The following is a 55,286-nucleotide window of genomic DNA, read 5'->3' on the forward strand; positions in this document are numbered from 1 at the left end:
CCAGCTATGTGCAATCAGATATTGACAAGAATATCTAAATAAGCAACAACTTCTCAATATAAATCTCATTAAATAAAAAAGAAAATTATTTCCATATTTACAGATTACAATGCAAATGGATCCTTAAAGCATTATTTTGTATTTAGCAGGTTTATTTCTTTGAAATAAAAGAGAAATGGCTTGAATCTAAGAGTGTACTTTGGAAGCAGCTTTCTAGACAGTCTGTGTTACCACCAGTGAAAGGACAAGCAGCCTCCCCTCGATCCCTGCTCTGCTTCTTCTGCCGTCAGGCTTTCACCGAAGGGCTTCTGGTACCTCCACCTATGAAACAGGGAAGGGAAGGGCGTTCATTACATTTGCTGTACAGTCTAGATGGCAAAATACTTGAAATTCCTGCCAGACATTCAATGCCAAGAGCTCTGTGCTACACATCATCTCCCATAACAAGACTGAGCCTGGGAAAGCACCCCACTTTCTGTCAAAATCACTGTGCTGAGAAAAGCCTAATCAGAAGGAAGCCTCCTCCCAAGTGCTTTATTATGCTCACATTTCTAAGATTTTTTTTATAACTAAATATGTGTACTAAAATTAACTGAGCCTGTGCTATATTTGGACCACAATCAGTTACTGAGCTAGGATCTCTTACTCACCCGCCTTAATTGCTTTATGCTGCTTGCCCGAATTGCTTCCATAAGGTTGTCATGGAGAGACCTTTGTGGGGTGGATGGCCGGGTGGAGGGTCGTGAGCCTTCCTCTGATTTTCTGTCTGAGACTGATTTCAAAGAATCTTTAATTTCTTTCAATATGCTGTTCTCATGTTTTCTGGTTTTTTTGCCTTTTTTCTTTTTCTGTCCATTATGTAAGGCTTTTTCTTGCTGTTTGATGACTTCAGCTATATTCCTGGTAGGTGCCTTCTTCTCTGGAATAACGGGAGGAGGGGGAGGAGGAGGGGGAGGGGGGGGCGAGGGGGGAAGGGGAGGGGGTGGTGCAGGTGCTGAAGGCTGACATTTCACTGGCAGTGCTTTCTTAGGGAGCTTTGGGGAAGACCACGGAGAGCTTTTAGGCGACACATAAGGTGAGGACCGAGGTGTCCCCTTCTGCAAAACTTTGGTCTTTGGATTGACAGCTCCGTCACAACCTGACTCTTGCTGCCGCTGCTCCTGCATACGCTTTTGCCTTTGTTTATCCATATTTCTTGTCAGGATACTTGTCATGCTCATTCTTGGGCCAGCAAGGTCAAAGTGGTACCCCAGCTTTACCAGAGTGGTGTTCTCTTTCAACAGTTTGACTATGTCCATTTCCACCTGGCTGCCCATGATGTGCCTTTGATTGTGGAACCGCAGTTCTGTTAGAACCTTGTTGTGCTGCAAAGCTCTCATGATGGCCAGCACGCCTTTGCCTGTGATAAAATTTGACTCAATATTCAGACTAGTTATATGCTGATTAACCTTTAACATACCAGCAATAGCTATTGCCACATTGTCATCAGCATGGGTGTTAGCCAAGCTGAATGATTTAACCACTGTGTTGTCCCTCAGGGCTTGAGAAAATTGTATAAGCATCTGTGAAGTGATGTTTTCAATGTTGTTCAGATTGACCTCTGTGGTGTCAGGGTCGTTGCTCCTAACTTTTTCCAAAGCATCTTCAATAACTGTTGGGTTACCACAAGGGTGGATGGCACTGCTTTTTAAGCTCCGATTATCACTGTCTTTTCCATCATGGCCATTGAGGAAGCTTTCATCATCCTTTGCACCATTACACTTTTTGTGTCTGACGTGGTCAGAACGCCTGCCAGCTGCAGCATTTTGCTCTTCTTCATTCTCATCATCACTGTCACCTTCATCTTCCTCTTCATCTTCTTCTTCATCGTCCTCTTCAGTATATGCCTCCTCAGACACTTCACTATTGCTTTCTGTGAAACATTCTTCTTGAAGTTCTTCTGAATTGTCCTCTTCTTGCTCAGAATCCTGAACAGGAATGTAGGTGTGGGTGTTAAACATGATTGAAGTAATGTAACTGCTGCCTTTTAGCACAGGAACAATTATACTGACACTATACAAATTAACATTGAAAGCTAAAAACAAACAGATACAGTTAGGAGAACGGAAAATGATTCATCTAACACCTATGCAACATTATTTCTTTTACATTCTTTAGAAAACGCTCAGCATAAATTGCAAACACTTTACCAATGTCAGTGATTTCTGCCAAGAGACAACCTGATACAAGGAATTACGACATGGACATACTTCAGGTTTTCTATGAGTTGGCATGTCTACAAGGGGTTATAATTTGGATCCTTGACAGCAGAAACATAAGACAACAATTTCAGAATGAACATGAGCAACAAGCTTCTTCATTTCATGAGGATTAGACATCTCAGACTCCCTTGCATATGTTAGTACATCTGAAAAATTAAAGGTTGCCATGCTTTAAAATACAAATAGTGCCTGCATGTGTAGTCTAGTATACCAGCATGCAAAACAGTACAGAATTAGAGAAGTTGTGTCAAAAATACTTTGGATGTACTGCACGGGCTCCACATACTAACAAACTATCTATGAAGAAAGGTTTGAGATGCATTCCCACAGGTAAGATGTAACCACTCATCAATAACGCCTGAATTTCTTTGTGTTTGTCGGGAGCTAAGCTGGTGCTCACTGCCAGGTGTCACAGGTCAGCTGCCATACTGTAAATTGTCATAACTCACTGTCTACAGAGCAAATGCATTGTTTTTCTGAAACACAAGGTTCTTTTAGTGTGTTTGGTGGGTACCAGGAAGGCAAACGTGGAACCATGCCCCAAAGCTCTGCTTGCTGCCTTCAGCAATTATGGTGGCTAAAGAGAACTCTGTGCAGAGGAGCAGGAAAAGGTCTTCACCCCAGGAAAGACTCACGCTCCCCATGGAGGACTCCAGTAGTGTGATGGGGATCTGTGGGTTGTGACAGAGCCAGAGTCTACAACCAACCTTAAAACTCTTGCTCAGAAGGTCTTCCATGTCATGTTTTGCCTACTGGAAAAACTACAGGTATGCAGTTATCTTTACAATTGTAAATGTTCGTAAAACTTTGGACGAATTATAATTGTTCTGTAAGCACTGCTTTAGCACTACTTGTGTTTTAATCTCTGTAAAATACTAGATTGTATTTTCCAAAGTGAGTACACTCTGCAGAGACACAGTGATTCTGTTTCTGGAAAACAAAAGTGTTACTAAAAGGACAGCCTATTTTTAGACAACCTGTGCAGTTTTAGGTTTGCTTAGTTATCTGGTTCTGAAAATAGAGACCTGTTAAAATGCAGGGTACTGTTTCACAATGTTCAGTAGGATTCTGTGCTGGGAAATATGCAAAAAATATGCTAATTGTAATGTTTGCAGAACTGTGACTCTTAATGAAACAGGACATTGAGTTGTTTCTGCCTGATGTTCCTGAGCATTCAGTACCTGGGGTCTTGCAGGGTCTGATTGCATTGGCCTGCACAGAGTTCTTGTAGGACCCAAGCTGCTTCTCCTGTAGAACATGTGCAGCAAGGCCCTTATGCTGAGAGATACTGGGCTACCTATAGGCTTGTTATGGGATTAAGATTCATATCTGTATCTTCTTTATATGTGTAGGGCTTTAAGACCTGAAAACACCAGGTATCCAGAAAGTCTTCATGGCTTTGGTTTTATATCTTGAGGAATATATACTACAGATGAGCAGAAGGAGGTGCTTTTAAATTTACTATTAATAAGTTTAGTGATGTTAAATTAATGAAAACCTACTTGATTTTTTTTTTTTTGAGTGAATTTTTGTGGTCAAAGGCAGAATTTAGTTGCCTGTCATGTACATTGTCTGCTGTCACAATAACCTGCATGATAATTTTGAAATTGAATATGGAGACATATTCTTACTGTAGCAGCCCTGTGGCACAGGACTGCTGCAGGCAACGTGTAGGGCTTCACCTTACTTTGTGGGAACAATATGAGGAACAGTTAGGACTAAGAGAGTCAATGCTGAGGTAAATATCTTGGGAGGACAAGTTATTCACCCTAAAAGGCTATCTGCAAGTTGTTTGCCGTTTGGACCAGCTGATCTGTCACCACTAACTATAGAAGGCGCATGAATAACCATCTTAGATAAAGGTGCATAATTTCTAAATGGTTGAAAGCAAGAAGAAAACTTTCAAGGACCTTTCTCATTGCCATCAGTGGAGAGAGTCTTTGTGACCTCTGTATCAGCATATCAACCTTTTCTACTTTAAGGATGCATTTTGGAAGTTTTTTCTCAGACCAAAAAAAGTATAGAATCTTTTTGCCAGAACTTGGAGGTTTAGCCAGTACCCAACATTAATGCTGTATATACATGAAAAAAAAAAAAAAAAAGAAGAAAGATTCTGCCATTGTATAAGATACAGAACTAGACCTGTTCAGCAGGTTTTTTAGAACAGCCCAGGTTTCAAGTTCCAGGCTAAGCTGGAAATAAACATTAATCTTGCCATTTACTCTCTAGGACTGACAAACAGGGAGTGAAGTTGATGTCTGCAAGCTGATACTAACGGTCTGATGACAGCTACTGGTCCGTGCTTTTGCCTGCAAAGACCTTATACCACCATTCACAAACAAGAGAAAATACTTACATGTAAAAACATCCTGGATGTTGCAGGGTAATTTAATACATCTGACTTTCCTCTAGGAAGATATTTTATCTAATGCATAAACTGCAATTATTTGCTTGCACATGAATTAATCTCCTGAATCAAGGCTGTTAGAGATTGTGAGTCCAGTTTTGCTGTCTTTGCCTTTGTTGTATTACTTTCTGTTTAAATATGGGAAAATGTGTCCCTATAAGCACAGCAAAAGCTTGGTATGAAGCAGTGCTTAAAAGTCCCCAAGTCCCCACTTTGCTTTGAAATTACATGGAGCCATCATGAAAACAGAAGTTGCTTTTTTGGTTGGTCTCAGTCTCACATACACTTTTAGCAAGGATCAGGAGTGCCATCGTGGACATCAGCTGAGACTGGGAGTGCTTGCCAAGAGCCCTTCACTCCTGCCCAGCTGTACTGCTCATTTGCAGTTCAGGAAATGGCTTTTATTACTAACATTTTTATTTTGAGGGATGAGTTGCCTAACAAACACTATTGATTGTTTTTTGGGGAATGCAGTTAAATGGTTTGACTGATGACTCTACCCCAGGCCACTTTTTAAATAATGTACAGCTGCCCTCTGACTACAGTTGCCAGAAGACTCCTGAGCCATGCCAAGGATCCTCAGCAGGAACAAAGCAACACAAGCTGCTGACTGCAACACAAGCTGCTTTCTTCCAGCGAGCACAAAACCTGACATCCGCTTACTCAGCTTCTGACATAACATGTATTCAAAATTATCTTCCTTACATGTTTCTCAGCACTCAGTACTGGTTGTTTTTTAAGGAAAGGAAAAGGCATTATGTGTAGCTTTCTTTAAAAAAATCAAATACTATCAAAAAGCCCATATCTCTACCTATTAATAATTTCTAACAGGACCTTTACTTTTTGTTCCTATTTTAATCACTAAATGATAGTTTTTACGGCACTTTCTTCTGTTCTGAACTGAGCACTTAAGAGCAAATAGTCTCTAACCAGTGCTTTAGCAGGCACAGAGGTATGGCTAACAATGTTCTTAAAAATGCCACAAGAGACTGAAAGAAATTAAATCAGTCAGAGACATCATGCCAATGCAGGATAAAACTAAATATCTATAGGAAGCAGCAAATGCCTCAGCTTCTTACCTTCTCGCATGCACCCAACCTCTCTTTTTCTAGGAGCTTCTTGGTCTCCCTCTCCCAGTAGGCCATCAGTGCTTCCCTGCTGAAAGTCCCTGTTGGGGTTTTCTCCGTCAGGCTCTTCTGCCGCTGTCCCACTGGAAGGTTACGGTCGGGCTCTATGTCCTCTAGCTCCCGCTCCAGCTCCTTCAGCTCCTCTTCAGTGAGAGAAGCGAGGAGCTCATCTTCATCAATGTCTTCATATTTACTGAGCTCTCTTCTGTACCCAAAGGTAGACATGGTCCTGCTTGGTCAGGCTGGTACAAAGCTACAGTGACCAGGCATTCAAGAAGGCTGAAGCAAGCAAGCTGTGTCTGGTGTGGTCAGCAACTGTTTCCCTGCATAGCCAGAGGCACCCTTTTAAGAGTAATCATCAGGGGCTTACGACAATGCATGAAGGGATGAAAGCATGCTCCGTTTTAAGCATCAGACGTCAGCTAGACATCTGAACAGCAAGAATGTCCCAACACTAATGTTTGCAAGTCCCTTAAAGAGGGGGATTATTGACACACTGGCCATGGCCATATTTAGAGCAGGCAGCTAGTGGGAGAATACCAGCCTCGCAGACGGGGGGGGCGGCACCAAATAAAACCCCGGGTGCACTTACACTGGCATCGTGTCCAAATTGCAGTGGGGAAAGAACAATGAAAATCCATTTAATCCTGAGCCGTCACAGGGGCTGGAAATAAAACATCCTTGCTGTTGTTCAGTGGACTTCCTCTCACAGTTTTCTAGTGGAATGCTGTTATCCCACCAAGGTGTTTGCAGGCGGTTGGGATCGGAGGAAGGGCAGCCAAGGGGAGGAGGCCGGCGTGCTGGCAGCTGTGGGGAGCACTGCTCCCGCAGTGTCACACATCGTCTGTGACCAATCATACAACTGAATTTTTTATTAATTCCCTTATTTTTTCTAGGACTATCAGAGTGAGAATCAGCTGTTCATGTCCGTTTGGAGCACCTGTGAGATTTTTGTTGACGTGGAGAATTGTGCTGTGCTGGGGGAATGCAGAGAGTCACCCGGAGATTTAAGGGTAACGAGCCCTGGGAGGGCAGGGGGGCTGTGCCTTCATCACTTCTGACAGGCCGAGCAACTGAAGGCCTCCAGTGGCTGTTCTTTCAATGGCTGTTCCTCACTGTCACTGACTGATGTGCAGCTGGAGAGAGCCCTTCAAGTCTCTATTCTAAATGTATAGTTACATTATAGTTTCTGCTAAAAGATTTTATATTATTCTGATATTATTTTTATTGACAGGCATCTTTCAGTAACGAGAATTACAAAAAGAAAGATTAAACTTTGCGCTGCTTATTGTTTGTTTTTCTGATGTGGTTGGTTTTTGGTTTTTTTTTTTTTTATATTTTGCAGTGAATGATGGTGAGCTAGCAACATTTTCTGAAACATGCAGGCCAGCAATATCTGCCAAGCTCTGTTGTGAGAGAGGGGGAGGGAGAGGAAGAGAGAAGGTTTTATACATGGAAGTAGGAACACACCTATAACAACTTATATCTGACTTCTTAAATGATAGCACACAGTGTGCTTTAGACAGTCAAGCCAATATTTAATGGAAATGTAAGTGAACATAATTTGAAGTATTGTTATTTTCTGACCTCATCTCTTTGGTCATTATGGATTGGACATCCACACTGAGGTATGTTGCTTAGCCAAATTCCTCACCTGTCACTGTCATATTTTCTAAAAAATCCCTTTGCCAGGATTTCTTCTCCTGGGAAGATGAGAAACCTCAGAGAAAAAACAATATCTCATTTGCTTCTCCCTGTTTCACTGCTTTAGAATGTAGCTGGAGATTGTTTACCAACAGGTGCATGTTTGATTAGTTTCAGGTAAATTGTTTTCACTTAATGACCAATCACCATCAGCTGTGTCAGACTCTGAGAAGTCAGTCACAAGGTTTTCATTATCATTCTTGTCAAGTCTTCTGTCTGTATCCTTTCTCTATTCTTTAGTATAGTTTTAGTATAGTATTCTTTTACATAATATAATAAAATAATAAATTAGCCTTCTAAAAACATGGAGTCAAATTCACTCATTTCTTACCTCATCCTGGGGACCCCTGCAAATACCACACTCAGTTTCATTTTTATGCATTATACTGTCAACTTTACTGACAGTAGAGAGAGGAGATAATCAGATCTTTATGAAAATCATGCTCAAAGAAATTATATTTTTCCTTTGATAATTTGTCAATATGAACTTCATGCAGTTATCTTGATCAAGAAATGGTATGAAAGCTTATAACCTTACTCTTTCCTAACCTACAAAATACATGAATAAAGCAGACATAAGAATATTGTGCACCTAAATATAAAATAAATATTTGCAGGTCATTTACATTGACAGAATCTTTGGATAAAATAAAAAGGAGGCAGATGCTTGGCTTATGGAGCCAAGAGTGTTACCTTCACCCTTATGCCTCCATGGTATAAGGGCCTGGGATGGGCCAAGTGCACACAGACAGGTCAGAGGGTCCACAGGAGTTCTGTTCTCCTCCTTCAGCTGCACCTGCAGAATGAAGCCTGGGCCAAATTCTGAAACATGTGAAAGACCAGGAAAATATAATAAGTTCCTTTTTTCTTTTAATTTGGCATTATCAATGCTCGAGGGTAGAGATGACAGAGGCATCAATTATCTGTATATAGCTGCACTCCAAGCAAGTTTATTTCTTTAATATGCCTAGGACAATGGTTCACATTGTTATCATTGGAGTTAGCTAGAGAAGCAGCACAATAAAGTTATATTTCTTGAGGGTATTTTTGCCAACAACACTTTGTTACAAACATATTTTGATGGAGTTAGGAAATGTGAACTAGATATATTTTCTGTTGGAAAATCTGATTGAAACTGAAGTGCTTTTAGAAATATGCTACATTTTATTAGTACAATGTTGATATGTACGACACTAATATGTACAATATTAAAAGCAAAAATATGCTGCTAAAAATAAAATCTATTCAAATATACTGTTTCCAGAAAAAAATCTCAGCTTCCTGATCTTCCTTTCTTGTCAGGTACAACAGAATTTGTAAGTCTTTCAATTTTCCTGAGCTGAGAGTCCATTATACAAAGTACAAACATACAGATACTTGAATTGTCTAGTTGGAGTTTTCTATGTATAAACAAAATTTTCCAAAATCAAAGAAACTTTGAAAAAATCAGCATGTATTATTCACTTCTAAAATAATATTCTAAAGGAGTATTAAATAACATGATGCTACTCCTTACTGAGACATGATACAACACTGGTGCCACTGGCAATGTTTTTTCTACACAAAATGCCAATGATGTCCATTCTAGTCATGAGATAATTTAAAGACCTTACTAAAGATAGATAAGGTACTTTGTTGTACATTTCTCCCCTGAAACAGTGGGAAAATTGGCAGTCAGGTGAGGTTATGAGAGGTTTGTGTCCCTTCTTGATCCTATATGGCACTCATGGTATTTTATGACCTATTCTTTACGGGAAATGGCCAAAGGTGAAGAGCCATGAACACTTTCCAGGACAATTTTAATAAAAACAATAAGGCTGTAGCACATGGGAAATAACACACAGACTAAAAATAATATGCTAAAACTGTACAAGTACTCACAGGTCAGAAAATGTGGCAATAGTATTTGTTATTGCCTACTTATGAGCACTGAAACACAGTCCTTGATTCCACAGTTCTCTAATCATATACTTTAATCCTAGACACATGAGTGTCAGAACTTTTACTCAGAACCTTTACTCTTTTTCATTGCATAGGAAAGATCACACACATTTAATAGCCTTACAGTGTTTTATTTTGCCCCTTTTCTTCAGCATAGTAAAAGCTATCAATGATTTTAATTGTCCCGTGGCCTTTTCAGAAGACATGAAGGTGCTACCACTTTTTTAAGGAAAAAAAAGAGAGGTACAGAAATCTTGAGACTCAAAGTACCCACTAATTTGGAATTTTGGATTCCCTTTCTGGCAGTATTGGACATCATGTAAGCATGTCAGCTGATCAGGGTTCAGTTTCTGTGGGCATCAGCCATGGCTGAAGCTTCCCACCCTTACAACATTTCAGATCACAGGTTCCAACTTCCAAGAGGAACTCAGAACAAAGACAGGAGTAATTGTGTTTTCCTGTTATCGGCATTCTTACCTGAAACATTTTGTTCCTGTTTCATAGTCTCCTTTCTCAGGCACTATAGACATTCTGATTTCTAAAAAAACCAAGCAAAAGACCCAGAGGTCTGAGCAAACTGTTCTGTCTCCCTGGCTGTGTTCTCAATCACACCATTATAAACAGTTTAGGAAGAGTCCATTGTGTTCTAGTGAGGTGGCACAGGGAACTTCCTTCCATCACAGGAGGCAGTGAGTAGAGCATGAACCATATGAAGTAGAGGAAGGCAGATTTATAGTGGCTACATTGGCTGCTGTTTAGGATGAATCCTCCAACTAGACATTAGGAAAAGTCTCTTCATGGAAGGGGTTGTCAGAGGGGTTGCTATTGGAACAGGTGTCCATAGCTGAGTCACCATCCCTGCATGAATTGAAAATATGAGTAGATGTGACACCTAGGAACACGGTTTAGTTGTGGTCTTAGCGGTATTAGGCTAACACTTGAACTTGATAACCTGAAAGATCTTTGTGATGATTTGATGAAGTGCTTTGTCAACTCCTAACAGAAAACCCAAACCCACCTCCCTAATGCCCTGCTGAAATCCTGTATGCAGGGAATTAACCATTTCGCCAATAGGTCATGAAAACTCGTCTCTCATTCTACAGAATTATTAAATATTTGTTCACTTAGGAACCTAAGCTGAGAGAAAAGGAGAACTGGAAGCATCCATTTTATAGGAGGAGTATTCAATCTATCATTGCAAACCTTGGCACCCAGGGTTCCTGGCTTTCAGCAGCTAGATTTCAGACAAGACTTCCCATCTTTCCCAAGCTGGTGGAAAGATCATTTATTGTCTTGGTTTTTCAAGAGGAAACCCTTCTAAGTGTCCATTTTGCCTTTCCAAGCAATTAATTATTTCAATCGGCAGCCAAGGGAACTCTGTTACACTTCTCACGTTTCTACACTTGGGGCACACTCACTCAATTGCTTAAAGGCCACAAGCAACATGTGGCAGGTGGTGCTCACCCCTCAGCAGGACAAAGCTCACAGTTAAATGTATATTTCCACTCAGATGAGTGCAGGGAAAACTACAGCCAGGCAAAGAGAGGGCTGTACAACCTTGTCCTCAGGCACGGGACAGTGGCTATTTCAGTCCTGGCTCCTGAGGACAGCCTGTCAGACAGATGCGTTGGCTCATACTGAGCTCAGTCCCACACTGCAGGAACTGCTCCAATTGCCATAGAGCACACTAAAAACAATGCATCACAGCACACTGGGCTTTCCCCATGGCTCCTGCTGCCTGTCTGCTGCGTTGCTTGCTCCTGCCTCCCACCAACACTTCTGCAACCCTCAGTTCTGAACCAACTCCTACCCTCGTGCTGTCCATTCAAGGCACCAGCCCCTGAGCTCTCTCTTCATGCCTTATTGCTGTTGTGCTGCCTTCTCCATCCCTGGTCCTGCAGGCCCCCGCTCCTGCTTTCCCTGTAAACCCCTCAATGTTCTCAGCCACCTCCACAGCCTGTTTGCTGACCTCTCCTTCCCACTCCTCCTTGCACATCTCCTCTGTCCTGCCCTCGTGTTCCTCACTGCCTGCTCTCCCCCTCCCACTACAGCAATATATATATATATATATTTATCTCTATATATGTCTCAGTTTTTGTATGCTGCGTGTACAGGCCCAGGTTGAATGTAGAATTCAAACCATCCTGGAGAGACACAGGGTCAAGCAGCCTGGCAAGTACACAAGACCACGAGGCAGACTGATGGGACAAGCTGCAGCTCTTTCCCTCGGGAGACTCACATAACTTGTGAAAACCGTGCACACGGTACTGTGCCTGAAAAGGATGTGTCATCACCTACATTTAACAGTGGTATCAGCAGAGCAAATGGGATGAAGCATGCACTGAAGGCATTTGAAGAAACAATTTTTCAGCTGCTTTTCTCAATGCCAGATGATTCTGTTGTTCAGTCCATCTCTCTGGGTGATGGCTGTAAACAGGGAGTCACACAGAAGAAAAAGATGTTTTCTGTCATAAATGCTGGAGGAACACAAAGTGGGGTAAGTGCAAATATGACCCTGATTCAAAACCAGTTTTTACTTGGGAATCAGACTCAGCATTCTAGCTCAAAGACAGATTTTTCCAACAGATTCCCTGCAACACCCCCCAGGCTACCAGGAGGGTGGATTCCAGGTCCAGGCTGCAGTTTAACAACTCAGACCATCACAAACAGTAATCAGCTTTCACTCAAAAACATGTGCATGTGGGCTGCCTTACTGCTCAGATCACTTTTGAAAACAACTTTCTCAACAGCTCCTGGGGACATAATTATGCACATATACCAACAAGGCACAGGGCAACAACTAATCTAATGTATTTCAACAGTGGGGGTGTTTACATTGCCTTACTTATCAAGACAGAAGAGTAAGAGGGAATGAAGAAGTGAATGGGCTCTGATAATGCTGCTGATGGGAAGATAGTATGGATGCATCCTGGAAGGGGAGTCATGTAAACCTGACTGCAGGGAAGAACTGGGGGAAAAAATATGAGTTCAAATAAGAACATTTCTGAACTAAAAAATTTTTCAACCTTTAATGAAAAGAAAGAAATCTCATTGCTCACATTGCACAGGCACTTTTGTGCATAGATCCTGGTGGTCTATTTTATTATACAGAGAGGATGCCACTGGGTGCCAGAGGTGCAGCAGACTTGGGATTTATTGCTCCTTCTGCCTACCTGAATCACACTAAAATAAGGAAGACATTGGGGGAAAATAAATCTTATTGAATACATGTCATTCCCATTCCCAGTTTTCTTTTCTTCCTACACAGCCAATACTTTTTAATCATCTCATGTCAGTACAATGTCATGTTCTGTATTAACAGCAGGAGATGAACCTGCTTATCTTTGACAGCACAAACTCTTCCTGCCAGGGTTTTGCCCAAAGCAAGTGCTTCTTCACGTCTCTGCAGACTGGCCATTTCCTCATTTCTGCCACACCAAACAGATAAACTGCTTTGTACGCAAGGACGGTCTTCGTGCTCTTGCTTTCACAGAGCTGCTCTTATTCCTCAGGAAGAATCTCAGTCTGCTTTACAAACACTGCCAACAGATTTACAAACTATATATAGAAATCATTTCATTGCTACTGATGTACAGACATAGGGTGACCACAACAGCTGTTTGGAATTACATAGCAATATTGCTCAACAGGTTTGGAAAGGAAGTAGAGGCCACTGTATTGCAAAGAAAGTAACAGAGGAACTGCTGTATGCACAAAAAATGTGGGGTTTGGAAGGATAACTTCAGTGGGATGCAGTTAGCCTACTACTTTTTAAAAAATGAAGCATAATAAAATAGGTAAAATTTACCAATGTAAGAACTGTATTATTTATGGTGGTATTTGCAAAAACACTGTAATATGCATGTCCATATCAGGTAGTTATTAAATTATAAGTGATTATGAAAACTGCATGGATTTCATCCTTTGTTAACACCTGAGTCCCAGACAATTCTCCCATGTAGCTTAGTCAAACCTACAGTTTGTCATTCAGTTTAAAAAATTACTCTATTTCTTTATACACAGAGAGCAAAACAGGTAGTTACTATATTTAGCATTTCCTTTGTCACTTTTTTTTAACAGTGTGTGTTTATGAAGATTTTTTTAAAAAGGAGATGCCAGCAATATAAACACGTTATATACTTCATAGGGAATTAAATACAAGCAGCAGTACTAACCAGGTAAATTCTCTATTGTCTTTAATTATGTTGGGTGTTTGTTTTGTTTTTTCGTTAGTCCATATTAGTGACAACAGAAGTCCTGGGATTATCTACCATGCACAGCAAACATGGGCAAAAGGATTTGCCCAATTGGATGTAGAGACTTCTGAAAACTTGAACTTTGAAAAGTAAATGAAAATACATTGAACATGTCACCAGAGGTACACTATTATATCGTTCTTATGACTACTAACCATTCACTGATTTATTTTTGTAGCTTTTCAGGAGAACCCCTGCTCCCTCAGCCATTCCTCATAAGACTTATGCTCCAACCCCTTGAAGTGATGGAAAACCAAAAGAGATAAAACCTGTTCTACAGAGATAAGTCAAAACAAATTTATGTCCATGCAAGCCATAGCCAAACCATAGATAGTTTAGTAGGGTTTTTTCCTGCCCCAAGTAAGGGTCACAAAAAATCCCTTTACCTTACCCCAAGGTAGACACAAAAGAGCCTGTGACTTTGTGACAGTTTTTTTCCATGTGTGACTTGTGTACTGATGGCAATAGCCTGAGAAAGGGCAGCTCAGCCTCACCCCGGCCTTGACACCCAGAACAAGCTCTACCATGCCAGCTCCCAAAATTAGACGGTAGTCAGTGCACGGAGCTTTATGGATGACCCACAGACAACATTATGGCTTCTACAGGGAACAGCTCATCATATACAGGACTCATGGTTATGGTTTTCTCCCTCCTGCACTGAGCTCTGCAAACACTCACAGATACAAAGTCCTTAAGTCCATCCCACGGGTGCTGAAAAGGCTAAAAGGCTGATGTAACCACTCTTGAATGTCTGGCTCCTTGGAGAGCTCACAGCCTGGTGCAGCTGCTTGTGTCAGATTTTATGAGAAATAGAAACCAAATTATACCTCTGGTTTCAAACATTGTCCCCAAATCGATAGTGGCCCTATCCCACAGCATGCCTGATTCAGTGCCAGGGCATTTAATTACTTGTAGACAACACTGCCCGGGGGTGGGCATGCCATGGAATTGGGTTGCAGTGGAACAGCCTGTGGGACACACCCAAATAGTCAAGAAAATTAAATGCTAGCGTTGCAAGGGTTCAATCACAGTCCAAGCAGGGTAAATAAAAAGGTTTTTTCCTAACAATTTATTCTTCCAGCTTGGAATGAAGCTTTTGCATCTTTTCACACAACCACCAGCTCTGGCCCAGTTACATTTCCTGCTTCTACCACAATGTAGTCAAGTCCATGTAGTCAAGTCCAGCCAAATGATCTGGCTGCAAAATATGGGAGTCAAAAGAGTTGTGCTCAATTCCTAGCTGTGCCATAAACCTGACATGGGGAAAACAGCTCCCTTTCCATGACTATCTCACCACATATTTAATTTTAAAAAAAGTTTTGCTTTTCCCTCCATTCAGTTCACAGATGCCTTGAAAATATAAAAGACACTTTTTCATAATGCTGTACTTGCTTTAGGGTTGAGGAGGATGGGGGTGGGAAGGGAGGGAGCAAGGGTGGGCAGAAGTCTTTAATAAACAACTTCAAAGGTGAAGGACAGAAAAGCTTTAAACCAGTATCACTCCACCTCCTATAACAGGCAAGCAAACAAAAAAAGGGCCTGCCTGTACTGATTAAAAGATAAACACAACCAGTACCATGTCTTTTTAGCTTACCTAGTAATATTCAAAGGACTAGTTCATGGTATTTTAAACACTTGGGGCAATGCTCAGTGCTACGTCTGAATGCTTTGATGCTGCAGGCAATGTAACTACTGCCTGATGCTTGTATGAAGTCCTAAATATAAACCTTTGCCTGTGAACTAAAATTACTAATGGAATTTGGCTCTAGCCACAGAAAGGGTTTAAAATCTCCTATCTAAAGCCTTATTTGATCATGTTTCCTTTGCTGGTTGCAGTATACTGTATCAGGGATGCAGTTACCCAGATTCTTGTGTTGTGGTCACTGTATTAATTAAAATTACCACAATTTAAAATTTATTATGATTAGGCCCATATTTCTGATTAAGAATTCCCACAAAAAAGTATCAGTTTATAGGTTAGGAAGCATACATGTATTTGTCCTGTTCTGTCCAGGAGGTATTGGCCAGTGGAGCTTTGACTTGCAGTCAGCTGTGCTGGGTTCACTGGGTACTCTGTGCTCGGGCCATGCCTGCAGTCACCAGTCACCTGGGGCATCCTTCTGTCAGGGGCCTGGCTCAGACGACAGATGCCTAAAAATTTTTTAAAAGTGACTAAATTGTTATTTTTCATCCTGGTCAAAATTTCTGGCAAAATCCCTAGAAGTTATGTCTCAGAAATCTACACGAATAGTAGCCCTACTGAGAGCAGAAGGAGGAATAAAGCCTTCTGTTAAACCTTGTGTCCCAGACCAGGAATTTTGACTTTTTCCATCTGCTGCAGCGAATCTGTCATGAAGGACACACAAAGGACCAACACAGCTGCCTTGGGAAGTGGAATTTACATGTCCAACTCAGAAGTTAGGTCTTATGTGACAATGACATTCAGCAAATTAGGAGAAATTCCGAAGAACATGGAGAGTCAGTTTAGGGGGCAGGGCAGAAGCATACTGGAGCTGAGTTTTGGTTTGTGTGAATATCTCTGTTGTGTGTGATAACCAGCATATGTCTCAAATAACAGGATGCCCAGAGTTGTTGTGGCTGCCCCATCCCTGGAAGTGTTCAAGGCCAAGTTGGAGACAGCTTTGAGAAACTTGCTCTAATGGAAAGTGTCCCTACCCATGGTAAAGGGGTTGGAACTAAATGATCTTTAAGGATGGATTATTCCCTATGTAATCCTGGATATATCCACCAATTGAAATATCTTCTTAGTTGGGAGGGTCAAGATGGAACAGATGCTAGAAAAACAAAAGGAGTAACTGCAAATAATTTTAAATTAAATATCTTTAAATTTATTCTTTCAGATTTTTTTTTGTCTATAAATGTGCAGAAACATACTGTGCAGTGCATGACAGCATGACTGAGGGTGAGTCTGTTCAAGAACTGATCTGTCAAGACTCTGAAGGAATGAAAATTAAAGTTACAATATTTCTTAACCAAGGGGATATGCTGCTTGATTTCCTGGTGTGCCCATCAAAATCTATTCTTTGTTTAAAAGAGCCTACTTAAAGTCCCTTAAATTTTGCCAAGCCTTGAAACATGTACATAGAGAAGCTGTACCTGGGACTAAACACTTTGCAAAAATACCTAAAAGTAATCATTTAGATATTTGAAGAATTTTACATATGACCATGATCTTTAATATACAAAGTATGCTACAACACTCTGGATAAATGTGACCTGACATAAGCAATTAAAATTTCCTATAATAAATCATAACATTATTAACTGGAAGTTAGATATTTATCCAGTCTGTGGTATCTCTGCTCTTTTTTTCTGTGTTTCTATGAAAAACTGAATTCTTGTGCTTAGAGGCACATAATCTGTGTAATCTATTAAAAACACAAGCAATTTTTCCAGGCAAATGTCTCAATCACAGAACAGCAATAAACTCACAGAACTGAAGCAGAGAACACATCAACCAATAATTTCAAAATCTGTGAGAGAAATGCCAAAGAACACATTTTAAAGTAATTCCAGAAGATAATTTAAACAAAGTCCTAGCAATGGCCCTCAACAGTCAAATTGATACCTAGGTAAGTTATTTTAAAATCCATTTTTTTCCATGTTTAGCCTTTGTGAACCCTTAATTTATGCAAAATGGATTGAAGGCAAAAAAAAAAAAATCTGGTAATCTGTGGCACTGTTTTGGTCAACAGAAATATTTCTTTGGAAACATATCTACTCCACTAGTGAGGAAAGGAACAGAAATTCCAGAATCCTTCTTCATGATTTCTTAAAATTTTATTTCTAAATCTCTAATATATGAATGCAAATAAATAATAAAACCACATCACCACCATCATTTTCTCTACCTCAGAGAGGAAAATGAGAAATGGCTACTTTATTTTTAGAGTGTTATCAAAAAATGATTTTGACAGTATGTTAATCTTAATTCAGCACTATAAACCAGAGTGTTTCAATCTGGCTAAGGAAAAGAGCCAAGTGAAGAGAAGCAAGGAATGTGTGTATTTTTAGTTTATTATTTATTGAAGAAGTAGTCCAGCTGGGAAAAGGCTCGAGCTCTGGAGCTGGCCACACAAAGGAATTTCCAAAGATACCCTGACACATAAAGTCCAAACACATCTCCACATTATATCCATGACTGAGCAACAGCCTCAGCATCGTGTCACCATTCAAAGAATATCAAATGCTCTGGGGAAATGCGTATCATTAAGCAACAAAATTAGCAGTTGACATCTGCTCCATAAGATAGGAGTAGCTTTACAATTCCATGGCTGTCAGTTCTCACTGCTATGAGAACACAGTTTAAAGGACCCTTATTTGGATTTGCTCCTGCTTTGAGTAATATTTTGGTGCAAAGAATCTCTTATTAGAAACAGCATGACAAAGCGCAGTCTCTCTTCTGTCATCATAAGTATTTGAAGTTATGTGTTCAGACAAGAGAGTGTTGACATCCAAACAATTTTCAATGACAAGCTCTAGACACTGGTTCTGGCTGTCCACAGCAGAATGAACAGTGCTTGAACCACTGGATTAAAGTTTGGGATGTGGCTGCAATGAGATACTTCCTGCCCCTAAAAAACAGTCACAAAACTAGGCAGGTGTAACTTCCTTACAGGAAGAAAATAAGCCTCATCCATCTATGTTCTTAGTTACCACCTAGACTTCTTACAAAAAATCAAAACATAGAAACACCAGTTTTGAGCACTGTCAAATAAGATGTGTTTAAGTTGTTCCAGTGGTTTTCACTTAATTCTAAGGAGCGTGTTTTGCATTTTGCTTCATTTATGCTAAAAAGTTAATTAAATCTAATTGAACACAGGTACTTCTAAAATAGAAGTGTACATAAATAATACATTTGCAAGTTTACTACAAACATCTTGTGCCACATTGTCTCTTGGAGAAAATGTGAAGTCCAGGTTCATACTCACAAGCGATGCCCCTCATAAGCTGCTTTGTGTATGGGAAGCAGCCCTGCCCCACCAGGTACATTGCCACTTCCTCCATATCTCAAAAGCAGAGCTATGCAGTCTAGACTACATCCTCCAGCTGCTTGAAACATTACTGCTACATGATCATCTGCTAAAGCCTTGACATGTCCACCTCAAAGGAAGATACAGAACTTATATTTATATTCAAAGTGATTTACAAATCATCATAAAAACAAACACAGAGTACTTTCCTCCTTATTTTCATATATTTTTAAGTTAAAACTTTACTAAAGCACAGAATATTTTTTTTGTGGCAAATAGAAAACTCAAAATCAAAATAAGAGGTGTACAGACACAAGTTCAAGTGCTCACCTGAGCGGGCTCTGCTTTGACTGTAAGTATTACAACTGAGGACTTTCAAACCGACATATTTCAAATATACTTCATTAATTAATACCAATATAATTGCGCATGTGGAAGGAAAATAGGAGTGAGGGAGTGATGGAGTGGAGTAAAGAGAAACACAGAAGGGCAAGAAGAGCATGTATAGCAATCTCTCCTTGACTGACATGGATTCCTTTCAACTCTGCCACTCCTCCCACATGCATTACAGAAACATGTAAGCATCACTCCAGTCCAGCAGAAACACTCATGTATGCTTCCCTTCCTTCCAGCTAATTTCCTCCTTTTTTCCTGAAAGATCTCAGCATTCAGGCAAGATGTATGCCAGCGCAGAGCTGAATTTCTCTTTTCCTGACTACATATCATCATGATTAAGATGCTCCAGATCATCACAGTAACCACATTCAGCCATAACCCCTAATGGTATTACTCAATATTTGTCCTTAATGTTCACACTTTCATCATTCTTCAGAACATCAACAATGTCTTTGCATCTCTGTTTTGCAGCTTCTTGCACTGTTGACCAATAAGTTTCTCCTTCTAATTTATGGTTTTGGGATAAACACCCTTTTCCAGGATAATTTGCACATTTTACACAAAGCCAGTTTTTGCTGCCAAAGTTAGTGCTGTTTTCCATTGCATGTTTTTTATTGCCACATTGATTCATAAGATGCAAGAGGTAAGAAAGTGACAAAAGATAAAATAAAGCACAAGGCTGTTGACACATACACATATATCAGAAATCCTTAGATGCAAAGTTTTTATTAAAAGTATTTGTAATTATGTCAACCTAACTGTCAAACATAATGAATACTGAATAGTAATTTTTGTTTTGTCAGTAAGCTTCTGAATAAAATGTTTAAAATGGTCCAATTTATTTGCTGGTGTAAACTGATGCAACTTTTCTAAAACCAGAAAATTTGCTGGAACGTTTAAACAACATAAGCAAGATGCTTCTGTCTATGGAGGACTTGGTCGTACTTCTTTTAGTTAACAGTTTTAGCCTGTTGGCGTCTTCATTATTCTATGTTTCTTTGTTGCTCCCCTTATCTTATGGGATATTTTAACCTTTCCTGCCATCTAAAGTGACTTCAAATACTTGTGGAATTGGCTGAACTGGAAACTCATGGAGTGGAAACCACTCTCTTTAATCAGTTTCCTTCAAAGCATATGTCTGTTTCACAAGTTCTTGAAGCCCAGATACTTGACCTTACAAACTTGAACAGATAAATGTGATGCAGTTGAAAAACAATGTCAAAAGCTCAGATTTGCAAAGGGACTATTTTATTTAATTTTAGGGTGTGGGTTTTGTTTTACTGTTTGTTTGTCTGTTTGTTTTGCTCTGTTTTTACCCCAGAACACTTTGCTTCATGAATGTTACAATTTTCCTATTGTTCTCACTAGGTGATACTATAAAATGGTCTCATCTCATGCCATTAATTATCTCTTTTAATGGCCCTTAATATATTAAAACCTCCCAAAACAAACCTCAAACACTCACAAATATTGTTTTATCTTTATACTGCCAAAGCATAGTGTATTAAAGAAGAAAAAGGTCTTTGAACTTACCACACTATTTCTGCAGTCGTGAAGTTTAATGGACATTCACATGAGTTTGGTACACAAGGTCAGGCAATGGTCAAGCCAGGCCAGCTATTATTTTCAAGGTGTGAGAGTCATTGAAATGCTCAGTGGATCAGTAACAGAGTATGTCAAACCTTTTAACTATAGTCATCGTCTTAATTCAGTCTGTTCATATCACTAACTGTAACTGTGGCTTATGTTCACTATGCTTTTTCCTCATGATACCACATCAACCAACCATCTCATTAGTAAATTCTCATTATAACTGGAAGGTCAGGAATTTTGCTCTTTACATCATCTTCTAGGTTTTTGAACTATAAAATGCAGTCTTTATATGCTGTAAAACAGACAGAAAGAAAAATGCTTTAATATATGCTGTAACTACCTAGGTTTTTCCAAATGAGTTTTGAATTTTGATAGTTTCAAAATAGTTTGATTGTTTGATTCAATCTTAGTGGCTTAACACATTTGTCCTGTTGAATCTTTTTTTATTTATTTTTAAATTACTACTTTCACAGTTTGTGCAGTCATGTGCTCTTTCTACCACACTGAACACTTATCATCCTCAAAATGTTGCACAATTATACTAAGTCCCTGTTGTATGTTTGTCACAGAAAGATCATGGTTCTAATCATCCTGCAAATAGAGAAGGAACATTGGAAATGATATTTGGAAGAAATTTTCTGAAACTTATTTTCAAGGGGAAGAGTTAATGAACTTTCTCTTCAGACTAGTTTCTGCATTGCTCTTGTAAACAGTAAGTCACTCAAAGTACCATAGCCAATAAAATAATCCCATCCACAAATACCTTACCAGTTATATATTATGATAGAGCTTGAAAACCAAAATTAAATCAGTAAAGTAATTTAGATTGACTCAGAAACTAAAGGTCTCTTGGATTCAGATTCCCATATAATACAGTTTTTCACCTCTTTCAATGTGTACTGGAATCATGGCCTTGGTTTTCAACTGCAAGGAAAGGAATTTGATGGAAGATGTTAAAAAATCTCTACGTCAATCCCATTTTCTCTGATGGAGAAAATATACAGCTTGGGTCTTGAGTGTCACCTCTGAACACAAAAAAAGGAATCCAAGAATAATAAAAGAATATTCACTAATATATTTTCCTCTGAGGCTTAGAAAAACAGACCTTCATGCTCTTCATAAAGGACAGGCTTTTCTGAAGGTTCTCTTCTCTGTCCCTTCCTATTGTGTCCACAGTCAAGGTTTCAGCATAGTAGGCCAAAAGAAGATTTAACACTGAAGTTATTGTGATGAACTGCTCATCACAATGTGGACATGTGTACCACTCTCCCTCACCTCTTGTGGACAATACACCCCATTGACAGGCAGAAGAATTCCAAGGCAAGATTCTTTTATGCATTTTTCCTCTCATTTTCATTAACATTTCTCAATTCTGATGGCACCTTAAAGCTTCCATCACTTAATACACAAATACACTTTTTTAATGAACACTAACAAACCTTTCAAGGAGCAAAGATAAAATCTCTCCTGGACTAGAGTTTCAGAAGTATACATCAATGAACATAGCTGCAACCTCAACCTGCCATCAGCTAAAAGGAAAGTACATTTTAAAGCACATTAATATATTCGTTGGCAGCTAAGAGGTGCCCCTAATGAAACAGTTAATTTATGTGAGATAATTTCTTAAAGAAAAATATGCAACATTCATAATCTTATTTGCTCCACAACTGCTTTAAGACAAAAGTTACCTTCCGCTTTTTCACACCTTTCATTTTGAAAACTCTCCATTTGAAGATTTTATGTCATTGATAAAACTTTTTTTTAATGAATCAAGGTCACCCTATTGGATCCACATGGAGGGACATTCATGCCCTGCCAGCCTTACTAAAATTACTGTCTTTAGGAAAGTTGAGAAATATATATTCCAGTCCCTTGTATTATATTTACTCCAGAGCCTGAACCGAAAAGGCTCCTGAAGATTTATACAGGCCTTAGATCAGACCCTCACACTGCAAACTCTCTGAAAAAAAAGTCAGTTTAGTGTATTAAGAAGACTTTTTAGCAATGTTCACGTATGGTCTACTCCTGCAAGATGATCAATACGCTCCCAACATCAGTGTTTCCAGGAAGAGTTAAGAACACTAAGCAAGATAGGTTTTTTACCAATAAAATCCTTTTATTTTCATTAGAATGTATTTCCTTTCTATGTCTCCTTTCTCTACAAAAGATCAGAGGAATAAGCCAGCTTAGAGGCCACCACAGAAAATTTTGTCTTGTTATGCAGTTTCCATACCCAAAACTTTCTCCTACTTTGCTATACTCCTGATTGATTTCACCACAGGCATCATAAAGCTCTCGAACATGATCTTAACCAGAAAGGGCTCAGATGAGCAGTGTTTCAGAATTGCTGTGTGTACTATTTCCAAATGATCCTATCCCACAAAAATCTATATATTGTAAAATGAGAAAATTGGCTAGTAGCAAGCAACTGTGACAGCACAGAGTCATAGCAAAGAGCTCCCCAGAGCACAAGTGTTGGACACGCTGCCAAGGGTCTACACACGCTCCGAGAGCCTGATTCGCTATATCACTGCTGGGCTGAGGTGACAAGGGCTGAGCAAAGCATGGATGTTCCACAGGGATCACAGGGGAACAAAACAGCATGGCTGATAGACTGAGCAGCAACAGAAATATCGCTGCTCCATTACGTGATGTGGCAATGAAAAGGCTAAAAAGCTCAGCAGGAAAATCTTCTTCCATTCACCCTTGGCAGTTTCTCAACTGCCAGACCCACATGCCAGGTCACTGGAAACAATTGCAAACCCTTACTCTAAATTAGGAGTTTTAGTTTTTTATATTACAAAGAATATTTTCCTCAAACAACATTTTGAGTAGCCTGATATTTCTTCTGATACTTTTTATATTCATACTGAAAAACTAGATAAACTTCTTGATGTTCCACTTAGAAAAAATGTTTTTCTCTCTAAATTACTGTTTTCTCATTAGAAAAAATATGAACTACTTGCTAATCATGGAAGTTGTGTCTTTCCTTGGAAAGAAGTGTATCAAGCATTTATTGCTTTTCAACACATAAAACTATGTGAGAGTTAATGTTATTCTAATTTCTTATCCTTAAAATAAACCAGACAATCTTAGCTTTACTCTATAAATAGAAGGTCCTTAGGCATGCACGGAGGTTATTCATAGCAATAAAAGAATTACTAGCAATCTAAATTTGGACTCAGCCTCTTAAGTATTATGTTTTTAAACTATTTCTATGTTAGCTTAATTGGCGAGCATAGCACAGTCTCACCATTTCAACCCATTATCTTGCCAGTGCTACTCTGGGGCCTGAATTTTGAACAGCCAGGAACAGTGCCCTGCAAGCTGAGGTGTCCTGTGATACTTCTAAAATTAAATACGCAGTTGCTAGATAAATTAAGGTCTGACCTTGTACAACTGTAACATAAGCAGACTCGACCCTCAGGAAAGTATTACACATGACGTCTCTAAAATCTCATCAAATGTAACACGAGGTCTGGGGATATAAGATTATCTGGGTCCCCATTGGTTAAACAACTCCCATTAAGAAAATTAAGTATTTGCCAATTATTCTCAAGCGCCATGTTAACAACATATGGGAGCATATTTACATAAATCACAACAAATTTGAGAAGGTTTAGCCTTCAACTAGTTGCAGATCCCACCATGTTACATCACCAAACACTAATTTCTCTCTCTGAGGCTGACATGATGCAAAGCTTTATAGATTCAATGACAAACAATTACAGTACTTATTTAACTAGTTTAATAACCTGAAGATGAACAAAGAAGCAGGAAGCATGGCACCACAGACAGCAGTGATGAAAATACTGAATAACCCCAGAGTAAGATCAAGAACAGCAGTACCCAGCAAGCTAAACCCAGGCATGGGATGAAAAAGAAGCTGGAAACATCACTGATTCAAAACCTGACGTTCTGGTTTTAACCAATTAGTTACCATTTTTACCATAATGAACAGACAATAAGGGTACACAAAAAACTGAAAAAAACCCCAAGCTTCCATCTTGTCTTCAATTGTTCTAATGAAATTGAATTTTACAGTGAACTCCTCCATGACTTTTGACTCACTTGCATTTATAGAACCATAAAAGTGTAAGCTTAACTAAGGCACTACATGCATTTCAATCTTTGAACACAAGATCAACAAAAACACTTAATGATGATAAATAATATTCACTGCAACTTCCTTGGCCAGTGGGACCCAACTAAAGGTGGCATGACCCTTAAAAACTCCAGTAAAACAGAAGCAGACAATGCTGAGATGCTGTTCTCCTGCTGGCTACGAGATGATATGAACAGAGACATATTCTTTCCTAATTAAAAAATGAAAAATATGTATTTGTAATACATATAAAGGACACAAATGTTGCAATTATTTTCTTGCAGTTTTTTTTTCCTTTACATAACCAGGACACCATCAGAATTAGTACATATCCACATTACAAACATGGTATTGTTTTGATTTTCAGATATTTTAATAATATTATGCATTGTGCATGACGTGCCTTATTCCACTCATACATAATTACTAGATATAAATCCATCAATTATGTTTCATGCAGAATTAATAAGTTTTTGTTGTATAGGCACCACATCAAGTGGCAATTTGAGTTATAATATAATGAGATAAACTCATTGGTGAGACAAACATGGGATGGAGAGCTATAGCAAGGCCTTCTTAGGCTACCTACATACTGAATATTAACACATAGGTACTAGTCCTAACAGAATCACTAGTGTGAAACAAATAATAACTGTGAAATGCTATAGGGGTGGTTTGGGGTTTTTTGTTTGTTTGTTTTCAAAGTCAGTGTTGACTGACTGTACACTGATAATACTTTGTAGGTTTCAGCTTTGTTATATTTTAAAATAAATCATGTATTGAAATGGGATTAGATGAGTTTGGAGAATTTCCCACAGAACCGCTTTGAGATGGATTTCATGAAGATTTCATCAACAAGGCCTACTGTTTCTCACATTGTTAGGATGTGGCAAAGACTCCTACGTGCTTAGGCTGTCTAAAGAGTCACTCAAAATTACTGCTAGAACAACACGGTGTTAAAAGATCGCCAGGCGCAGAGCCATTTGTGCTGTGCTCTCTTAGTGCCATCAGGAGACAGATGATCTGGTTGGACCATCAGAGAGAAGGGGAAAATACAGGGCTGGTCCAATGAAAAGAAAGGCAGGAACTTTTAAAGACTGGCATTAAAGAGAAAGAATTTCAGAACCTAGGAAAGAAACTCCAGCTCTTTCCACCACAATTGCGAAGAATGCAGGTGTGGGGAAGCACAAGCCCTGAATACTGATATAAACTCTATTAGCCACTGTGCTTTAGTTGCAGATTGGAGGAAGCGCTTGTTTTATCAAAGCACTGGCTTCCAGGGAGAAATCAGATATTCCGAAACTCAGCTGCTGGAGTTTGCTTATCAGTTATGAAAAATAGGAGCTCAAGAGCAGGACAAAGGAATTATAAAGAAAGATTTGTCCAAAATAAGATACAAACTTACAACGTAATTATTTTAAAGTATCACTACGCAGAACTCATGTTTTTAGTCAGCAACTAAGCATAAGACTTAATAGAAGGACAACTGGATCTCCAAATGAACATCATGTTCACCTCTACCAATAATTTAAACTGTCTTTTCATTGCTCTTCTGTCCCACTGTCTCTATCTAAAGGTCCTTAATTAAGTTCCCTATTTTCTATTTTCTCTCTAGTTCTGTTTCAGGGCGGTTTTTGCTTTCCTAAGCGATTCTGACGGGCCTCACACCGCTCAGAGCAGGCCCACACCATCGCAGCCTTTGCCCGCAGCGCCCTGGCGCACGCGCACTGCTGCCGCCCCGCCGGCAGGGGCCGCTGCGGCGCATGCGCAGCCCGGCGCCCTCCGCTGCGTCCTCTAAGGGCGCCGCGAGCGCGGCCATGGCGGGGGCGCTGAGGAAGGTGAGAGGTTGCCGTGGGCTTTGAGCTGCGTCCTGCACCTGCGGTGGGTCGGCATTTCCGGGGGAGGGCAAGGAGTGCCGCAGCCGTGGGGTGAGAGCGAGCGGCCACCCTGCGAGGGAAAGGCCGAGGGCAGTGCAGGGCCTAGGTCACCCTCCCGGCAGTCGCGGGCGGCGGGCCCGCGGTGTGGGGCGGCTGGAGCAGCGGGCATCGAGCTGCCCCGGCAGCCGCTTGGTGCGCATCAGGCACAGCATCGCCAGCCGGTCGAATGAGGGGATTGTCCTGCTCTGCTCCGCACTGAGGCGGCCTCACCTTGGGTGTTTTGATCACCGCGGTCTGAGAAAGATAGAAAGCTATTAAAGAGCATCCAAAGAACGGGGACGGAGATGTTAAAGGGCTTGTAGGGGAAGCCCTATGAGGAGTGGCTGAGGTCATTGGTCTGCTCAGTCTGGAGAAAAGGAGGCCGAGGGGAGACCTCACTGCAGTTAGACCTTCCTCATGAGGGGAGGAGGAGGTGCAGACACTGATCTCTGTGGTGACCAGTGACAGAAACCGAGGGAATGGCCTGAAGTTCTGTCAGGGAGGTTTAGGTTGAATATTAGAAAAAGGTTCTTCACCCTGAGGGTGTTGTGGCACTGAAACAGGCTCCCCAGGGACGTGGTCACAGCACCAGTCTGACAGAATTCAAGAAGTGTTTGGACAGTGCTCTCAGCACATGGTGTGACTCCTGGGTACCATGCTGTGCAGGGCAGGAGTTGGACTGGATGATCCTTGTCGGTCCCTTCCAATTCACGATATTTTATGATTCTGGTAAGGTGAGCTGCTCCCTCTTGGAGCACTGGAACTCTGGGATAACGGGCATATGGCAAGAGGTGGGGCTGGTGTTATGGAATGGTCCCTGCCAGGTGTATATTCAGTCAAAACAAAATAATTAGTGTAGAAGTAGATGCTTAGGTGTGTTAAGTATGTTTATGCTCTCTCTGCAGACCACTGGACTTGTAGGATTGGCTGTAGCTGAGAACCCTCATGAGGTATGTAACATATCTCATTCTGTAGTAATGGAAACTCTCAGTGAGCTCTAAGGTTTTTGTGATGGATTTGCCTGGGTAGGTATGCAGTATATCTTAATCTGGTGCCAGTTTAATGAAATAATTAAAATTGTCCACAGTGATAAAGGTTTAATCCATGTCATTATAAGTTATTTTATATGTACTTTTTGTATCATGCACTGATTTCAAAAACATCTCTAGTGTAAGTATCTTTATGAACCAATATTTGACTTCTTTCATCAGTAATGCCAAAGCAAAGAACTCTTTAAATTCAGTTCTTCATAAATATAATTCTTGCTTTGCATGCAAAAAGATTGTTGCTGTTTTGCTGTGTATGCCAGTATTGAAATAACTTATACTAAAGGGCTAGCCTAGTCTTAGATGATAGAGACTAGCCATGTGCAAAGCCACGCCGAGGCCCTGGGATGGAATACTTCAGTGGTACTTGGAAACTGCATTAGCTCCATAGCAATATGTGGCCTTCTTTTTACCTCCTCGGACTCAGTAGTGTGTGTTTGTCACATCATGCTTTTTCAGGAGGCATAAGCTTTGAAGGAACTTCAGTAATGTTTTTTTTAAGTTCTCCACCTTGAAATTTCTTTTAATACAGCAATTCTATTTCAAAAATGCTTTTGACTCCAGTACTTAAGAATGCTCTAAAAAAGAACCCTTGAAAAAATCACTACTGTTTGGTAGAAATTATTCTAGCTCAGTCTAAGCCTTGTCAGATGCCTTCTGCGTGAACTTTAGTACATTTTAGGTTTTTTCAGCAACTTAAGGCTAAGAGTAAAGTACTGGACAAGAGTTTAGTTGAAGCTCAGATTTTGTGCCAATCTTCTGTTTGTTTCCTGTTTTTTTTCTTCCTTGTTATTGTTTTAGTATTCTGCTTCTATTTCTTACTGTTCCTATAGGGCATCCATTCCTTGTCAGGTAGATACAATTACCCAGTACAAAAGTGTGAATTTATTCACCACAATGTGTCCTTTACCCCTGCATTTAAATCCAGCAATAAAAGTTTCAGGTTTAATTTAAATCTGTTTGTTACTCAGAGCTTTGCACCAGCATGAGAAAAAGTGACAAAACCCCCTCAATTATAATCTCTTTGTATCTACTCAGATAAATTTGAAATATCTGATGGTTAGACATGACATTTGGCCTTTTTCTTTTTTTTCTGTTTTTATTTTTTTTCTTTTTTTATTTTTTCTTTTTTCTTTTTTTCTTTTGTCTTTTTTTTCTTTTTCTTTTTTCTTATTTTTTTTTTTTTTTCTTTTTTAGATTTTTTTTTTAGTTTGTTATTGTTGTATTGTTTGATTTTTTTTTTTTTTCTTGTTATGTTTGGCTGGTTATTTTTTAGTTTTATGGTTCGGAGTGTTAGTGCTTTTATTTTATGAGTTTGGCTTTGTTTTTTATGGTTGTATGGGTTCTTTGGATGGGTTTCTTTCTTTTTCTTTTTTCTTTTCTGTGTTTTATTTTTTGATGTTGGCATTGGGTTGATGTTTTGATGTGGTAGTTGTTATGTGGGGTGAGGTTTTTGAGTGGTTAGGTGTAGGGGTGATGTTGGATGGGGAGTGGGGACGGGGGTAGGGGGAGTGGGGAGGTGGTGAGTTGTGTTGGTAGTTTTTTGATTTTGGGTATGTTTTTGCGGTAGCTTTGTATTATTTTTTTATGGGGAGATGGGTATATGGTAGATTGTTAGGATTGGGATCGAGGTTATTATTTAGGAGGTTAGGATGTGAAGGAGGTTTATTGATGGGTGTATTCGTTTATTGTGGGTAGGTTGTGATTGTGGGAGGGGGGAGTTTTTTCTTATTTTCGTATTTGTCGTGTGTGAGGGGGTTTCTTTTTTCTTTTTATTTCGTTTTTTCTTTTTTCTTTTTTTTCTTTGTTCTTTTTTATCTTTTCTGCTTTTTCTTCCTTTTTTTCTTTTTTTATTTTTTCATTTTTTTTTTTCTTTTTTTCTTTTTTCCTTTTTTTCTTTTTTTCTTTGTTTCTTTTTTTCTTTTTTTTTTTTTTGTCTTTTTTTATTTTTTCTTTTTTTCTTTGACTTCTTTTTAGAGACACTGTATGGTCTTTAGTAATTTTTTTCATTTTGGATTAAATATGTTCAGATTGCAACTGTCTTTGTTTTTTCATGGTTTTTTTTTTCCTTTGAATGAATGTGACAGCAGTAATTTTTCAGACCCAAGATGGAGTTAAGTGGCTCAGACTTAATTATTAGTTGATCTTACACTTCTGGATTGAATACCATATTTTGTGTATAGATGGTAGCTTAGTAGGTTTGGTAGGACAAGAGGTTAAATAATTGCAGTTGTGTATTTTAACCATGTCTTGTGATCACTTCAGCGCCTGCGAATTTTGTACACAAAAATCCTTGGTGTCCTGGAAAACATTCCCAAAGATGCAGCTTACAGGAAATACACTGAGCAGATTGTAAATGAGCGATTTGATTTGGTGAAAAAGGTAAGTACAGTGCTATTTCATTAATGCTGCACATGAAAAAAATCCATAGGATGAGAAAAGTGATTTTTGGAGTGCCTGGCTCTTTCTTAGGTGTACACGTAACTTTCAGGTATCAATTCAGAAACAATTGAAGTATCAAGGTTTGTTTTTGTTATTGACTGGGATATTTTGATGGCATATGAAAAGCAATTGTTAATTTCCTGCTGATGTTTTGTGAAAATTAGAAGCAAACATAGTTTTTTGAAAGATTCATAGAAAAGTGGTAATTTTCACACACTTTTACAAAAAAAGTCTGTGCTCTTGCCAGTGTGGTATCTTAGCACAATCCTTGCCTTCAATATTTAATGTAACAAATAGTGGTCTTAAACTCTGCAATACTGTTATTGTGTATTTAAGGTGATAATTGAAAGCTTGCCTATAATTCTGTAAAAATCTAAGAACAAGTCTTTTTTCCAAGATAAAAGCTAAAGCCTTTATCTGCTAATACTTCTTTGGATTCAGTAAATAGCATTCATTCTTTGTATTTATCATTGAGGGTTTGATGTTTGCTTCTCAGTAACAAATGAGTGTGAGATTTCTTTGATAATGTAAAATTATATAAGCTTGCTGATTTTATAGTAGTTCTGAGAAAGATTGGAGTGTGATTGCATTAAATTATTGTTTTCATGCTTTTCATCGGCTTTCTACTCTCACTAAAACATTTTATTGTATGTATTTGAACACACAGGAATCTGATGTGCAGAAACTACAGGACAAACTGAACTGTGGTCAGATAGAAGAAGTCATTGTACAGGTAAAGGGGAAATTTGAGATGAAGTGCCAATGTAGCAGTCTTTTTTAATGCTCCTTGAGCTGAGCTTTTGTTCAGAAAATTGGAAATTTTGTGTATCTTCCTTTGCTGCAAAACAGTCAAAACAGAAGAAAAACCCCTGAAAACAAACTGTCATGTAGTGATGGGATGGCCTTGCTAAAAGCTAGCAAATTAACAACTGTTTCTTGCATTATGCTTACAGATATGCATGTATTCCTACATTGCTTCTTACAGAGTCTAAGTCAGTGAAAAGGGCAGAAGAGGATTGAATAATATTGGGGGTAATCCAAACCAAGTGGAAAATATTGTGAAGTTGTCATTGGGAATGTCTCTCTGAACAGAATGTCTGTTTGGATATTCAGGGCTGATGGGATTTTTTTGAAAAACAGCCCTCAAAAGCATACAGTTCCTTTGATATTTATAGATGAAATTTGTGGTAGTCTGTGATCATGATAGATAGTGACATCACTGAGATAATTAACTGACATAGAGGTAATTTAATATTTTGGCAATTGTCTAATATTTAAGACTTTGTGTATGGTGTTTATTAACAGGCTGAAAATGAGCTGTCCCTGGCAAGAAAAATGATACAATGGAAACCATGGGAGCCTCTAGTTGAAGAACCTCCTTCTAATCAGTGGAGATGGCCAATATAATTTTCAAAATGGTGTAATCTCTTGAAAGTAAAAAGAAAAAATTATTAACCTGTTGTTACTGACAGTTGTCTTTAAATTAAAGATAATCACTTCATTAAAATATATTTTGTCCACTTACATTTAGCAATCTAAAGGCTGCTACCAATTTCTTGGAAAAATGGTTTTAAGAAAATTCTGTCTGGCATTCCTACAACCTTTTGTTGATTTAATTTTATGCATTTTATATTAACAGGGTACTTGTGCCTTATGCTGAGTTGTTTTTATAATCTGTATTTGTATGTTAAAAATACAGATTTTATAGGCCACTTGAAATCAAGTGTAGAAAAAACCAAGTGTGGAAACCAAGTTGTAGAAAAGTATGATGATTTTGTCCCATCTTTGGCTGTGTATTTTTGCTACCCCCTGACAAGGTCTTAATGGCCGTGCAGATACTGCAATGAGGGATCTAACGCCTCACAAAAAGAAGAGGATTTTAGGTTTCAGCTGAATCCCTGTCCTGAACTGGCTGACCCTACTGCCCACATAACTAAACACTACTTCTGGCTTGCGGGAGGTTCTGGGAAGATGGGAGAGGTGAGGGGGAGAAAGAAGACTGCTACTCGAATTGATGGCAGCAGCAGGTTTCTTGTTAACAGGTAGGTTACCATACTTGGCATAACACCTGTGGCACAAACCTTGGTATTGGGATCTTAAGGAGTCAGTGTAGGCTTGTATTGGTCTATTGTTGATTGACATCTTGAGTGTTACTTGTTACAGTAAATGGGGTGACATCAGGCTGGCTACTGCCAGCTGGGTCCCACAGGGTTCCATCTTAGGCCTAATGCTCTTCAATATGTTCATTAACAACTTAGATGCAGGACAGGAAGGGATACTCAGTAAATTTGCTGATTGACTACTTTGGGAGGAGCTGTTGGCTCTCTCAAAGGCAGAGAGGCCTTGTGGAGAGACCTCAACAGATTACAGAGATGGGCCATCACCATAGGAAGTTAAAGAGACAGGTGCTGGATTCTGCACTGGGATGGAGCAACCCTGGATGTAGCAACACTGAGGAATGAGATACTGGAAAGTAGTGCCACAGAAAGAGACTTGGGGTTCTGGTCATGGCAAGTTGAATCTGAGTCAGCAGTGCCCTGGCAGCCAAGGGGGCCAACCCTGTCCTGGGGTACATCAGGCACAGCATCACCAGCCAGGCAAGGAAGGGGATTGTCCTGCTGTGCTCTGAGCTGGGGCAGCCTCACCTTGAGTGCTGGGGGCAGTTTTGGGCACCACAAGAAAGATGAGATTTTAGAGAGTGTCCAAAGGAAGGCAAGGAAGCTAGTGAAGGGCCTTGAGGGGCAGCCATATGAGGAGTGGCTGAGGTCAGTGGACAGGCTGTTTAGTCTGGAGCAGAGAAGACTGAGGGGAGATCTCATTATGGTCTTCAGCATTTTCACAAGGGGAAGTGGAAGAGCAGGGACTCATCTCTGGTGATCAGTGACAGGACCCAAGGGACCAGCATGAAGCTGTATCATGAGGGGTCTAGGTTTGCTATTAGGAAATGTTTTTCAGCCACAGGGTGGTTGAGCACTGAGATGTGCTCAGTTGTTAAAGCGTGGGGCTAATCACACCAGGGTGTGGGTTCAGTCCCTGGATGGGCCATTCATTTAAGAGTTGGACTTGATGGTCCCTTGCAGGTCCCTTCCAACTCAAAATATTCTGTGATCTGGGAACTCAAGATATTCTGTGATTCTTTTGAAAGCTTTTGTTTAGAGATTTAATCTTTAAAATCCCAATTAAAATATCCAAACTAGATCTAAGGGTAATGTGCAAGTTTGCTTTTACTGATGTTTTTTTCAAGACCATTAGCAACATTCCTGCAAGTTTAAAGATAGGAATAGAGCTCTATCACAAAAATCTGCAGTTTATTAAGCATTTGTATATGCATTGCTTACATTACACAACATACTTGGTCATGGCTGTTCTTTCACAGTTTTTAGGCTGATAAATTTACTTGTGACATGATTATTATAAATTGATTAATTAAAAATTTATATCTTATGCAATGGTATTGGGGGATAGGTCAATAGAAGAGAAAACCAACTTATTCCCAAGGTATTCACTCCAGAAAATATTTTCACTGCATTCTTTAGCATTGGGGTTTCCTCTGCCAACTATTATTACTATAATTACAGAAATTTTTAGAGTTTGGAAATATAAAAAGTGAAAAATACTTAGTTTTATTGTTTGGTTTTGAAGGATTTTTCAGTCATGACCAAGGTAGAAGCTGGTCTTTTCCTAAGTAAAACCACTAGATGGCATTCCAGAAGAGGACTTTGCTAAAGTTAACACAATTTTCACATGAGAAATATTAAGGGATTACAGACTTGAATGAGGGCCAATGCTGTCACATGAGTAATGAAAATTAATGGATTTCGGTAATAAGTATTGAGCTCACCTGAGAGGAATCAAAATAAACTAAAAAAAACCCACAACAAACAAAGTCTAGTATAAATGATAGTGATATGAAATACTGGGGGGAGGGGGGGGGGGGAAGGAAAGTTGCCAGAATATGGTAGCAACTATTGGAATTCTTTCTATTCTGTACCTGAGACATTTGCTGAACTCTCTTCTAGTTCAATTATTTTCTCTACTTTAAAGATGTATTTGTCATGTGATTTAAAACAGCTCTCCTATAAGCTCATTAATTGTGCTCCAGGGGAGAGGAAGTTTTTTTTCATGGTCCACTGCTGCTGAAATTCAATATATGGCCTTTTAAAACTGAGTTTCACAAATAAAAGCTTACTCTCATCTTCCTTTCACAAATGCACATCTGTGTCCTCCATACAGGTCCTAATTTATTCCAAGAGGAATATGCTAGCAAGGTATAATTGAAGGTAACTAATGATGTTGCTTGATTTTTCTCCTTTAATTGTTGGAAATACATGATGACACAAAGAATTTTATAATCATTGTAATATAGTAAGGTAAATCACTGCAAGCTGTAGAGTTAACAAATGTTAGATCTTTTAAACACTTTGAGATCATCTGATTGAAGTCACAGGAATAAAAAAGTGGTTTATCTGCAAGGATGGGACCTAGCAGAGACAGAGCCTTTTACACCAGAAAAACAACTTTCTCATCATGTGAGCAGAGCAAGTACTGAGGATTTTGTAATTCCTAACCAGCCGTCTGTGCTGCTTAACCTATCCTGAGTAGCTGTGTTCTGAACCTGAAACCAAAACCAACAGGAGATGAGTGAAAGCTGCTTTTTGTTAGCATTATTTTAATATTCAAAGCTTATATGCTATTTCATTAAGAAAAAAAATTAAAAATCACTGCAACTTGAAAATGAGCTTGCATGTTTAATCCAATATGTAACAGTGAGAAAGTGACACACACAACAGTATCTTTCTATAGGATTAATGGTGATCCTATTCTGGGAGTTCAAACAAGGTTTTAGAAAAAACAGCGTTAGTAATGGGAAATTTCTGTCCTTTAGATGCAGAGCAGGCCCACGTTCAAGTGCCAAACAATGTCTGGGAAACATGGTAACAATGATCATGGCATACAATTATTGAGTATCCATTGAATTCAATGCTTGCTGAAAGGCTATTCTTCAGGATTGTCCTGGAATTGCAACACAGAACTGTATATTTCACACCTGAAAGTTGATGTGACTGTCCACTCGGTTTTCTTGTAGCATGCTGAAAACATTTGCAGGAGTCGTGTCAGAAATGGCACCTCAGACACCAGGAAATCCAATTTCATATAGTTTTCCTTCTGATTTGCAAATCCTTAATTTCCAGTTAACAGCCTCAGTCCTCAGGCCTCGGATCCTCCAGGGAGAACAGCCCGATTAGGCACAAGCCGTGTCACGGCCAGGCACTGCCCCACAGCTCGGAAAGGACGGTGTGTGGCACGAAGGCTGCCAACACTCACACACAACACCCTTTTTCGATATCCATCAGTTCTGGGGTTTAGTACAACTTCTACTATTATCCGCAGCAGAAGGATATAAGGAAAACCGGTGTTTTCATACATTACTGCCGCTATGGGCTGGTACGAGCTCACATCGCCCTGCTCAGGGTCACAGCGTGGGCACGGCCCCTGCGGGTGTGTCAGCGCTGGGGCCGCTCCAGGCCGCCAGCATGGGTTCGTGCAGGTGCTGTGGGCTAGAGGGAACCAGGGCACTCACTCACTCGTCCTTTCGCACGGCGTCCCTGTCCTCTCTCCCCGACACTTCTGGTCCCCGGGGCGTTTTCAGTCCGCCCTGCCCGGCCCGGCCCCGCTCCGCAGTGCGCACGCTCCTGTTCGCCGGGCCCTGGCCCGGTTGCCGTGGCTACCGCGCCGCCGCCGGGGCCAGCAGAGCCTGCCCGGAGCCGCCGGGCCGGGTTGGTGCCGCGGGGGCAGGGGCAGGGGCGGGAGGTGCGGGGGTGGGAGGTGCGGGGTCCCAGCCTTACGCCGAGCAGTGGCCGCACCCCCGGCCCCGGTGCGCACTCTGCCAGGGGCCCGCCTGCCCGAGCGGTTTGGCATCCCCGGGCTCCTGCCGGGAGCTGCGTCCCGGATCCTGAGGGTTTGGTTGTGGTTCTGTGTTGAGTAATATGCACTTAGGACTCCTCCAGCCCGTATCATGTCGGTGGCAACTCGGAAAACCGTGAAGGTGTGCTGTCTCTGGGTAGTGACCCCTTGGAGCATCTTGTTCTGTAGGCAGAGAACAAGAGGTAAAAATAACTGTGCCGGCTACCTGCCTTGGAGTGTTACCTTTGGTAAACACCAGCCACAAGTGCTTTCTGTTTGGTGGAAGCAAAGATCTCATGCTGTTCTCAATAAGCCTTTTGGGATTAGATACAGGAAAAGCTTTTTGGGACAGTAAGTTACCCATAATTCTGGCAGTAGAAAAATGTGCCAGTATGCAATTTATAATAGATCCTGTGATTATTCTTTCAGAAAGGTTAGAAGCAGGCAACTGATGCTTTAGGAAATGGAAGATGGATCAGATGGCTTTGAAATTGCTACATCAGAAGGATCAGGTGCAGAGCAATCACCTGCATCCTCACAAGGAAAAGCAGTCGGAGAGGCTGGGGACCCAGCAGAGAAGCATCTGCTTCCAGAACCTGCAGGCACTGCACAATCAAAGAAGGGCTGGAACCAGCAGTCTCCTTCTCAAAATTCAGTACTACCAGAGAGTACAGAAAAGGGGACAATGACAGGTAAAGAAGTTGTTAAAATGTTGGGTATTAATGGTTTAAAGAGATAATTTTCTTAAACTTGGTTATAGCTTCTTGCACTCCCACACACCCTCATTCTGTTTATGCTTGCTGCGATTTGGTCCTGCAGTAACTTTTTGAATTCTCATATGAAACATACCCAAAGATAAGGAATGTATTCTTTATCTCAAACTGTAGCAGTCATTTCTAGATGGCATTTTATAGAATGATCCTTATTTCCAGAAATGTGTATGAGTAGGTAAACATATTTTGTATGTGCATTTAAATTGACAGTTTAGCTAACATTATAGAAATCACCTTACTATTTTACCTTTCTTAGATTCCCCTGTAACTTGCCTGCCACCCTTCTTTATCCGTGTCTTTCTCCTGCAGTCACCCAAATACTCCATCATTTACTACACCTGTTCTTCAGTGTTCTGGATGTCTTCAGTCACTTCCTCTTCTAATACAGGACCCCATTTTCTCGGTTCTTCAGAGCAGAACACAGCATATTCTGCTCAGCTCCTGAGCACAGTGAATAACAATGCCTCGTATGGACTTGCTGACTACTTTTCTCTTGGCTGGGTTGCATTCATCCGCTCTCATTCTGAGAAGCTGGCTAGGAATATCTTTATGTGGTGACAGTATTACATTAGATACTGCCTTTAAAATTGTATGGTAACCCTATTTCAGCTTTCAAATAGACTGTCTTTTAGCTGAAAAAACAATGATTATGCTTTGTTGCAATGTTACAATAAAATCATCCTGGGGTAAATTTGAAAGAGTTATTTGTTTGTTTTGAGAAGCTTCTCAGGAATGAATTTTGGTTTTGTTTTTAGCAAGCATGATTAAGGATAATGAAACATCTAGGAAGACTTGGCCTAATTTTGAGAATGAGGAACATTTCCCTGGAGAAGTCACTCAACAGGATTACCACATGCCTGATGTCATAACTGTCAGAGTACAAACAGGTAAATGCTGCTTTGCACATTCGTCATTACATATGTAATTATGGTCTAATCTAGATGTGTTACTGAAAGAAGCAATATTTATATTTTGGAACTTCCATTTTAACAGGTTCAGATTCATTTCAAGAAGTAGTTGTCAAAGTTGAAAGACCTACCTATAATAAACCTTTTCTGGGTGGATTTAGGAATGTGTCAACAGGAGTGGAATTTCATAATGCAGGATCACAAACAAAACCCAAAAAACGACCTGACAAAGGAATTGAGTTATTTTCTAGGGGAACACAGGTAAAGGCTTTGTAATGTCCTTTTAGAAGTTTGTTTTTGCCAAATGGAATAGAATGCTGACACTGTTTCTGATAGGAAAGAGGAAATAAATCTGAGATAAATGTGCAAATGAAAATATTTAGTAGATAAATATTATTATTTTTGTTATTTTTATTGCAAATAGCTAATTTTGTCACTTACTGTAATGAAGAAAAAAAACTGTGTATTTTCTTCTAATTTGACATGCATTTTTTCCCCAGACGGCTGTGGAAAAAAATGTTCGACAACAAACAAGAAATACAACATCGACACAGATGACTAAAACTGGCCTTTTTGTATCAAACATGACTGACAAACTAATAACTCCTGGAAAGTATTTTACAGCAGAGGAATACCATAAACGTAGAGTTGAAGCAGTTAAGTCCTTATCTGTTTGAAACTGTCTGTAAAATAATGAATTGTGAAGGTTATCTGAATATTTAATGAGTGTTCAGAGTGTTCAAAGACTGAATTTAAAAGTGAACTATAAAATGTCTTCTTATGCTCATCTTTTGTAATCTTTCAGATACAGGGGAAGTGCATGTTTGCTCTGGGGTTTTAGTGACATTTGATACCTTCCAATCTCTTAAATATTAAGAATTCTGAAATTATTGTTTTCAGTCTCACTGTGACAGTTAAGTTTCCATGTAGAGCATTAAGGATTAAAGCAGGCTTGTTCTTACAACATTTTCATGATCTCTTTGGAATAACCTAAGTTACATGCTTAATGTATGGCCTGAAATAAATGGAGTATTGGGTTAGGATTTAGTAGATCTGCATTCAGGCTTTTGAGTTTTGAGAACAACCTATTGTTTGAGAACAGTCTATTTGAGAACAATCTATTGTTCTTTGTCTGGTTGGGTTTTTTTAAGCAGACTTAGTAGGTTACCTTGGGCATGCTGATCCCTTTTGGATTCTGTTCAAGCTCCCTGCTTTGACACTAAAGTAGAAATGGGCTGTTCAAACACAGGCAGTGGGTCTGTGGGGTTTTCTGGTGCACTGAGTTGCCTCATGAGGGCAATTTAGATTACAGATTCTGAATATTCATTGTGCAGAGGATGCTATTTAGGCCTTCCACTCTGCTTTTTGGAAACCATGTGTTCTGTGACTGCAGATCTAACTCAAGTCTGCCCTAAATTGTGTTAGATGAGGTACTGCTTTGTAAATGTTTAGTTATTAATTTGATTGCTGAAAATAGACAGTCTGAATCCAACTAAATGGAGAAGAAGTTTATTCCCCAAATGTCTAAGTAGGATATTTGTATTGGTAATTGTATTGAAATGGTTGGCAAGATCTTTGAAGTTTTCTGGGCAGAAGTTTTCTTGTAAGAGCTTCTTAAATCGGTCAGCTGTAGCTGATGGCAATGAGCATCTTGTAGAAGTGCAACCGAAGTAGGGAGTAATTTCCTCAGGACTACCAATATGTTTTACTGTGGTCTTTAGTGACACTTATGGAAATCTGTAATGTATCTATAGGTAATTGATAATGCACAATGGAGAGCTGTCAGCTTGGTGTTGGCTCACATTGATGGATTTGCCCAGTGCAGTACAGATCCATATTGAAATACTGTTTGAAGACATATTCAAGAGAAGTTTTAGATTAAGATATTACCGGAGACATTGTGACTATATTAGTGTGATTTTGTGCATGATAGCCTTTGATGCTGAACAATGCTTGGTACCTCATGGCATTGATCTGACTGAACTGTTTGTAGTGCAAGTGCTAACTCAGCCAGCAGAAGGTGAGGCTTGTGCAGTATTCTCCCTTAACATATTGTAGTATTTCCCCAGTCCTCAATAGCCACAGCTTGGGAAGGTCGGTGATTTAATTTTCTTTTTTCATTTCTGTCATAACAGCATTAGTAATTTCACTTTCATTATTTATTCTCAAATAAAATGCAGTTGATTTTGTGTCTATGTGATGATTTTTGTAACTAGATATTTAAAAGAAATTTTGCTAATGTGTCTACATTTCCACTCTGTAAATTGGCAGTAAGATAAGCGAAAGAATAAAAACAGTACATGGCAAAATACATTTTTAAGGGGAGGTTTGAAAATGAAAAATGGATATTTAAATGTAGTTCATATTTTGATTTCATTATTAGAACCTATTTTATCCACTGTACTCACTGGCTAAATTCCTGCAGTTACCTAACTGAGTAATCATACTAGTGCTTAAACTAATAGTACATGACTGATTTTGTAACATTCAAATTAGTTTCAGTACAAGAAAAATCTTATAAAATGTAGTTAGGGAGCTGGAGAAAAGAACAGTTAAGAAATAATACTACACTCCAAAATATTAGGTTGTTTTATTTTAAATTCATGATTCTTTGGCGTTGTATCACATATAGGTAATAGTAATACAGAAGTATTTCCGTCGTTGGTATGCTGCAAATTTAGTACAAAATCTGAAGGTACAAAGGAGGTTAAGGCTGGCACGGGAGGCACAAGAAGAATTACAGAAAAAATGGGAGAAAGAAGAAAAACTGAGGAGGGAGTATGAGAAAAAACTGAACCCTAAAACAAGAGAAGACTTTGAACTACTGTACCATGAGTTGGAATGTAAGTTTTCTTAAAGGGATATCCTTAAAGCAACAAAACAGTACAGTTTTTTAAAACAAACTTATGTTTTTTACATGTTTTTATAGATACTTCCATGATTTTGTTTTCTGCTTGACAGTGGAAGCTTTTTAATTTTAAAATAATTATTTTACTTTCATGTATTACTAGAAACAGAAGGAAGGCCTTGATGCTCTGTAAGCACTGCTCAGCAATAACTAACCATCCCTGTGTTATCAACATCCAGCACCTTACAAGCTGCTGTGACTGAAAATTAACTCTATTGCAGCCAAAACCAGTACACCTTTTTTAGAAATAACTGGCTTATAGAATAGTGCTCTTTGTCAGTTTTATTAGCATTTTTTATTTATGTCCAAAGTTAAGGTCAGCTAGAAGAACAAAGGGGTGTTTTTTTAGATTAGAGTTGCTTTTATCTTTCACTCTACATTTAAGATGCTGAAGAATTTTTGTACAGAATTTTACAACATATGACAGAAGTTATTCCTTTTGTCTTAATTGTCCTCTACTTTTTCTCCTTTCTAATTCATTCCAAGTTTCATAAAACTGTGTTGTCAAAATTTTAAAAATCTCTTAGGAGTTCTGCAGGACATTCTGAAAGACATTTCCTGTTCTTGGAGGAGATGATGTTTAATACAGGCAAGCACCTCTAAACTTCTTCAGAAAAATAATGTGAATACTGCAGATAATTGGCATAAAACCTTACAAGAATCTAATGGTGCAAATAGAACAAAAACCTAGAGTATGTCCTTTGGAAAAATAAAAACAGTCGAAAGCTGTCCACTTGGAACATCATATAATGAAACAGCAAGAAAAATTTTGTTTTTTTACAATATCTCTTTTAAAGCCAAAGGATTGTACTGTGACTTGTAACAATTCTTATGTTATCTCAGCTACAGTGCTTTATGGTCTAGCTCTTTGCCAGTTTGGGTATTGTTGTCCCTGTAGCAGAGCTGACCTAAGAGATGACCTACCTCATTGCAAAGCCATCCGCCCTACCTTAAACCATCTCAGCTCTTTCTTCAGTGGTAAACTGAGCATAAATTTGATGACATGTGTTATTCATAGAGCTTAGGATCACGATTCAAAAATTCCCAAGTTATACGCTAATCTTTTAATGCTGTCATGCTTTGTGTGGCATTGAACAAATGGCTTTGTCTGAATTAATAAATGATTTATAAATATCACTGTTCGTGACAAATGTAAAAATTATTGCTTGTCTTGAGCTTTGCAGTTATTGGAATGGTATCTTCGTGAGATTTGTGGCTTGTTCCAGGTTGTCTACCCCCCCTCTTTTGCAGTTTGCTTTTCACTTCCCTAGAATCAAGCCCTTTTCAAGTTGTATCTGACTACGTAATCGAAAGCAAAGGTACTCAAATAGTACTGTTTTCCTTGCCACTTATGAGGTCTAACTATTTAGCATCTGGTTTTCTGCAATATTTTATTCGGGAAGTTGCTTCCAGACTAGTGGCTATCAGATGTAGGATCCTGGTTTTTTGGTTTTTTTTTAAAGTGTGAAAAGTCCTACTTGCTGTAGAAACAACCAAGTTCAGTTGAAGTTATGGAAGCGTGCTGATCTTCACGATGTTTTTAGATTTGAAACTTATGGTTATGCAAGTGTCTCTTGCTTAATTGAATGACTTTGGATTCACAAATAATAAAAGTTACAACCAAGCATGTTCAGGAATTTCATATCTAGTCAACCTAAGAAAAACATGTGCCACTTCAGAACAGAACAAATTTCACTATTTGAATTTTTTTTTTTTAAGTGTTTTGTTAAAAATAATGGTCTGGTATCAATCTCACTGTTTAATTTTTGTTAACTGGTGTTGACTAGTTGCTTCTCTGCATGGAGATTTGCAGTCATGCTCTTCATTTTAATAGAGCTTAATGATTCTAGGAACTTGGGGTTTTTTTCCTACCTGCATTCTGAAACAATTTGGCATTCTTATAGTGCCAACAATTTATACAAGCGAAGTCATTGTGACAGTAATAGAATGAGACTATTGTCCTCCAGGGATCTGTGAAGGTTATTGCTGCAATCACAACAGGGTTAATATTACAGGGTCAGCCAGTACAAGCAATTCCTGGTGGTACAAGAACTTGCCTGTTGACTATATAGTGCAAATGAGGTCTATCTATATATTCAGCATGTCTGCATAGGCATTTATTATTTATTTGAAAAGTATGAACTATTTTACTTTATAAACACTGGAATAAAAATTGTAATGAGTAAAATCTCTGCAGACAGACAATCTGCAGAACAGATAATCTAAGAGGAGCGTTTTAACTTGGTTGCAGGTAAATGGGGAATCAAGAGGTGAGTATCAATGGTGAGTGACAACTTCTTCATTTCTGAAAGTACAGAATTGCTTACTGTATTTATTAGCTCCATCTTAGAAGTTGCTGCCCCCTTCAGGGATAAATATAATGGTGTTGTTTGGTGAATTTGCTGTATTTAAAATATATATCTTTGGGTTCTCAGAACTTGGCAGACAGCTGTCATATTACAGCTTGGAGAGCCTTAAGGAAATGAATTGAAATATTTAAAAATGGAAAACATAAGGTGTTGTAGATAAGAAACCACAGGCAGAAAATAAGCCTTCCTCCTTTCCCTCCTCCTGCCTCTAATCTTACCTGATCCAGGATGTTACAGGCATTTTCAGTGCATCACATATTGAATGGTTTCCTTTTATCCTGGGTTTTGCTTTTGCGTAACTGTTCTGGGATGATAACAATGCTTTGAGGTATTCTTCAGGAATGTTGGAGTTTTGGATCCTATAAAATTTCCTACAAAACTCTAGAGGTATTTGAACTGGATCAGACTCTACAGAGAAGCCAGGAGTTATTACAGGATATGCAAAGGCAGGAAACACAGTTTGATTTTACAGGCAGATTTCTCTAAAGCCATGTAGTCTCTATATTGGCAGCAAAAGTGTCAGGGGGTCAGATTCTGATGCAGCATGTACTGATCCATGTGCTGCTGTCATGACCATCCTGTGGCTTCTTCTGTGGGTGCTTTCACTCACGTGGAGGGTTGTGTTGTAGAAAAGGAAAGGGAGAGTAAAGCAATGACTGTCAAGTTATTAATGTGTTTTCATCTGCCTTGAATGGCAAAAGGTGATACCACTGCAATATCCAGTGTAAAACCTGAAGTGCTAAATGTGACTGTCAGTCAAGTTTTATCTCAGTTTTGGAGGACTTCAAGCTTCTTTAGATTTTACTCATTTATGCAGGGAGAAGCAGTAATATTCTCAGCACTAAGTACTAGTGGTACCACAGTAAGATGCAGCCATTTCATCATATATTTCCACAGGAGCTAAAGTCTTTTTCTCGCATACAGATTCTTTTTCTCCTACTCATCCTTGAGTTTGGAGTACAAATTGGCAGTCTGGATTTGATGTACGCACACATACTCTCACAGAACATCTGTATAATTTACATTCATTTCTAGGCCATCTTGCATGTACTGAAAATTGCTATAACCATCAATTCCCTAAAATGGAAACTGGGTTTTAGTGAATATTGAAAGAAAAGTCACTTATGTTGTTTCTTAAATATGAAAGCAGAAGTTTTGCTGGAAAGCATCTTGTAAAAAACACCCCAAATATTTGTATCTGCAGTATGGATGCAGGAGGAGACTGAGCGAATTAACAGAACTCTTACTGGAGCTAAAAGAAAGGCAGCACTTTATACACTTCTGGAAGAGGAGACAGAGCTCATTGCTTGCATTGGGATGCACAAACTAAGTGCCAATCTGGAGAATCAACAAAAAGCAATACTGCACTTTCTGGGTAAGGTCAGTAATTACTCTGATCATAAAGAATATCAAAGTACAGGAACAGACACACCTGCAAAGTACAAGAAGTACCTTTTCTTGTTTTTAACAGTTAATCATGTGAATGCAAATGTTATAAATATCCAAATTATGTGGTTCATATCAATACAATTCAGTAAATTTCTTTTTTCCAAACTGAGAATTAGCTGACAGACCAATTGAAGGCTGAACAGTGGATCATTGCTGCTGTTAACTATAAAAAATATAAACAAGACATTTAATTATTTATAATAATATAAATATGTTATCCTTCAGGAAGTAAATTTGTCATTAATTTCCAAAATGAGTATAGGCCTCTGGTCATCATATGTCTGTCTTTAAAGAATCTGTTTCCCTGTATAAAGAAGAGTTTGAATCTGATGTTGAATTCAGTTTTTAAATCACTGACTTTAGTTCCATTAGAACTTTAACTAACTTAGTTCCATTAGGACTTTGAGATTTCATTCTTGTATAATCTTGGGGATGATATTTAAGGGAAGTGTTCTTTAGTCTTTATTAAAAAAAAAAAAAAGAAAAATCTTTCATTCACAAAGATGATTTAAAATGGTATTAAATTCAGTGGTATCTTAATGTAAAATACAAAAAAACCTTGTCCTTTTAGGTAGATGTCCAGCCATTGGAAAAAAGTAATAGTTTACTTTCAAAGTATATGACATGATTATGAAAAGAAATACTGCAACAGAAATTGTTTTTAGGTATATAATTTTTTTATTATTATTATTATTTTTAAATTTTGACTATTGAGGGCTCAAAAGTAAAAATGGTGGTTTTGTCTAGAAAGAGACTTTTTTAATTCTTTGTATTACTGATGCTGGGGAACTTTACTCTAAATGTGATTTGATAAAATGTATTACATTTCTTATTATGAACAAGTTGCTTATCTGAAATGTTGCTGGAACTATTACCACATTTATTGCTGTGGTATGACTTTTTTCTGTCTTACTGCTTTCAAGAATGAAAAAAAAGCCAACCAGAAAACCAAATAATTAGGATTATTTTCAGAGCCTTGAATCATTTCTATGTTTAATGTTTGCTTCTTCTACTTAACAATCTGTTCTGTTACCTTCTTAGAAAAAGAAGCCTGGAACAGTCAAAGCAAATGTTTTTCTCTTTTAACTGACTCTGCCATTACTTTTCCCATAAGGACTGATTTCCAGTGTCCTACCTGTGCAGATTGCTTCCAGCACATACTCTGACAAGCTGTACAGTTTTCTTACATCTAGAATCAGAAGCAAAATGTTCTTCGGCACAAGAACTCTCAGTGACAGTTGATGTTTGGAGAATCAGGAGACACATCAGAGACAACCCATATTTTGTCTTTCCAAACAGAGGAAAGACAAGTGGAAAGACTGCTCTTCCTGAAGCAGTTACTAATAATTTATTTATTCCTACTTTAAATGTATAAATTATGCTTTTCATGAAAGGGACTGTAATCTTTTTAGTTTTAGAATTTATTGAGCTTCTGAACCAGTGCAGCATTTCATGTTTTTTATCATGTCAGCTGTAGGATTTTGAGTGTTGTTTTATAAACTGTTGACATAGCTAGTTCTAACTCAGAAGGAAAAAAAGTAACAATTTTTTCATTTTAAAAAAAGATAAAATAATTTTGTAAAATCAAAATTAGATGGATGGTTTGCTATGACTGTAATAGTGCAATTTAAGTACTTTAAGTTACAGTATGAAATTTATTTTTGAGTGCTTGATTAGGGATTATTTGGTTTTTTCTTGAACTTTAAACTGGTAATGTCGATCTGGACACTTGCCAGTTAAAGCTGCAATAAAATCTTTCATATCTGAAGACTGCAAGCTGCAATAGCCAATGTGGCATGAAAGTTGCTTCTCCATGGAAACCTTTGTTCCCTTCTTTGCTACTTTAAGTATGTACCTCCACAGGCATGTGTGCCCTTATGAAGGCTGCTACTGGTTGTGTGTGCCCTATGTTCTAGGGGGTTCTTTATGCTGAACTCATTCTTCCTCAGCATTTGTACTTTGGAGAGGAAGTATTTGATTAAGCTTTTGTACAGCAATCATATTGACTTAAAGAAATTTGTGTAACTATTAACTTTTGCTCAGTTCATACCTTTCATGCTTTGTACTATATCTGCACAGATCCTATGGAGTTTTTTTAATTATACTTACCTTTTTCTCTCTATCAGTGGTGGTGTGTTTCTCTCCTCAGGCACTTTTTCTGCTTTCATGCATTGGCAGCAGAGTGCAGTTGTAGTAATACAGATAACAGGATTATTGTAAATTCCACAGCACTGCCGGCAGACTAAAAGACAAGAGAAAGCTGGCAGAAGATCTCAAAGTTTTAGTTTTTTTTCTGTCAGTCTGGAGCACAGAAAAATAGTCCTGAAAGCAGAGAACTTGTGATTCTTTCTTTTTTCAGTAAAAAGCTGCATATTTTTTTTATATTTTAAATTTTTTAATGTAATATCCAGCTATGATAAGGTAGTAAGAAAAATACAGAAGTTACAAATTTATTTTTGAAGAATTAATTATAATAACAGAATTGGTCTGTAATAAGGGCCATTTGAAGAATGGGATAGCAAGACTACTTGCACATATTGGGTTTGCAAATTATCAGAAAAATCTAATTTTACTGACTATTTCTTAGGGTCTACTCTGGCCATTGATTCTTTCTAGCATTAGCAAATAACCTTTCTCTGTTATTGTAAGTGATTTCCTTGAGGAGGATCAATTGTAGGTACTGAATTAACTACTATATGGAAAAGAGTGATTTGTCCCAGTCTAATTTACAAAGGATTGTCAGCATGATAGACCTTCTAAGTTGGTCTGAATTTCATTGTTTCGAAGTGTGGGGTTTTCGTTTTGTTTCAGGGTTTTTTAAGAATTTCTAGTATTGTACAAAGACAGTGAAACAAAATGAACATACGACAGACTGCTCCCTATGTATGACAGAGAAAAAATTGCCTTGCTCAAGTTTTGCAGAAATTCAAAGATTTCACCAAGTAATTAAGCGTTGGTGGTTTTTTTTAGCTAATGTCTGGTTTTGCTATTGCATTTCTTAGTTTTGGCTCTTAAATGTGACCCTTGGTTAACAATATCTCCTTTAATTAGAATTCTACCCCCACTGATAATGTAATTAATTGTTATTAATTTGATGTTAAATCCTTTTTTAAATTATTTTTTCTTTCTTTTCCTTACCTAACTATTTATTTAAAAGTGAGGAAAAGTTTTGATTGTGGTGATAACTAATAATATCTCTTCAAGCTATCTAATATTCTTGATATTTTTATTATTTATTACCATATCAAGTCTATTTCATCAAAATAATGGTTGTGTCAATGCTGGGGTCATGTCCAGAACACTACTAGACATGTGAATACTGTATAAAGTGTTCCTGTTGTTAGGTCACACTGAGACTGCAAGGTGAAGTTCGTGAGTGTTAGTGAGTACTTAAGTTCCAAATATAGTGAAAGAGAACAATTGGAAAATAGAAAAATGTTTCAAGTACCTCTCCCCATAAAGAAAAGGAAATGGAGTTAAGTAATGATGGGAGAGGCTTTTGAAAACTCTTTTTCTATTGGAGTTGGACACCTGTCTCTTTATGTAACAGTGTTATTTGTAACCAAAAACCATCTTCTGGAAAGAAGAAAATGGTTGTACTTTTCAGACCTTGAGGGGCAGGTGACATTATGGAACTTCTTACTGTCTATAAAAGTTAAAGATGTACAAAGATAATTGAAGCATAAGGCATATGGCATGTGGTTAAGTTAGCAAACAAGAAGCTAGGTGAAGTGTCTGGTAAACTGTAAACACATACCTTGCCCTAGCTCTAACAAACTGTATTCCTTCTATCCTTCTCTGTAACTAGTATACATAGAACAGTTCCCTGGAAATATTTTTTATTGCAGTAGACTTTAAGGTTTTAAATTTTCAATCTTTACACAGTCAACAGACCTATTGATTTTTACTGATAGTTTGATGGGATTTATGACTGCAAAGTGAAATACAGAACAAGTGTATTCTAACACTACTATCAGTAAATTCCCTTTAAAGAAGTAGAGCATATCCCTGTAGGAGAATATTATTTGCTTTTAATATCCTGTAAGTCAAATGTCATGACCTGCTGCTTTAAATAAAGTGTGCGATTGAGTGCTTGCTTTGGTGGAAGAGGTGTTGTATCAATATCAGCAATAGAATTAGCCTTTTGCATTAGTCAGGCATTAATGTTAAGTCCCTCTGTGCTAATGCAATTGTTCAGCTGGTGGTCAGATTTTAATAGCTCAAGTTCTACAAATTGTTTCTGAAGTGTGCACAACCCAGGAGGTGGAAAGCATTTGATGGAAAAATCACTGAAATGGATACACAGAACTCACTCCGTGGCAAAGAACTACTTGAGATCTACCGCAGCATTAACACAAAGGACATCCCAAAAGATGAGAGAATATCTGTGCTGTTAACACTCAAGTGGACAGTGAAGGTAAGGTTTAGTTTTCTATTTATGTTTAGCTTGAAGCTGTAATTTCCAAAGGTGCTGTCACTTAATTATGTTGACACATTAGCAGTGCTGCTGCTAGCAGATAAGTGCCATGATGGTGAGCTACAGACCCTCATGTACTACCTGATGTGTGAGTGTAATTTAAATTCCAGATACACTCTAAATTCCTATTTCACTTTATCATGTGCATACTTGTCTTCAGGTTGTGTTAGAATTTTTACCCCGTGGTTTTAGATTTCTTTGTATATTAATACATAATACAATTTTAGTACAAAGTTTTGTTTCCTACTTAATATCAACCTTATGAGAACCGTGGCAGGGATATATATGGCAGCTATCATTTATTTCTTCTCAGGTCTTTGAAAAATCTGTTTAGAACCTTATCTATCTATTGGTTTGGATTACCAATTTTATGGGTAGCAAATACTGATTTTTTTTCTTCTTCTCTTTGCTCCCCACTCCCTGCTGCCACTGTTGCTGCTAGTGTTCCCAATGAATTAGAAGCTGGTTGCAATTTTTTTTTTTAGTCTTTCATATTGGTTTTATTTATTAATTCAAGTACAAAAAGAATGAGTTTCAAGGTCCTTTCAGGGTGATACTGTTGACATCAGCCTAGAATAGAATGCTGCTTCCTGGTCTTATTAAAACAAACAAGCATCTTGCTGTTTGTTTTACTAGTGCCGGTATTTGATTTAAAGTCACTATGGCATTGATAGCACTTCTGGTTTATGAACTCTTGCCCATCTTAACACAAGTCAATATTGCTGTAGGGAACAAGTGAATTTCTGTAAATTAGCACTCTCTTTTACCTGAGAAATCACTGAACTCATTCACCTCTTATGTCTCTCTCTCTGGAGAATCTCCTGCCAAGCACTGGAAATATTGAAGTAACTAATTTCCAGGTGTACTGTCAAAGTCCCCCATGCCTCTTGTGTGGTGGATTTTTTGGGTTTTCTCGTGGCATTTCTTTAAACCCATCCATATTACACCTCCAATCTCATAGCCAACGGAAGCCTCTTAGGGAAATATTTCTTTGGACTTTTGAAAACTTAAAATTTTGCACTTGTTGAGTACCTCTGCTAAGCATCTTCTAGTGCTTCAAGGCTTACAGTTCCTCACAGCTTTGGTATATATATACAGGCCCTTTAAAACAGAATCTGTAAACATTCTCACTTTTGTAGTTCTACAGTTGTTTCACTGGAGATTTTTTTTTCCCTGAGAGACTAATGAGTTCTTCTGTGAACATGTTCTTATATGAACATACAAAGGTATGAATGGTAATGTCCACAGATTCCATAGGTTGCTTTAATTTTGTCAAATGATTTTGTTTGTTTGCTTTATTGTTGTGCAGTTTATTTTCCTTTTTCTCTCTTTTTTTTTTTTTCAGGAACATGAATGTAAATTAACACAGGAAATAGTGGCATTAATTGACAGGGAAATTGATCTTATATCAAGAGAGGTGAAAGAATGCAACTTGGAAGGACTGAGGAAAAGAATTTGTACATTATTTCTCCAGTATATCAAAACTCCAGAGTTTAACCCTCAAGTTGCTGGGTTAATTAAGGTATTATTCTTATTTTGCAGCCTGACATAGTAGCAACTGAACTAAGAGAAGGGGAATGGAGAATACTGAAAGCTTTTTTATTTACATTTTGCTGTAGAGTTCGTGGAGGAGTTCCTCAGGAAGTAAAATGTAGCAAGTACATAGGTTTCACATAAATAAATTTATATTGTCCTATTAGGAAGCATGGGGCTTAGACATGGTCACAAGCACCTGACAAGCAGCTGGCAGCACTGAGAGAGCCCAGGAACTCTTGTGACTGAAATAAAAAATCTGAAAGCTATAAATGGTAGATCTCATGTGATGGCATCAGTAAAATGTAGTAGCAAAGCAGTACCAATATACTGAGAGAGGAAGTTGTGTTTTTTCTACTGGTCAAGAGGCAGCATGCCATGCATCCAAAAAGAAACAGCATAGCCCATGTCAATGTCTAGTGAGCTTGCACCTAAGCAAAAACTGTTCTAGGCTTCTGTTGCAGAATCAGTTGCTACTGTGTGTGAAGAAGATGTAGTTAGTTTTGTGTGAGTGTTTTTCTATTCTGACTACATAATACAAATAAAAATACTATTCACTATCATATGTTGCTGCTCTAAGTAGCAATGTCTGTTTTGCATCTATCAGAAGAGCATTCCTCATACAGTGATCAGTGTTATCTCAGGAGTAGAGAATCTGTCACATTTAGATGCAGATGTTAGATTTAGAACCAACTAACAGTTAATGTTAGACTAGGCTTATTAGCAGATGTACCATAGCAGAGTCTGGAGATTACCAGATTACTCAAACTGTCCAGACTTGGTCTGTCTGCACAGACTACATTGCATTTTTTTCAGAACCCATGAAGGAATATGAGGAATATGGGGATGAGTCGGTCACTAAAAAGTTTAGTCTATTTTCTTCCCTGTGTTGTTTCTGGACATGTGGGTCTGATGAATTTGTATTCTTATGCCAAAATATTAATATGCCCATAATCTCAGGTTTTATCTTTGCCGTAAAGGGCAGATTCTACATGAAAAATCAAATGTGGAGAATTTAGTTTCTGTTTTCTCTGTGTTGTCATATTTCCAGAATAACTGAAAATCTCCATACATAAAAGCATCAGGAAGAGCACTGGAACATAATTTTTAGGATCTTCATATAGCTTATGAATTTATTTATATAACAGATTTTAGCAAGTGCAGTAAGAAAATAAAGTTACTCTTGATATCCTATCCAAGAAAAATCACAACACTTTATTGGGTATTTTTAAATAAATACTTCTAGCTTTTACATAATAAAATACTTGCATGAAGATATGGAAGACTTAGCCTGACAATGTTTGAATAGCATACAGGTAATATACAAAAATACCCTGTAGTAAATAAACTTTTATTTTTTTTTTTTTTTAATTTTAGGTTCCACAAGATCCCTTAACGCTTTATAAAAACTTTTACTTCTGTCACAGCTGCGAAAAGTACTTAGCACCTACTGAGTTTCCCATCCCTGCAAGTTCCCACACCATTGGCAGATGTCGCTCGTGTTACCAGCTTGATAATGCGGCTCGGAAACGAGAATCATATTTCAAGTACAGACTTATACTAGAAAATCTCAGGAAGTCTGAAGTTGATTATCAGGATGATAGTAAAATTGTTTTCTTAGTTCAGGTACTGTTGGAAAGAGCACTGCAACTCATAGAAAGCAGTGGCTTTGACTATATGTCCTCTGTTTTGTGTATGTTGCGGACAGGTTGAGAAATGGACTAAAAGCAACAGCATCTTCCTGTGATATGTGATGTTCCACAGCAGCCCTTAAGCTCTTGAAGTATAGGTGTGTTTTAAAAGGTGGTTTGCTAGCTATTACTAAAAGAAGTCCAGCAGACAGGTCAAAGAATCAGATGTTCCAACAATTATGCAAAAAGAATATCTGTATATTAAGATGCTCCTTAACCAAGTGATCATATGACATGTGCATAGAAATATTTTTTAACCCAAGGCTTTATTTGGATTTTTACATGGGTGCAAGATTTGTAGAATGAAATATGCTTCTTCCTTTTTAACCCTGTTTTCTATTTCAGCTTCCAGACATGCAGTACTTGATTGAGAAAATATGGAACTGCCAGTCAGCTCTCAGTGCCTGCAGTGACCTGTATGAGTTGGTTATGGTCAGGTGGGATAAGCAACATGAGTGGTCTCCATGGAACACTATTCTCCTCACTAAAGAAGAGGCAGATGCACATCTTAAACTGTGTAACCTTCAGAAGGTAAATTTCAATGGGCTTTATTTTTTACAGTATTTATGTTTTGTTTTAGTAGAATCCTGTGACTAATTATGTTGGGCCAAATTTAGTCGTTACATTTGTCCATGTTTAAATTGGCTCATTGTGACTATTTAGAGGATTGAATCTGTACTATTAAACAGAATGGACAGTAATGCAGAAGGCATCTAGCATGCACAGCTCATTCCATGTACCTGAACTCTGTCTTGCCCCAATTTTCCCATCTGAAATGCAAGAAGCTGAGTGGCCTCACCCATGCTGCCTGCTGAGAACAGTGCCATGCATGCTCTCTCTTCCTTCAGATCAGACAAGAGCTAGGCTGGATGAAAAGCATACTAAAGACTAACCATGAACACTGTGTCCATTGTGTGACTGTGCTCTTGCATATGCTCTGGCCTCATTAGTTTCTGGTCTTCTAAATTTCTCATCAAAAAGAAGAATGGTTCCTTGTCTATAACTTGTCCATTTGTCATCATAAAATTTGTCACTACTTTCTTACATAAATATCAGCTAAGTATCCCTTACAATGTAACCTTATAGTTTGCATTTAAGCAATAGAAACATAATTTCTCTTCTGAATTAAAACCACTAAAACCATGTCTAAAATATGTTGAAATGTTTATAATGTCTAAAATATGAAGCAACACACATATTATTAGATATCTTAATTTTATTTATGGTATTTGATTTTTTTTTTTCAGACTTACGAAGCTCCATTTATTTACAAAATAGAACAAAAGCATATCCGGGCAAAAAACTACTTTGCTCGGATTCCTGCAATGTCATCATTTTTGCACAGAAGTAACAATCAGTCTAATGCAAATTCCTACCAAAAACATAGTTCCTTGAAGTTAAAGAAGTGAATTAAATTCCTGGATTTTGAAGAAATAAACTTTTTCATCAATACACTAATTGTATTAAACAGATCAAAATAAACTTCTAAGGATAAAATAAAGTGATCTCAATCAGTTAATTTAACTGCATTTCCAGTTTTGTAACCTCATTAAAAAAAAAATAAAATGTTGTTGAAGAGCTTTGTAAATTCTCAGTTTTTAGAGCAATGATTATTTTTCTGTGTATTCCTGTATTGCTTGGAACATTTTGTCTGTAGTGTAATATTCCTGTTGGGCAAATTTTGTTAATTCTCTGTCACCCTTTAATTAGAAAATTAATACTATAGCACTGTATTACATTTATTTTTCTTGTCTTAAGCACATAAGGCAGAAACCCCCGCAAGCCCTGGATTTTTACAGAACAATAGAATATATGTAGCTTTATATAACCACCAGATATAACCACTTTGCCCTTCAAACATTTGTGCAAAAGAACAACTTTACATTTTGGAGCTCATCTAGATGGTCATACTGGAACTGCCAGCATGTAATTATTGTATCCAAGATTATTGTATTTACATATTGTAATTATTATAACTTGAGTATTATAATTTAAATATCGTAATTTGAAATTCACATTTCAGACTGTTTGAAATATGTTTAGTTTTGAGGAGTTTGTATTATTTAAAGAAGTAAATTCTCCCCATAATTAAAAAAGTTTATGTTTTATCACAGTTACAGAGAAAAACATATGGTGTAAATTCAAAAATCCAACACAAAGTTGCAAGGTTCTTCTTGAAACTTCTATTATAAGATGTAGATTTGACCCAGCCTTTTGTTTTAACAGATGAAACTACACAGGAAAAAGCAGTAGCATTTACAAAGAGAAATAAGCACATACTTGGCAGCAAACAGCTGAAAAATGAATTGACTCCTTCAACAGAACATGAACTGTAGAACCAGTATCTGGCTGACAAGTGCATTTTATCATCATTGGAAACTTTCCACTGATTTTACCATTGAATTCAGAATTTTAGTTTGTTTAAGTTCTGGATGGTAGTTCAGTACTGAACTAATTGTAGAATTGCAGCACATGAGCATTCCAGCTGGCTTATGTGCTTTCTGACATCTGAGCCTTAAGATAGGAATGGCTGCTAAGTCTGAATTTCCCCCAGAGTGATAAAAGGAGTTTTGAAGTAAATTATGGGTTGAATGGCAATGAGTCGCATAGATAGGAATCTGCCTCTTTGTAATTTTTTTTCCTTCCTTCTTAAGCATATTTTTAAAAAGCTAATTTAAAACTCCAGAAGGATGATTGAAAAAAAAAAAAAAAAGTAAGGAAATAGTTCAAACAAATGTGAAAAGCCAGTAATCCATTTATTTCAATGCAATGTGGTGTTGGAGGTTTCTGGAATCCCAGAGTCATTTAGGTTGCAAGGACCTTTAAGATCAAGTCCAGCCATTAACCTGACACTGCCAACTCCATCATTAAACTGTGTCTCTAAGTTCTACATCTACATGGCTTTTAAATACCTTTTAAATACCCCTGGGCAGCTTCTTCCAAAGCTTGACTAGCCTTTCAGTGAAGAATTTTTTCCTGTAATCCAACATAAATCTCTTCTGGTGCAACTTAAGTTCATCTTCTCTTGTCTCTCTAGACTCTTCACTAGCTTCACTGCCCTTCTGTGGACATGCTCCAGCACATCA

General features: G+C 38.3%; 4 protein-coding genes across 4 annotated transcripts in view; 2 read left to right on the forward strand and 2 right to left on the reverse strand.

Annotated features, from left to right (window-relative positions):
- LMOD2 (leiomodin 2) overlaps positions 1-6,124 on the reverse strand; it is a 6,138-nt gene extending 14 nt beyond the window's left edge. Inside the window, exons 1-3 of the mRNA XM_030237667.2 lie at positions 5,748-6,124; positions 651-1,967; positions 1-321 (exon numbers count right to left, since the gene is read on the reverse strand). The exon at positions 1-321 is cut by the window's left edge and continues 14 nt beyond it. Coding sequence (XP_030093527.2) covers positions 295-321; positions 651-1,967; positions 5,748-6,020 — 1,617 coding nt within the window. The 5' untranslated portion in view covers positions 6,021-6,124 and the 3' untranslated portion in view covers positions 1-294. The remainder of the gene's footprint in view (positions 322-650; positions 1,968-5,747) is intronic.
- A 10,872-nt stretch (positions 6,125-16,996) lies between these two features.
- On the reverse strand, positions 16,997-26,549 carry ASB15 (ankyrin repeat and SOCS box containing 15). Its single transcript, XM_030238425.2, is given in 9 exon segments — positions 16,997-17,092; positions 17,094-17,158; positions 17,734-17,901; positions 17,904-17,942; positions 17,945-18,082; positions 18,085-18,248; positions 18,250-18,291; positions 18,649-18,820; positions 26,453-26,549. Coding segments are annotated over 9 exon segments (981 nt in total).
- Positions 26,531-31,712, forward strand: NDUFA5 (NADH:ubiquinone oxidoreductase subunit A5). Its single transcript, XM_009086787.4, has 5 exons — positions 26,531-26,622; positions 27,606-27,650; positions 30,012-30,128; positions 30,856-30,921; positions 31,494-31,712. Exons 1-5 carry the CDS (start codon positions 26,548-26,550, stop codon positions 31,593-31,595), a joined length of 405 nt encoding a protein of 134 aa, XP_009085035.1. The 5' UTR covers positions 26,531-26,547; the 3' UTR covers positions 31,596-31,712.
- A 139-nt stretch (positions 31,713-31,851) lies between these two features.
- On the forward strand, positions 31,852-53,852 carry IQUB (IQ motif and ubiquitin domain containing). The gene is made up of 12 exons (XM_018910197.3): positions 31,852-34,468; positions 36,522-36,784; positions 37,621-37,752; positions 37,859-38,034; positions 38,274-38,429; positions 40,406-40,616; positions 44,255-44,430; positions 48,746-48,916; positions 50,322-50,498; positions 51,887-52,135; positions 52,546-52,731; positions 53,448-53,852. The coding sequence occupies exons 2-12, from the start codon at positions 36,556-36,558 to the stop codon at positions 53,607-53,609; spliced, it is 2,025 nt and encodes a 674-aa protein (XP_018765742.2). The 5' UTR covers positions 31,852-34,468; positions 36,522-36,555; the 3' UTR covers positions 53,610-53,852.
- The last annotated feature ends 1,434 nt before the right edge of the window (positions 53,853-55,286 follow it).

This window comes from Serinus canaria, chromosome 1A, assembly GCF_022539315.1.
Source record: "Serinus canaria isolate serCan28SL12 chromosome 1A, serCan2020, whole genome shotgun sequence".
Lineage (NCBI taxonomy): Eukaryota > Metazoa > Chordata > Aves > Passeriformes > Fringillidae > Serinus > Serinus canaria.

Excerpts from the sequence above, each read along its gene's own strand:
- NDUFA5 (XM_009086787.4), top strand. The coding sequence starts at position 26,548 with ATGCGCAGCCCGGCGCCCTCCGCTGCGTCCTCTAAGGGCGCCGCGAGC. Across the intron at positions 27,651-30,011 it reads TAGCTGAGAACCCTCATGAG|CGCCTGCGAATTTTGTACAC; the intron begins GTATGTAACATA and ends TGATCACTTCAG. Across the intron at positions 30,129-30,855 it reads GATTTGATTTGGTGAAAAAG|GAATCTGATGTGCAGAAACT; the intron begins GTAAGTACAGTG and ends TTGAACACACAG.
- IQUB (XM_018910197.3), top strand. The coding sequence starts at position 36,556 with ATGGAAGATGGATCAGATGGCTTTGAAATTGCTACATCAGAAGGATCA. Across the intron at positions 36,785-37,620 it reads AGAAAAGGGGACAATGACAG|CAAGCATGATTAAGGATAAT; the intron begins GTAAAGAAGTTG and ends TTTTGTTTTTAG. Across the intron at positions 52,136-52,545 it reads AAATTGTTTTCTTAGTTCAG|CTTCCAGACATGCAGTACTT; the intron begins GTACTGTTGGAA and ends TTTCTATTTCAG.